Here is a 60,948-nt window from a genome sequence, read left to right as displayed (position 1 = left end):
TTCAAACTATGATTGCCAATGAGACTATTAATCACCAGAGTTCAAATGACGCAATAATGGGGGAGTGAGGAGACAGACTGACATTAAGAACAAGAGTGCACATGCTGAAATGTCTTGCCTGCTTTTTTTGTCATGGATGTATTTATACTAGAATTTTCAAACAAAACTATTTATGATTTATTAAAATGAGTTCAAGGTCAGATCAACCCTGCCAGACAGACATGTGCACCTTCCAATCATAGCATACACGAATATAGGTAAACTATTGCCAATGGTATCAGAAAAACAGAACTTAAAAAATATGTCCGGTGACTGAGGCCAACCAACCAAGATCGTCGCCATTGCTAAAAATAAAACATAGGGGTAAAATGTAGATTTTGGCTCATATCTCTTAAACCAAAGCATTTAGAGCAAATCTGACATTGGGGTTAAATTGTTTATCAGGTGAAGATCTATCTGCCCTGAAATTTTCAGATGAATCGGAGAACCTGTTGTTGGGTTGCTGCCCCTTAGTTGGTAATTTAAAGGAAATTTTGCTGTTTTTGGTTATTATCTTGAATATTATTATAGATAGAGATAAACTGTAAACAGCAATAATGTTCAGCAAAGTAAGATATACAAATAAGTCAACATGACCAAAATTGCCCTTTATAGTCAATTTCTAACAAATTTTTGTTATCTTTTTCAAAAATCTTCTCTGAAACAACTAAGACAAATTTAACCAAACTTGTCCACAATGATCATTAGGGTATCTAGTTTAAAAAAATATTTCCGATGACCACGCTTGCGAACCAAGATGGGCGACATGACTAAAAATAGTATATAGGGTAAATGCAGTTTTTGGCTCATATCTCTGAAACCAAAGCATTTAGGGCAAATCTGCTGTGGATACAATTGTTCATTAGGTCAAGATCTGTCTGCCCAGTAATTTTCAGACTAATTGGGCAACTTGTTGTTGGGTTACTCCCCCGGAATTGGTAATTTTAAGAAAATTTTGCTGTTTTTGGTTATTATCTTGAATATTATTATAGATAGAGATAAACTGTCAAGAGCAATAATGTTCAGCAAAGTAAGATCTACAAATAAGTCAACATGACCAAAATGGTCAATTGACTCCTTCAGGAGTAATTGACCTTTATAGTCAATTTTTTACAAATTTTTGTAATCTTTTACAAAAATCTTCTCCTCTGAAACAACTAGATTTAACCAAATTTGTCCACAATGATCATACGGGTATCTAGTTTAAAAAATGTGTCTGATGACCACGCTCGCGAACTAAGATGGGTTCTATCTCCCCTGTAATTTTCAGACTAATCGGACAATTTGTTGTTGGGTTGCTGCCCCGGAATTGGTAATTTTAAGAAAATTTTGCAGCTTTTGGTTATTATCTTGAATATTATTATAGATAGAGATAAACTATAAGCAGCAATAATGTACATCAAAGTAAGAGCTACAAATAAGTCAACATGATCAAAGTGGTCAATTGAACACTTGAGGAGTTATATAGTCAATTTTTAACAATTTTCAAAAATTTTGTAGATTTTTGTTAGTTTTTACAAAATAATTTCCACTGTCACTTTTGGGCCAAGTTCATTATTGATAGAGATAATTGTAAGCAGCAAGATTGTTCAGTAAAGTAAGATCTACAAACATATCACCAACACCAAAACACAATTTGTCATGAATCCATCTGTGTCCTTTGTTTAAGGGCATACGATACAGTTCACTGGGGTAAAGCTGATGACCGTAACTGCATTCACGGTCATCCCAAGATGTCGGATGAAAAATTAGGTCAGTTTCTGTATTGTCTGTTCAAGTGTTTCTATATCATTTTCTTTACAAATCATACATTGAAACGATGTAAATTTATAAAAGAATCACTCGGATATCACTAATTACTTCTGAGAAATGTGCATGAAACGGGAAATTCGATTTGAAAAAATCGCCAAGATGACCGTAAATCACAATCGAGATGACCGTAACAGAATCAGCGATTCATAACAAGGCTGACCGTAACTGCTTTTAAGATGACCGTAATTTGTAAATGATGACCGTAACTTTTAAAGGATGACCCTCAATTCTAAGAAATATCCGTATTTATATAACTATCTTTTTGTATCAAATGATTAATCGTGTTGGTATACACATATTAATATGAGAGTTTTATCCTATAGGTAGAAGAAAATAAGACGTGCTTCAAATGCAAAGATTACCATATGTATCTTTTTTACAGTAGAGTGTTTAATTTTTAAAATGAATTTGCCAAAAGACATGCAAATGAACAGGAAGGGAAAACATGCTACAAAAGCGCGATAAAATGACACCTTACAAGCATAATGAAAAAAATGCGGTGCACAGTTCAACTGCTCGACATAAGATTTTTTTTGTTTCTGGGATTCCTTTCTATGACATATAATAAATACACATTTTTAAAAATGCCAAAAAAAATGCATGTACACCCATTGATATTATATCGTCTTTCATTTTGTCATGCAAATAAAATAACAGAAATATTTTGAAAATATCATTCGAATAAACTAGTGAAGGTGAGCTCCAGCAAAGTAGATCCTTAAAATAGTATTGTACGAAAAGCGTATCACAAGGCGGAACGTTGTCAATTTGTATATACAATGTATACAGAAATGTTATTCATACAGTCAGGATTCTACTTCTTCAAAATTATCTCCCCATTACGCCAGTTCATGCTCACAATTGTAGAAATGGAAGCCATTGTAGGGATGACGCTCTGCCAATTTTGCTCTTGAAAACTGATAAATTTATCCACATAGCACCATTACGATCGATCGTTATATGTTAGTTATATTTTAAAAGACAAATGTATCTACTAGCTAATGAGCATTAGTTAATGATCTTGTCTGCATTGATTCAACTTAAAATTATTGTCTGTTCGGATGTCAGATGGAATTTTTGAAAATTCTTAAGCATTTAAAAAAATTCTAATTAAATATTTCGTGGCAGACTAAACAATTTAAGTGGTTGAAGATTATAAACCCTAGTTATCACACACAAGAAAATCATATTTTTTCGAAGATATCCATTTTCATCATCCAAATTAAAAGACTGTCGTCAAGTACTTTTAGAAAAAAATAGCTATTCAAACACACCTACTCTGTTTTTGTGATTCATTAGATAGGTATCTCACTTGACCCATATATTTCATCTTTTCGTACTGTCATTTTTTTACGTTATAAAGTCAACCTGTAGCTTTGATATATAATAATGATAGAATCTGAAGCGAGATGCTATATAAAATACTCTTGCTTTGTACGTTTTAAAGACAAAATATACACCCAAACATGCCCTAACATAAAAAGGTGCACTCGATTTTTCTCTTTTCGATACAATCGTTACCTGTTTTGGGGAATTTTTTCTTGATTCACATAATGGAAGGGCAGACACGAAAATTTCTGAACTATAAGATTGATATGTTCTCCGTCCGTGATAAAAAAAAATCGGAGGTTATGCATTTTCTACATCCAACTTATAGATACTATATATAAAAAAGAAGATGTGGTATTATTGCCAATGAGACAACTATCCAGAAAAGACCAAAATGACACAAACATTAACAATTATAGGTAACCGTAAGGCCTTCAACAATGAGCAAAGCCCATACCGCATAGTCACCTATAAAAGGCCCCGATAAGAACCATGTCGTCGACTTGATATCTTATTGTTTTGCATTACTATTTAATAGATACATTGAAAACTTATACAAATGGTGTTTTTAAAATAAGAAAATTGTCGTTTTATTTGTTTCTATTAACTTTTTAGAATTTTGTTACTATATCAAACATTACAGTTAACATTTATCGCTTTCTCGATACACACAGAGCTTCGATTCTTTTGTTCTATTTCAAAAGTGTTTCCGCCTGCATATACCAAGACAAATTAAGATTTTAATCTGCTTCCTCTGGAACCATACACATGGGCTCGATTACCAAATATTCGTATGTATTATTAATGTTTTTAATGCTCCATTTATTGGCATTATGTTTTTCTGGTCTGTGCGTACGTTCGTCCGTTCGTCTGTTTGTTTGTCCAGCTTCAAGTTAAATAAAATTGAAACTTAGTACACATTTTCCCTATAGTATGATCTTTTTAATTCTAATGCCAAATTACAGTTTTATCCCATTTTCATAGTCCACTAAACATAGAAAATGATAGTGTAGATGAGGCATCCGTGTACTAGGGACACATTCATGTTTCTTCAAATTTTCGTCGTATCGCTGTCAATTTGTGTTAAAATTTTAACGTCGATATCAATAAATATTTCATTGTTTACGAGAAATATGCAATTTACTATCATTGTTATAAATCCTAAATATGGCCAATTATATTATAGTTTAAAAAAAGAAATTTATGAAACATATTTATATCCGCTAACCGTGCCCCTATTGAGATCGACAAACTCAACAAAAAAGCTTTGAATACAATACGGATATTTCTTAGAATTGATGGTCATCCTATAAAAGTTACGGTCGTCCTATATAAATTACAGTCAGTCTTTACAAATTACGGTCATCCTTTACAAGTTACGGTCATCTTTTTACCAATCACGGTCATCCTTGTTTTATGTTACGGTCATCTTGAAAATATTTTGATTAAGATTTACGGTCATCTTAACGATTTTTTCAAATCGAATTTCCCGTTTCATGCACATTTCTCGGAAGTAATTAGTGATTTTCGAGTGGTTCTTTTATAAATTTACATCGTTTCAATGTATGATTTGTAAAAAAAATGATATAGAAACACTTAAACAGACAATACAGAAACTGACCTAATTTTTCATCCGACATCTTGGGATGACCGTGAATGCAGTTACGGTCATCAGCTTTACCCCAGTGACAGTTGTAGGAGAGGTAAGGACGTTGCCAAACGTAAAGTTTTATTTTCGCGACGTCAAACTGTGACATGTCGGGAAAAGATGCATTTTTCAACTGATTTTTATCATTCAAACTGATTTAATTTGAAAACGAGTGCATGGACCCCCATTTCCAAATTTTATAAAACTGTAAATAGTGCAATTTTTTTTAATTTTGATAAATATACAGCAAACAATTACGTTTTTTTCTCAATTCATGACCATTTGATTAATAGGAGTTATTTCTGAACAAAAAGGCATAAATTTTTAGAATACTTATAAAACACAGAAATTACAAATTATTTAACAAAAAACAATTTGTGTTTATCTTTTAAAACAAAAAAGTTACGTCTTTCTTTCGAAAAGGAAAACAAATCCAAATTTTGAGCAAATACACAAAATTTCGACCTCATTTCACTCAAAAAGTAGCACATGAAGGTATATTTTTTGTTAAATATTTGATTTAATCAGGTAAAAAATAGCCTATATAACTGTATCGTATGCCTTTAATATGCAAATAGACCAAGGTGAGCGACACAGGCTCTCTAGAGCCTCTAGCTTTTTCAAGCTCTTGCTGAACCTTGAAAATTAAATCAAGGACAATGGACATACAGTGGATTAATAATTATTCGTAGGATACCAATTTTTGCAGATTTTGTGGTTAAGAGGTGAACCACGAAATTAAATTTTCAGTATGTAAAGGGGCAAAACTCTAGAATGACATTAAAAATTGATCGGATGTTTAGTAGTTTTTGTTTGTTGATGTGGTTCATAAGTACTTCTTGTTTCTCATTTTTATATAGATTAGATTTTTCCCTTTTTATGGTTTTATTACACTAGTCCTTTAATGGGCCGTTTATAGCTTGCTGTTCAGCGTGAGCCAAGGCTCCATGTTGAAGACTGTACTTTGACAAATTATGGAATACTTTTACAAATAATGACTTGGATTGAAAGTTATCTGATACCACATCTTTTTATATCTATATATCATAACTGACTTATTGAATAAAGTTGATTGGTAATGACGACATAGAAATGGTCTAATAAAAACAAAACATTAATGTAGTCCAAACATTTTTAATAAGTTCACACACATATTCTAACAATCTTCAGTAAAAAGTCATTTATACTGAACACATAAATTCAATGGCAAATAATCAGCTGCATTGTGAAAAATCATCTCCAAACATTACTTAGAAAAGTCGGAAAAAATCATCTCCAAACATTACTTAGAAAAGTCAGAACAGCAAATTGCACTGAAAGTAAATCAATCATTACTTAACAAATAATTCAATACTATATATGCAAAATATCAAATATTTCTTACTTTTAGAAAATTATTTATCATGTAATTCAGTTTTAGAAACTGTACACCAAATGAAGCTGATGAAATTTTAAATTTCAACAGGTCGGTTAAATATTTTGAATATAAGTTTATACCAGGTGGATGTAGTTTCAACAGAAATGTTTGGACAAGATGTATATATATAAGAACAAGCACTATTAGTTGTTTTGTTCATCATAAATATTTACAAAATTAAAAACACTATAAATTCTGTACCAGTTATACACCTAAAAAAACAATAATTCTGTAGCAGATATACACATCATACAACTAATATCTAAAAATAGATCACACTGCACATGTTTAAGTCCTTCTATCTCCCGTCCACATCAAGCTTGCAAAATTGACAGAAATATTGTGAAGAAAATTAACAAAAAGTCTTCTTACATCTTGGTTTTAACACAAAAATCTACTTTTATCAAGATCAGTTATTTTAAGACTATTTTCATGTTATTTACAACTTTTGCTTAATAATAACAAATTTTACAACAGTTATAATAGTTAATGCCTAAAAGGCCAATATGCTAAATACTCTGCAATTAATTTTTTAAGGGGAGATAACCCAAAGAGGTTTTCAGTAGAACAGGTAGACAGACGTTAAGAAAGCAGATTCAACCATTCTACACCCCGTACATACCATAGCTAGTTTTAAAATAAAATTTAGCTCCTTGAAGGGCGATAATAATATTAATATAATTGTAATAATAATTGTAATGAATTCCCAGAATTCACTTTAAACAATTGCAATTAATTATTACAATGTTGCACCATTATTTTCAACAATTATCTAAGCTAATGATATAGAAAATAGTTTAAATTTCTTCAACATTCACACATGTTTATACTTGTGTTTGAAAATTACTATTTTTAAGTTTTTAGAATTTGATTGTTTCCCCTAGAATTTATTCCGACATTTATTCAAAATTATCTGGCACTGCAGTTGTTTAAAATATCAAATTAGAAAAATTTCTCTATGTAGTTTTTCAATACATAACGACAAAAATTTTAAGGGTCAACATGTTATTTACCAATAATTTACACCAAATCAAGATATAAATTTGGACAAAAATGTTTTCAAATTCAAAATTAAAAGCCAAAACAAATTTTATTGACATTTCTGATGGTTTAATACCCTATAGATCACAATCATGACAATTTTAATATGAATGAATTGTTGTATCAGAAATCATTGTACTGCTAAGTTTAAAACTAGTATCTGGACAACATGAATTCCTGCATGTTCAATTATATAAATCACATAAAACAAATCTAAAATCTTCTAATTACAAGATTTTTTATGTATATGAACATCTATCAAAGTATATACATGTATACAAAAGTTTGACTGAACACTGCCGGTACTGAACACGTCTATCACCTGACTAAGAGATGTAAAAAAGAATATTTTACAAACATTTACACGGAAAATCGACTAAATATATACATCATTAACAACATTAACACTTTATAGATAATTTGCCCTATAATATTGTGTATACTAAAATGAGATCCATTGTTATGAATTGTATGGTCGTATGGTTCAGTGAAAAATGCATTCTATGGGTTAAGGCACTTATGAAGTCCCCCTTGGTAATGCTACCTTATTCTGACGAATGTATTCAATAACCAAAAATATATTTAGGAAATATTCAATAGGATCTCCAATGATGAATGGCTCATCTTAAAGATCTACAGACCAGCTTCTTATAAAGTTTTATGTATCACTTTTAAAACAAAATAAATAAATTACAAAAAGTTGAATTTTTAGGAAAACAGGTAACGATAAAAAAGGAATATGTGATAAAAGCTACTTAGATTCATCTGAGTTAATTGAATTTATATTAAATAATATGTAAAAAGTATTTTCTTGGATGTAAAGGAAGCATATTTTACATGAGCAAAGGAAACAGATATATCCCAATCTCTTATCTACTGCTATTTATAACACAAGTTATGGTAATGAACCCCAAAAATAAGCCCCATTTACAGGGTTTTAACCCAACAGAGGTGAACCCTGGACATATATATCTAGTAATAACACTATAGGTGTAAGCTGCCTGGTGAGAGCTATTCTGATATTTCAATAAATATAAAAAATATAAAAAAATATACAACATTCACTCAAGGGAGATAACTGTGAAAGCTAAATGAGCTTTTTACAGATACATGTAGCAATATAAACAGCAAGTGAATTAAAATGGTTGTTCAAAATTTTATTTATGAACTTAAGATATTTTCCCTTTTCTTTAGTAACCTTAGATGTATAAATCTACACCTATGAGCACATTACAGAATTTCTGCAGAGAAATATATAAAGTTAAAGCAAGCCTAAGTTAGTGCTGAATATTTGTATTTTTTTAAGCAATATATACACAGCCTAAACAAAACTTCACTAGAAGGTCATATTGAGATCAAGTATAATACATCCTTAATGGATACTTTGTGCTAAGTAAATGATGAAATAATAGTTAAATGGAAAATCTTTCTTTAATTGCTGTAACAGATTGTGAATAAACATTATCTTGTTTTCTTGATGTGGCGTTTTTATACTTGTGAAAAATGCCACTTGAAAAAAAATTTGGAATATTAAGTTGTATTCTTAAAATTAACTGATTGGCATTAGTTTGAATTTCTAAATTTTACAAAAATCAGAAGTTGGTGTAACAGTTTCCCCCATTATATTACATAAATTTGCAAGTATGACCTGTCCTAACTGGTGAATAAGTTGTTTTTTTAATAATAAAGCAACCACAGAAAAAAAACAAAATAAGCCATTTTAAATATATGCTAATCTTTATCTTAACTGAAAGTTATGCAGACCATAAAGGACTGATTTATTCACTACATAAATATTTTACAGACTTTAGCATTCAAATTGTCTTTAACAATTAATAACATATCAAAGAAGAAGTTCAACTTTAACCTTTGAGTTACACAGTCATCTATAAAATAACAATTTAAAATCAACAATAAGTTCGTTGTATACAATGACTGCTCCCTTGGTTAACATGGAATGGTTGTATGAACACTTTATGGTGACTAGATTTGTGCTGATAACACGTAGGACGGTATTTGTGATGAATTCCCTGATGTCATCGGTGACGCTGTACAGGCAAAGTTCCCCTGATATACAGCACCATTGGCTAAAATAAAAGTACAAATGATGAGTATGGCAAGAGGCAAGTGAAAACAAAGCCACATTATAAACTTAACAATATAAGCCTGGTGTGTAAAATATATTGAATAATGATAGAACATTGGCATCAAGAAAGAATGTTCAACTATTATCTAAATAAATTTGGAATTAGTCCATGGGACACAGATTAAGCCCCTGCTCATTATGTTCAAGTGTCTTCACATTTGGTCGAGGCAAACATAACTAAAAGAACAAAAACGAAAAATTCAGCAATTTTCCATTTGTAAAGGGGCATAACTCTAGAATGGCAAAAGTGACCAATTACTCCCTTCACAATTGTATGAAATCTACATCGACATTTTTTTTAACAACACTTAAGTATATCGTTCAAAACCATATGCAATCTTAATGGATAGAATACAACATTCCTTACCTCATTCATTTGCCAACTTAAGAATATCAGTCAATAAATCCTTTGAATTTGAATGTAGCCAATTTAATTCATAATATATTCCAAATTCTTACCTAATGATATCTTTACGGGAATGGTAGCGGTGGACGCTGACAGAGTCACATGACCATTAGAAAGTGTCGGTGTGGTCATTGGTAAATCTACAACATTGATTTCCCCAGAGTCGTCCCAAAGTCCATTCTGAAATATAAAATATAGTCATCATATACATGTACAAAGCTAATAAGAGGATAATAACATCAACTTTATCTTTGAATACAATTAGTTATAATTTCTATCCCATTACCACTGTCATTATGTACTTTATTGGTGTTTTTGTTATATGTCTATATATAGATGCAAAAATAAATTTAAAACATATCAATCCTTTGGGGTCCCAAACTATGGTCGAAATGTGTTTGGTGCTATCTAACAAGAATGTCATCTTGTAATAATCCTGACACAAAGAGTTGGCATTTCTTGCTCTTTTCCCAAGTGTTGTCAGCTTAGTAGAGAGGTAACAAATGCCAATGTTACCCTCACTCTAGTGTGATAGGACCTAGGCCAGAACATGTGAAATCCAGAACTCAAGAGCACATGGAAGGTCACGCACTTAGCAACTTGATCTGGTCAGAATTACCATGAATTCTTACACCTGGTGAATCACAAACTATTTTCAAGCAAACCAATGCTAAAGATGGTTTTCTCAATTGAATATTCTTATGTTTTGGACTTTTATAGTCAACCATACGGTAGGGATTTTTCTCATTGTTGAAGGTTGCATTATTGACTAACATTCACTTTATTTGAATTGGGGTGGATAGTTGTCTCATTGGCAATTATACCATATCTCTTTATTTGTATGTGAGTAACTTGTTGCCTTACCTGTAGACTGATATCTGTTAGAGAGTGGTCCATTTGCATACCGCTGTCTATTGTGGGTAGGTCATTGATCAGGTATTCAGCTGTTTCTTTAGGCGTGTGAGGCGTTGAACACCGTGGACTGGGTGGATCTCCACCAACAGGACCAGCTTTACCGGCTTCTATTAATTCTAATTTTTCTACAAAATAAAAAGACTTTTATTTTACTTGTATAAGGTCCAGCCTCTTAGAATATATTCTACGATCTACTAAAGAAGAGAAAAAAATTACAATTGGTAACTTTTCACTGAACCAAACAGAAGTTAAACAAAGTCTATAATCTTCAATGTTGATAATACACAATTTCTCAACATTTTCTTGGGCAAAACAAAACATATTCTTAGTCATACAATTTTACTTTTAGAAATTATATAAAATTGAAAATTGGAAAGAGAATAACATAATTTATCTCCAGTGTTTGAATAAAAAAAAATATACATGAAAATGAAAGGGGGTGTAAAGGGTAAGTTCTATTCTTTGTTACTGATATGATAAAATTATAAAGAATAAAAAACTTTTATCTCCTTGAATTCTGCTGATACAATATTTATTGAAAGAAAGAATACATGTAAATATTTACATTCAAGCCTGACACTTGTCCCTTGAAAACCTGTGAAATAATGTAAACAAAGGCTTTGTCCAATGAAAACTTTTGTATTATCTTTATCTAAGAAGTGTCAAACTCCATCTGTCAGTTGTACTACCATTGTTATACCTGTCCTGATTAAATGGGGCTACCAGTGGGGAATACTAAGTGGGAAATAATTGATCCAGAAAAATAAAGTTTTCTTTTAAATCATATCATTTGATTCAATTTATGTATTTTGCTAGGCTATAAAGTACCTTAATTTTGTGGGAAATAGCAGTTTTTTATATATCTTTTTCACACATCTTTAATTTCTTTGAAAGGAAAATAGCTATTTTAACTTTTATAACTTATTTTTATTTTTCACATTTGAAAATATAACATGGAATTTTAAAACAAAATCTAGACCAAAATTATCTGATACAAAATTAAAATTATCAATAAAATAATAACAGTATTTTCATGTTATCATAAAACAATTATCATGTTTACATGTACATCAAAGGACATATTTACCTATCAATTAAACCCTCATTAATTACAACATACCAAGGAGAATTATGTTCTTTGTCCAGCAAGAGTTATATCCCTTTAGGCATATCTAATCAGTTAATCAGATCAATACATTCTCTTTGATGTCTATCTTAAAACTGTTTGAAGTGTAAAATATCTAACACTCTTGTCTACATAATACTTAATTATAATAAGACCAATTAATATTAAATTCACAGGAAATATTATCATGTTTCAAACATTAAATATATATATTTATGAAAAAAAAATATTCTATACTAAATTTAGTTTGCAGCCAAACTGTTAATTAAGGATGAGACCAGTGAGTCTTCAACTCAGCGAGAAAATTATGTGTATAATACATACCAGGCATTGACATGCTTAGTTTAATGGCTTCCAAATCCTTCTTTCTATGTTTATGTGTATAATACATACCAGGCATTGACATGCTTAGTTTAATGGCTTCTAAATCCTTCTTTCTATGTTTATGTGTATAATACATACCAGGCATTGACATGCTTAGTTTAATGGCTTCCAAATCCTTCTTTCTATGTTTATGTGTATAATACATACCAGGCATTGACATGCTTAGTTTAATGGCTTCCAAATCCTTCTTTCTATGTTTAGCTATTTCATCTTCCATCTTTTCAATCTTCTCTGGATTCAGGGCCCACAAACATCCTTTCTTGGCATTCCCATTTAACTTGGGGGTATCAACTTTAGCAAAGCACTTATTAAGGGACAAATTGTGGCGTACAGAATTCTGAAACAAAATAAATTACAGGCTTTTAATAATTTTTTTATCAAGCACAACATATGTGAATTAGTTATAATAAGTTATCTATTCTTGTCTCGTATTTTCTACAAATATTAAATCTCAGTCTGAATCATTTTTATAATAGTCCCAGGTTTGTTTGATTTATCAACACTCTGTTACTATTTTGTAAATTGGCATTTCATAAGATTTAATTTATATTAAAATTATGAAACATATTTAAGATATTGACTCCTTTACAGACAGTCATTTAAATTAAGGACAGAAGTATAAATTTTGCTATCATAATAAAATTGCCATTTCATTGCTATATTATGTTTCGTTTGTTTTGTTAAGTAAGAAACTAAATATGTTTACACACAATAAAGATAAAACTTAATATTTGATTTGTTATAATCTTCACTTGAGAATAATCATAATAATAATTTCCCACAATGTTAAGTTAAGCTTATTTGTGACCTTGGGAACCCCCTTAGGGGGGCCCCAATAGTATATATAAATAATCTGACTAAATCTATAAATAAACTTTATTTATCAAATCCTTTGTGTAGTAAGCTAATACTTTTTACTACACTGTGTTCCAATGAGTAATTTTACACAATACAATGAATGATAAAATGACAATGTGATTTTTGAAATTTGCACCTGTAGTTTAAAAGCTAACCATGTGACAATGATTGACCAATCAATTCAAATGTTTATTACACCTGTTCTACATGTTAATTGACTTCTGAATAGACTTACCTTCCAACCATCAGGGGCTGTCTTAAAGTATGGGAAATGGGTTCTGAAAATTATAATAAATCATATTAATTATCCGACTATTTTACAAAAACAAATAGAAGGCCATGCAAATAGGCAGGTGTTTAAAGCATGTGAAGAATAATGAACCAAGTATAGAAATTAATGTGGGGAAATTTATATTAAGAATTGTTGTTTAACCATTTTCAATTGATGAAGAGGTGATTTATAAACAGAAAAAAATATGTGTCATAAGAAAGGAACTATGCTTTTTCCTCAGCAATTATAAACTAAGTCACTAATGTTTCTGTATAACCTTGAAATTAAGAATCAATGCAGAGTATTAAAGAAAACATTGCATTGGAGTACATTTGAACATCATAACCTATTTTTATTATTATTACAACCAATATAACATGTAAATGAACATACACTTTATTCAGATTATTTTTATAGCTCATGGTCTTATCTGTGTTTCCATGAGTAAGCACTAATTCTTTCTCATACATTGTTTTCTACATAAAAATTGTTAGTGCATGTAAGAAATGAAATAATTAATATTTTCCCATAATATTTTAAATTTGTTTTTTCAGTTCATATTATAAATATTTTGATTGAATATAATCAATTTAATTAAGGGATTATAATACGTTTAATCCACCTGTCTTGAGCAGTAGACCATAACAATCCAATAAACAATGTATTATAAAACTGTCAAGTGTTAATTAGATTACAGAGATAATCTAGTTAAATTGTTAGTAACCTGTCACACTTTGACAGCAACAGAAGTTTATTACATGTATATAATGACATTCCACAGAATTACTCATATGGAAAATTCGTTCACATGCTTATTATTAATGACCCTAAAGTACAAATTGAAAATTAATTCATGGTCATGCATCCATCCCCCTTATGTAAAATTCAAATCTTATATTATTCAAATATTGTTGAATTATAATTGTTAAATAAATAATTTATATTCTACATGTACAGTATGTAACGAATATAACAGGTTAAAATTAAAGACATGCATTCATGAAATTTTAAAGAGAAGTAAACTATCATTAAAATAATGGTTTAAACTGAAATTTATATCAAAACCCATATATGTATTCAAGAGACTGTAGGTTTATTATTGTGTATTCAACTTTGTGGTCTCAATTATAAAGGTAGATTTGTGATTATGTGTGCATTTAAAACTGGATAAACCCCACAAAAGTTCACCTATAGTGGTACCAAAGTTCATTTGCATCCTGTCTACTTGTAATTATAGTTTAAACAACTATTTTCTTGGAGAAAAATTTCAAATTGTGTTGTACTGTTCAATATTGATGGTATTACATGTTACATGTAACAAGATAATCTGCAGACCAAGGGACTTTTTTTTAAAAAGCACCCCTAAAACAACATTAATAAATGTTGATGTCCATTTTTGGATATGACGTGTTACAAGTTTATGTACATGATTGGCAAAATAATATCAAAGATTGTAAAATGGACTCGGTAAAAACTCACCAAAATATGTAAAAGACAATACTTACATCATGAAGTTGTAGATTTCACTAACAGGTAAACTTCCATTCTTACTATTCTTCAGCGCCATAGAGATCAGACAGCTATAGGAATAAACAGGTTTGGGGAAGACTTTGTCAACAATGTCACTAGAATTTGGCACATTTGGAATATTTTGACCACTGGATGATGAATATGAGAAATTATTTGGTTGTGTCGTACTAATTCCATTATGTAAATGCTTGACAAGGACGGGAGATCTTTGAGATGGCGAACCTTCTTGTTGTTTGAAATTCTGCACATGTGTAATCGTGTTATTGTTTATATTAACATTTGAATGTGATAGCGTGAAGTTACGTTGTGATCCTGCGGGTTGAATCTTTACAAAACTTCGTACATTGTCTGATTGAGTTGACGGCTGTTGAAAATGAGCGTTTTGCACTTGTTGCACTACAACATCGTCTTCAGTTGCTTCCACTTTAACTGTTACTGCTTCTGGTTGTGCGACCCTTCTGAAAGGTCGAACAAATGTCTGTTGTAGCACATTCTGTGGATTAACTAACAAATTTGGGTTATTGTTTTCTATTTCAAATGAGTTGTCCAATAAATTTTGATTGAATTTTGTGACATCTTCACACTGAAAGTTTTGTATCCATTCATCTATTGTAGCACTAGTGTCAAAATTAAAACCATGATTGCTACTTTCAGTTCCAGTACCCGATGAAAGATAGTTATCAAAAGTAAATTTGTCTGATCCTTGGAGAATTTTTTCCATCTCCTTTTGAAGATCATTGTCCAAAGAAACTGAATCCAGAAAATCCATGTCATTCACATTAGGGTAGGGCATACTCGCCATCATTCTGGCTAATGTATTCTCAACAGAATTTCTACAAAGACAAGACATTATAATTTAACAAACGAAATAAAGATCATGTATCTATGATGAGTTTATATATAAATTCAATATATAAGTTTCTCAAAAGGACAAACAATGTGCATGTTCAAATTCTATGTAATACAATTTTGAATTAAAAGTTATTAAAAATAAATTTATTCCAGAATTTCAATTTGATATTATAATGAACATGATGAAATAAACCTAAAATTTATAGACCACATCAAGGTTACAAAATCATGATGAAAACCTGTGAAGATCTTTATATTGTCAGTGTCCTATCACTTATCATGCTTATTAGAAAATAGCAAAGTACATGTAGAAGTTGCATTTATCAACCTGCTAATAGGGGAAAATAAAAATCCTGAGGATAATACACAAACTATCAATTGTACATGCCCATGGACGAACAAAAATACTGAACAAAACAGAAAACAACTTTAGAAATACAAACCAGTTTCTACAATTCCAACACTTCGTCACTTTTACAGGTTCGAAAATATTTGGTTTGCAAATTCCATAAATAATCTGATTTGAATATTGGCACTATTTTTATCTTTCTGGTTTCAACAAATACACATGTATCATTGTAATTTGTATTTTTTGATAATGACAGTGGAAGAATTACTATTAACACATTGTGTATTATGTGTAACATTACATAGACAATGTTAAAATTATTTCACTTTGTTGTTTTAGTTTCAAAATATAACCACTTTCATGCAAAATTTGAATGGAATGAGCGGTAGACATTTTTTTTTGTGGTTGTAAATATTTAGGTCATGTAGTAAAAATATTGGCTGAGCTCCAAATTAACATTTCATCGAATACAATAATGCAAAAATTATGAAATTATGTGAAAGTATTACCTGACTTGATAACTGTCACTTTTAGTCTTTAGTTGTGTATTCCAGTATTTCCCAAAAACATGCAAAAATCCAGGAAGTAATAGGCACAGGTGAAAAAAATGTCGGATCCACGTTCAACCCACTGGACAAAGAACAGTAATAGATTCAAATTACTCAGCTTTGATTGGTTGTTCTTTATGAGAAAATTTTAAATCGCTACAATCTGATTGGTTAATCCATGGAAACCCTAGCCACAATGTCCCAAATATGGAAAATTAATCATCGACGGAGCAGGTGCTTGTGCATCAATTACCGTGCGAAAACAATGGCAACGTTACCAAATGTTTACAAATATTCAAAATCAAAGCATACATTTACTTTTGCTGTTATCTTAGCGATAAACAAAATCCGATTTGAAAAAAAGGACTGCACTGGACTATATTTTGTAGTGCGAATGAATACTATTTGTAAAATATAACTAAAAAGGCTCCTCGTGGGGAATAATTATGACAGCTCATTCATGATATAATTAACGGCTGAGTAGTTCTGATCAGATTAGTAAAACTTGCAAAGTGACATTGAATAAATATCATAATGACTGTTGATTTGTGTCAGAATTACTTGTATCAATTAAAGAGTGACCAGACATATTTCTATTGATAAATATTTGAAAATGAGTGAAATGGGTACAATAAAAATTATATTATATGTCTCTGTATTATGTGAAATGATATTGTTGCTTTTAAGATATATTTATGCTTTGACTTACAAAATCACTTATTTCTCTACTGTTGAAATTAACATAAAACTTCATATTTTTTTTATGAACTTAAATTGAATTATAAATAGAAAGAATAGCATTTCTTGAACAATAAATATAAATCTTTAATCATTATTTTACCATTTGTGCCTTATGTCAAAATTTAAATTCTGGACTTGAGTACTAAATAACGGAGAACAATCTGAAAAGCAGTGTTATATCCAAGACCATATATGAAAAAAGTAAAATTACAAAAATACTATACTGAACTCCAAGGAAAATTCAAAAAGTTAAGTCCCCAATCAAATGGCAAAATCAAAAGTTCAAACCCATCAAACGAATTGATAACAACTGTCATATTCCAGTGGTTCAAAAATAAATGATTGATTTAATTTCCATAATACATTAATATTGTATTTGTAACTTTTGGGGTTTCCATTTTGAAACCAAAACAATAAGATCACTCAAAATCTTTTTAACTTTTTAAATGAAATCAACTTTTACAGAAAAGGGTGTTTCAACCTGGGAACATCATGTTTTAGCAAAAGTCCAGAAAAAATATCAATATTCACTCTGAGTTAAAGTTTAAAAGATGGAATGAAATTCCACTTTCTTTTAACAAGAGTGCAATAATTTACACTGAAATGTCTCACCTTCTTTACTAACCATTGCTATTATGTTGATAGTAGACCTAAACATAAAGCTTTACTTCAACTATCACATTAACTAAAATGAGGTCAACATGTACACCTTACCATCATAACATACATCAAATATGCTTTATGGTTGAACAGTGAGTATTGCACATCTAAGAAATAAACTTGGAGAGTTGTCTCATTGGCACCCATACCACATCTTTATATATCTATAAACCACTTAACCAGGAAAACTTAACAAGAAGAACCTTGCCAGACAAACATGTACAACTTATAATCATTACATGCTTTAAATATAGTTGACTTTTGCATATATAGTATCAGAGACATACATATGTATATATGTTTCTGATAGTATCTAGGTTTTTTTAAAATTTAACCAGGAAAACTTGAGATTGACCAATAAGTCAACAATGTGTGGTGTATAACATGATTGCAAGTGTATATGTCTGTCTGGCAATTATAATATGACCATGACCTTATTCTTAACAACAAAGGGTCGAAAAATTTACATTTGACCAATGAAAAATGAGAATAAGGTAATGGTCAGATGATAATTGCCAGACAGACATACACACTTGCAATCATGTTATACACCAGACATTATTGACATATTGGTAATAGTATAAGACTACAAAACAAAAACTCAACATTGAGCCACAAAAATGAGGTCAACATCAAACAAAACATGCCAGACTGACATGTACATCGTAAAATATTTCCATACACCAAATAAAGTTGACCTATTGCTTACAGTATAAGAAAAACAGACCAAAACACAAAAACATAACAATACCCACTGAACCATGAAAATAAGGTCTAGGTCAGATGACACCTGCCAGTTGGACATCTGCACCTTACAATCATACCATTCACCATTTAAAGAGGACCTATTACATACAGTTTTAGAAAAAAAAACAGATAAAAAACAAAAACTTAACTATAATCACTGAATCATGAGCCGTGGTGTAGTGGTTAAAGCATCTAACTACCAACAAAAGGGTTCCTGTTATGACCCCTGTTCAGGGACAGAAATGGATGTGACTGTTGTATTCACAACTGAATGGATGTGACTGTGGTATTCACACAGCTGAATGGAGGTGACTGTGGTATTCACAAAGCTGAATGGATGTGACTGTGGTATTCACACAACTGAATGGATGTGATGTGGTATTCACACAGCTGAATGGATGTGACTGTGGTATTCAGACAACTGAATGGATGTGACTGTGGTATTCACAGAGCTGAATGAATGTGACTCAGGTATTCACACAACTGAATGGATGTGACTCAGGTATTCACACAACTGAATGGATATAACTGTGGTATTCACACAACTGAATGGATGTGACTGTGGTATTCACACAGCTGCATGGATGTGACTGTGGTATTCACAGAGCTGAATGAATGTGACTGTGGTATTCAAACAACTGAATGGATGTGACTCAGGTATTCACACAACTGAATGGATGTGAATGTGGTATTCAGACAACTGAATGGATGTGACTGTGGTATTTACACAGCTGAACGGATGTGACTGTGGTATTCACACAGCTGAATGGATATAACTGTGATATTTACACAGCTGAATGGATGTGACTGTGATATTCACACAGCTAAATGGATGTGACTGTGGTATTTACACAGAGCTGAATGGATGTGACTGTGGTATTCACACAGCTGAATGGATGTGACTGGTATTAAAACAACTGAATGGATGTGACTGTGGTATTCACACAGCTGAACGGATGCGACTGTGGTATTCACACAGCTGCATGGATGTGACTGTGGTATACACAGCTGACTGGATGTGACTGTGGTATTTACACAGCTGAATGGATGTGACTGTGATATTCACACAGCTGAATGGATGTGACTGTAGTATTCACACAACTGCATGGATGTGATGTGGTATTAAAACTATTGAATTCATGTGACTGGTATTCACACAACTAAATGGATGTGACTGTGGTATTCACACAGCTAAATGGATGTGACTGTGGTATTTACACAGAGCTGAATGGATGTGACTGTGGTATTCACACAGCTGAATGGATGTGACTGGTATTAAAACAACTGAATGGATGTGACTGTGGTATTCACACAGCTGAACGGATGCGACTGTGGTATTCACACAGCTGCATGGATGTGACTGTGGTATACACAGCTGACTGGATGTGACTGTGGTATTTACACAGCTGAATGGATGTGACTGTGATATTCACACAGCTGAATGGATGTGACTGTAGTATTCACACAACTGAATGGATGTGATGTGGTATTAAAACTATTGAATTCATGTGACTGGTATTCACACAACTAAATGGATGTGACTGTGGTATTCACACAACTAAATGGATGTGACTGTGGTATTTTCACAGAGCTGAATGGATGTGACTGTGGTATTCACACAGCTGAATGGATGTGACTGGTATTAAAACAACTGAATGGATGCGACTGTGGTATTCACACAGCTGAACGGATGCGACTGTGGTATTCACACAGCTGAATGGATGTGACTGGTATTAAAACAACTGAATGGATGTGACTGTGGTATTCACACAGCTGAACGGATGCGACTGTGGTATTCACACAGCTGCATGGATGTGACTGTGGTATACACAGCTGACTGGATGTGACTGTGGTATTCACACAACTGAACGAATGTGACTGTGGTATTCACACAGCTGAATGGATGTGACTGGTATTAAAACAACTGAATGGATGTGACTGTGGTATTCACACAGCTGAATGGATGTGACTGGTATTAAAACAACTGAATGGATGTGACTCAGGTATTCACACAACTGAATGGATATAACTGTGGTATTCACACAGCTGAATGGATGTGACTGTGGTATTAAAACAACTGAATGGATGTGACTGTGGTATTCACACAGCTGAATGGATGTGACTCAGGTATTAAAACAACTGAATGGATGTGACTGTGGTATTCACACAGCTGAATGGATGTGATTGTGGTATTCACACAACTCAATTGATGTGACTGTGGTATTCACACAGCTGACTGGATGTGACTGTGGTATTCACACAATTAAATGGATGTGACTGGTATTCACACAGCTGAATGGATGTGACTGTGGTATTCACACAACTAAATGGATGTGACTGTGGTATTCACACAACTGAATGGATGTGATGTGGTATTCACACAGCTGAATGGATGTGACTGGTATTAAAACAACTGAATGGATGTGACTGTGGTATTCACACAGCTGACTGGATGTGACTGTGGTATTCACACAACTGAATGGATGAGACTGTGGTATTTACACAGAGCTGAATGGATGAGACTACGGTATTCACACAGTTGAATGGATGTGACTGTTGTATTCACACAGCTGAATGGATGTGAATGTGGTATTCACACAGCTAAATGAATGTGACTGTGGTATTCACAAAGCTGAATGGATATAACTGTGATATTTACACAGCTGAATTGATGTGACTGTGGTATTAACATAGCTGAATGGATGTGACTGTGGTATTTACACAGAGCTGAATGGATGTGACTGTGGTATTCACACAAATGAATTGATGTGACTGTGGTATTTACACAGTTGAATGGGTGTAACTGGTATTTACACAGCTGAATGGGTGTGACTGTGGTATTTTCACAGCTGAATAGATGTGACCGTAGTAATCACACAACTGAATGGATGTGACTGTGGTATTTACACAGCTAAATGGATGTGACTGTTGTATTTACACAGAGCTGAATGGATGTGACTGTGGTATTCACACAGCTGAATGGATGTGACTGTGGTATTTACACAGCTGAATGGATGTGACTGTGGTATTTACACAGAGCTGAATGGATGTGACTGTGGTATTCACACAAATGAATTGATGTGATTGTGGTATTTACACAGCTGAATGGGTGTAACTGGTATTTACACAGCTGAATGGGTGTGACTGTGGTATTTACACGGCTGAATGGATATGACTGTGGTTTTCACACAGCTGAATGGGTGTGACTGTGGTATTTACACGGCTGAATGGATATGACTGTGGTATTTACACAAATATATGAATGTTTCCCCAAAGTTTTATGCAAATTGGTTAAAGTGTTTTTGAATTAATGGTGACATGTTGGCAACAGACAGACAACCAATTACCATAATATGTCCAATAAACGAGCTTATTAAAAGCAAGAGAAGAAATACAACTTGAGCAGTATGTCTCCCAGTGCTTAAGGTAAAGACATAATAACCAAAATTAAAACTTAACCCCTAATTTCATGAGATATTGTGTTCATATTTCCTTCTGTTACCACCAAAAATGATGAAAGCAAATCTCTTTTTGTTACATTTAAGCTTTGCATCAATGAAACTGCTTCCATTACAGACATTTCTGTTTTGTATCTGCTTCACACATTTCTATCAACAAACTGTTTTTATTGAAACAAAAGATTATATATACCCATTCTTAAACATTTGCAACTTTGGGTTGTATTAGCAACAATAAAACTGAGCTATTTGTATATATAAAGGTCACCCTAAGGACTCCATAAAAGTGATGGTTGAATCTGAGGGTGTTCTTACACGACAGGGTTTTCACTTTACTACAAGAAATAAGTTAAGGAAACTCAATTAAAAGAAACTGATTGCATTTATTATAAGCTAGATAAAAAATCCATTAAGTTTCCCGTCTTCGTCTCTGATTTTTCATTCGCTAAAATTTGACTCAGCTGTTGGTTTATATTTTTAGCTTTCCTCTTTTTTGCACTTTTTGTAGAATTGACCACAGTACTTGTTCTTTTATAACCCTGTATATCTGGTGTCTTTGTTACAGATTGTTTATTTGTTGTTACAATGGGTAATTTACGTGAATCTGGTAACCTGGACAATGTTCTCTGATCAGTAGCAGTGTCTATAATATTCTTTAAATGTGTATGAGAACTGGTTCCTGGTTGTTCAGATGTTATTCCTATTTCCTGTCTAAAAAAGACAAATCATCATATGAGTATAGCACAAAATATTGATTAAATGTTCATTGCACAATTTCTACAAAAAACAATTCTTCATGAAAATTTTTGTCATAATAACACATATCTTTTACTTATTGTTTTAATTGTACAAATTATTTTTGTTTTATTTAACAATGTCATTGTAGATTTATTGCATATTCTCCAATGTTCTGTTTGTTGTTCCACAAATCAATATAAAATAAAGGGGTTGATCTTTTGAAATCTAAATCAATTGTCTGTCCAAAGTTACAAACCTATCCATTGGTTTATTTAATTGTCTGTCCAACGTTGCAAACCTATCCATTGGTTTATTTAATTGTCTGTCCAACGTTACAAACCTATCCATTGGTTTATTTAATTGTCTGTCCAACGTTACAAACCTATCCATTGGTTTATTTAATTGTCTGTCCAACGTTACAAACCTATCCATTGGTTTATTTAATTGTCTGTCCAACGTTACAAATCTATCCATTGGTTTATTTAATTGTCTGTCCAACGTTACAAACCTATCCATTGGTTTATTTAATTGTCTGTCCAAAGTTACAAACCTATCCATTGGTTTATCTAATTGTCTGTCCAACGTTACAAACCTATCCATTGGTTTATTTAATTGTCTGTCCAAAGTTACAAACCTATCCATTGGTTTATTTAATTGTCTGTCCAACGTTACAAACCTATCCATTGGTTTATTTAATTGTCTGTCCAAAGTTACAAACCTATCCATTGGTTTATTTAATTGTCTGTCCAACGTTACAAACCTATCCATTGGTTTATTTAAATTTTATTTCAGTTTTGTGTTGTTTTGGTTTTTTATTGTCATTTTGGGAACAAAAACTTTAGAACAAATCTTTGATAATTAATGTTATTTTTTATTCCAAACTTTTTTAATACTCTGAATCTGTGCATTAAATATTGACAGATTAATGTTTGAATAATGTATGTTTACCTGTAAACAGTGGCAGATCCAGCCATTTTAAAAAGGGGGGGTTCCCAACCCAGAGTAAAGGGGGGTTCCAACTATATGCTCTCATTCAAATGCATTGATCGGCCAAAAAAAAGGGGGGTTCCAACCCCCGGAACCCCCCCCCCCCCCACCCCCCCCTGGATCCGCCACTGTGTAAATATCTTCTTTTTGTATCATTGAGTTGCTGACTCAGTGAGCTACATACACAAATCTCCTTTTATTCATAAAATACCTTTCTATATCAACAGAATCAGAATGCAGAGATTGTTGTTTCTGGTTAAGTGCTTCCTCTCTTTCTTTCTTCCTCCTCTTTTTCTTCTTTTTTGATTTCTTCTCTGGTTCTATGATACCCTTATTCTGTAAACCTGTTGAAAGATTTCAATATATATGTTATCTGACCACAGATATGAAATATTCCACTCACTGATGTATATAACAATTATTTTGAAAAATATGCAAACTTATTTCCAAATGTATTTATAAGTCAATTGCAGAAAACATTTCCTCTAATGGTGTTTAACATTTTAACAATTTTGAACTAAACAAGAATATTTCCTTAGTACACAGATGCCCCTCTCGCACTATCAGGACAGACAGAGGGACAAACAGATGGTCGAATAGACTGAAAAACATAATGTCCATAAATGAGGCATAGAAAACTTGTGAATCAGAATAAGAGTATAAATTTAGTCATCAATCTGGATTTAATAGTCACACAGCAGTACATATACCACAAAAATTCTCCAGATAACCTGAGATCTACAGATGTATCACATTATCTAGGATGAAGCTAAATTGATATTTCAGTCATTGCCAAATATTTTCTTTCTATATTTCCCAACTGGTTTCAACTGTGATTTTAGTTAACAGTTATTAAATGTGACTTTCATACAGGAATAATTCATATTTTCTTTAAGGAATGACCGATATGTTTTTTCTGTCTGTGAAGAAATTATAACATAAACTAAACTAGATACCCAAATGATGATTGTGGCCAAGTTTGGTTTAATTTGGCCCAGTAGTTTCAGAGGAGAAGATTTTGGTAAAAGATAACTAAGATTTACGAAAAATGGTTAAAAATTGACTATAAAGGGCAATAACTCCTAAAGGGGTCAACAGACCATTTTGGTCATGTTGACTTATTTGTAGATCTTACTTTGCCATGTTTGCTGAACATTTTTGCTGTTTACAATTTATCTCTATCTATAATAATATTCAAGATAATAATCAAAAACAGCAAAATTTCCTTAAAATTACCAATTCAGTGGCAGCAACCTATCAACGGGTTGTCCGATTCATCTCAAAATTTCAGGGCAGATAGATCTTGACCTGATAAACAATTTTACCCCCATGTCAGATTTGCTCTAAATGCTTTGGTTTTTGAGTGATAAGCCAAAAACTGCATTTTACCCCTATGTTCTATTTTTAGCCATGGCAGCCATCTTGGTTAGTTGGCCAGGTCACTGGACACAATTTTTAAACTAGATACCCGAATGATGATTGTGGCCAAGTTTGGTTTAATTTGGTCCAGTGGTTTCAGAGGAGAAGATTTTTGTAAAAGATAACTAAGATTTTTGTAAAAGATAACTAAGATTTACGAAAAATGGTTAAAAATTGACTATAAAGGGCAATAACTCCTAAAGGGGTCAACAGACCATTTTGGTCCTGTTGACTTATTTGTAGATCTTACTTTACTGAACATTTTTGCTGTAAACAGTTTATCTCTATCTATGATAATATTCAAGATAATAACCAAAAACGGCAAAATTTCCTTAAAATGACCAATTCAGGGGCAGCAACCTATCAACGGGTAGTCCGATTCATCTCAAAATTTCAGGGCAGATAGATTTTGACCTGATTAACAATTTTACCCCGGTCAGATTTGCTCTAAATGCTTCGGTTTTTGAGTTATAAGCCAAAAACTGCATTTTACCCCTATGTTCTATTTTTAGCCATGGCGGCCATCTTGGTTGGTTGGCCGGGTCACCGGACACAATTTTTAAAACTAGATACCCCAATGATGATTGTGGCCAAGTTTGGTAAAAATTGGCCCAGTAGTTTCAGAGGAGAAGATTTTTGTAAAAGCTAACGACGGACGATGAAGACGACGACGGACGACGGACGCCAAGTGATGAGAAAAGCTCACTTGGCCCTTTGGGCCAGGTGAGCTAAAAATATGGTGCACACTGAATAACGTGCATAGCGGGATATTTAACAGTGTGCACCACACTTTTTATGTTATTTCGAATAGACTTACTTCGTATAATTCAATTCTAAATTCCATTTTAAACCAGCGTAAATCATGAAAAAACGTTGAAAAATTGTGTTTATGATATGATAAACAAAACGATTTCAGCCAATCAGAAGACGTGTTACATCCAAAATTTAATTATTGTTATATGATGCATCAAATGTATATCACTATTGTTTATATATACAAATATCTACTGTGGATTTTATTATTTTCATTGGTACCACTGTTTGTGGATTAAGAAAAACTTGCATTTTCAAGGATATTATTATTTTGTGGTTTTGTCAGTCTACATATACTCCTTATAGAAAATGTGTAATTTGTTGGACATTAGAACTCATGATTCCCAGATTACCACTAAATCCAGGAAAATTAGGATTTTTATGAATAATAATGAATCCACAGTTTATTTTTTCCCCTTTAGTTTATTTTATACTTACTTTGTTGTTCTTTAACTTTTTGTTGTATTAAATCTGCTCTCCTTAAACATGGAAACTTTGTTTTCTTTGTACACACATTGCACATGACAACCTGTAATTTAATAGAGTACAGTACACATGACAACCTGTAATTTAATAGAGTACAGTACACATGACAACTTATTTTCACAGATACTTTATTTCACATTTAGCCCTTTCTAGCTAACTTTGCAGCAATTTATTTTTTGTGAGTTTCTGGTGTTCTATATGTTCAAGCCTCTAGAAGTTGAATTTTCTCGCTGTATTGAAGACCTATGGGTGGACTTCGGCTGTTTTTATCTCTTTGGTCAGGTTGTTGTCTTTTTGACACCTTCCCCATTTCCATTCTCCATTTGACTTGAGCTACTTCTCTAAGATTGTTTATCCAAAAGATTTCACACATTGAAGGACTGAATGTGTGGTAGTACTTTTCTAGTTGACAATAATTGTTGTAGAAAGTAGATGCGTGACATTCACATGATGTCTTTAAAACGCAATAGGCCAAAAATAACTTGTGGTGTGTTGATGACTTGATGTGTTACATATTTGTTTTTCATTCATTTTTTTTAACCTTATTCAGGGCGTTATTTTTCTGGTTTGAATTGTTTTACTTTTGTCATTTCGGGGCCTATTATAGCTGACTATGAGGTATGGACTTTGCTCATTGTTGAAGGCTGTACATTGACCTATAGTTGTTATTTCTGCATTTAGTCTAATGTGGAGAGTTGTCTCATTAGCAAATCATACAACATCTTCAATTTTAAAAGTCCTATTCATATGAGAAACCCTTTTGTACCACTGTAGGGATAAGGTCAGTTATGACCTTTTTTACTTACCAGTGTATTACAACTGTTTAAATATGTCTGAACTAAGTTAGACTGGAACTTCCCAAGGCTGTTTGGATCTTTTTCATACTTTCGTAACAATACTACAAGTTTCTTGTTTAGCTTGACCTTTGACTTGACTCTAACTCTCCGTTGTGATGGCGTATAATCACTTCCACAATACTGACATGCTGTCATTGGGTCCTGAACTTTCAGATCTAAAAAAAGCATAAACCATTTGGTAGGTAGTTTTAATAAACATAATTTTTATTTTTGGTGGAGGAAGCCATAGTGCCTAGAGAACACCAAACAACTGTCAATCCTAGACAATTAACATTGCAGTCAACTCAAATACAAATGCCACATACAGGATTTGAACTCACATTGCCTCAATGTTGACGGGCTAGTGATACTGTAATTTAACTACTTAGACCAGTAGGCCACCTAAGCCCCACAATGAATAATAATGGATCAACAGCATTTCTTATTGTAACACTTTCTTTACTATCCTGTTTCTTCTATGTGTTCTAAGAGAGGTTAAATGAAAAACATACTACAGATTTTCCCTGATAAAAAGGGTAAATCTGACAGATTAAAAAGTCCACATGAATTCATGTTTTTTTTATGTTTTATGTTGCCCTGTTTTTTATGTTTTATGTTGCCCTGTTTTTTATGACTAAAGTGTTCAAAAATCTTACCTTGAACATGGTTGTATTGTTTTAACCCTTTTAAAGGGAAAATTCGCGATTTTTTTCTTATGGTTTAAATATGTTCATAATGACATAATATATATATTCACAAAGTTTTATCGCTAAATGTGCAGTAATAAAGGAGAAAGTCAATAATTAATGAAAAAATATTAACTACTTCCTGTAGGTTGTGACGTTTTCTCCTGGTTTTTGCATGCCGGGATTTAAAATACAATCATTAAAAGTCTTGGTTTTTAATCATATTTTAACGTAATCGTAAGCGCGCCGATGACTTATGCTTTATCTAATAACCAGCCGATAATAAGAAGATAAAACGCACAGACGTGCAATTGTACACATTCATGAGATAAATTTTCTATGTTTTAAAACGTAAATATTCGAATTATTTTTTTTTGACAACACAAAAAGTTATAAAATTATTTTTAATTAATGCATTTTCGGACTGATAAGGTGAACAAATTAAAGTACAATAATCTGTAAAGACAATATGTTGGTGTACTCTTATTGACCTTTTACTATCTCTGCTATGACTAGGTTTATACGATGTGTGTATTCACGGTTCTGTGGCAATACTCGTAGATGGCTTGTTTAAAGGTAAATTGTTATTTGCACTTCGGTATTTAACCACGCCTCTAGGGCACACCTTGCCAGGTGTGACTGTCTATTTGGATCAGTGAATTATAAAACAAGGGAGCATTTTTAATACACACATTAAAAATACAGGTGACAAATAAAAATAGATCGCCGTGGAATTATTTAATTATATTTGGTGCTATTATTTATTTGAATTCAAATAAATTAATTTAATAAGAAATAAACAGTTTTCGGTTAAAGACGGGAAACTTAATTCATGTGTCAGAATAAAATGATATACACCTCTTGTCCTTGATTTAAGTCTCATAAAAAAAAGGGGAACTTAGAAATTAGAAATAGCTTTACCAAATCATTTTGATTGTCTTTATTAGGCAAAAAAAATGTACGAGAACACTTACATTTAGACTTTTGAAACCCATGTATTAATTAATATCTGAAACTATCTGAAGATAACTCTACCGAAGCGGAATATAATTGTACGAATAAAGAAAAAAAAATGTTTTTAAATCTTTGCACATTTATAATTAATTATTTTTATCTATTGTTCATTTAATTATACTTAATTAGTACCTTAAATATGTCTACCGCTCGGCATTAAATCTTGGTGTGGTAGGATGGGATTATTACATATAGATTATATTATTTGGATGAGGATTTGAGCTAGCCTATAAAAACACATTAATTAGTTAACATACATTCGAGACCAAAGGATATTAACTTTGCTAATTCAATTAACTTTCACTCACATATATTTCTCTCATGATTTGTGCGTGCTTGTTTCTATAGGACAGTGTATATATTGTCCCAAAATTAATCATAAAATCGTAACTAAAAATGTCTTGTTCGGAGGTTGATAGTAAAAAAAAAAAAGAGGTTGATAGTACTAACAGTGGTTCCAGTCCGGTCAAGAGAGGCAGATTTTGACGAGTATGGTCAATTTGGGTACGCACTAGAGCCAGAGTATACCGAAGAAGAGCTCCATAAAATGGAAGCTGCAGAAAGTTCCCGAAATCAAGATATCCTTAGCAACCCTCGCCTTTGACACTATTTTGCCTTACAAGTGTCTCCCAAGTAAACAAACCACAACTTCTTATTTAATCAAATGACTTATCTTTTTGCGAAAGTTTGGTATGCAAAAGTGCAAAGTTATAAATGGGTGTCTTGCAATATCGAAGTGATAATCTATTTGTCAGATCTCTTATATCTTTTGACGAAGGCAAACCATCATGGTATATTCTGCATTTGTATAGACCGAAGTGTACTAAATGATATTCATATTATACATGTTAAATGAATGAACAAATATTAAACCTATCTTTTTATTGTTTTCCGCCCATGTCTGCTCATCGCCAGAAATAAAGTTTGTCGCACGAAAAAATGGTATTAATTCCAGAGTCAAAATTTAAAGAACTTATTTTCCATGTTTTCTGGTATTGTACGAAAGAGAATTGACCTAACAAAAGAATTGCTATCTTAGGCTGTTAGTAACACATGTAGAGCAGTGGGTCGTTGTTGGACATATAAATCTTAGAAAGTGTATCATCTGTTAAATTTGCAGGTCACTGAAAGGGGAAGTCCCATACGGAAGTAGGTGTTGACGATATTTTTTTTTTATCCAGTGACACATATTACATGCGTATTCTTGAACGTTTGATACATCATTTACTCTCAAATTGCAAAAACGAAAACTTCCAATTGTATTTATAGTATTTGTATTTTTATCCATCTGATGAGTTAAGCCTTTTTCAACTGATTTGTATAGTTCGTTCTTCTTCTTCTTTTTTTGGTATACAATAGTCTATCGAATTCGTTGATTACATACTGTTGGCATACGTGGACTAGTCTATTTACAAAACTTTTACCCCAATTTACACAAAATGTATGTTTCTTTCTTATGTTCAATGTATACATGTAGATAATTTAAATTGCGCTATAGTTCCGTAACTTTCTATCCAGGCGTATAAACGAATCGTCGTCAAATGCGTACATTTTTTAAATCAATATTTCTGGTATGTTCCAATCTGTCCTTTACTATTGACAACGAGTTTATATTACATTTTCCTAAATTAACCCTTAGAAAAAATATGTAAATAGATTTTTATTTCTTCAAATCTTTTTTTTATGTATTATTTATATTTTTATAAATAATATTCTTTACACCAGAAATGTTATTTATAAACAAGCGTATGAGTTAAGTAATGACTAGTATATTATATCACTTTCGGACACGCAAGACAGAGATGTAGATGTATATTATAAACCTGATAGTTCAAAATGGAAAGTTATAAGTTATCGGCCGTGTACACCGATCAATACCTACAGAAGTGAAACGATGCATGAACTTGCAAGCCCGACAGGAAATCGCTTGAATACCTGGACGTGTCACCTCACACCCCTCACAATACCTTTGGGAGTAATACCTTAAGCCATGCTGGTGATCAGATGAGGGAAGATCCGAATTTATTTGAATAAAGTTTATTACTTTAAAGAATTATGAACGAATTACATTTTCGAAAACAATTTTCACGGAACACTTATTTATGATTTGAACTTTGACTTTTTAATTAAGTCCAATATTAACAGTTTAAAAATAACAGACTATGGTTATTTAAAAAAAAAAATAAGAACATTTTCCGTATCAAGTTAGTTAGTCAGATAAAACAACCGTACGATTGACAAGATATCGACACGCAATTACGACTACATCGGTTACTGTAGTATTGGTCCTTTGTGGTTTATAGACATATCGTGATTTTTGATCGTAGAAGATGACAAAATGGCGGAATGCAGAGAATTGATACTCAAAATTTAAAATCGATGGTGATCTCTTATCTAGCGGAATAAAACTTTAATATCTATAAATTTGAGAATTTTTATACAGAATGGACATAATATCAATTTTTGATTTTTTTGCGAAGTTTCCCTTTAAGACTTGGACAATAGTACCAATAAATATAGCAGATACATTTATCATTCTAATGCAGCATCTTTTGTTACGTTCATTTTGATTGGACAACATCACTAATTATCAGTTTCATTAAAAAGGAGATAACAATATTGTAAATTAAGCTTTGACGGCATCAATAAGGGATTAGATGGTCGCAAATGCAAGTAAACTTAATTTGCAACCATCAAATCACCAATTGACGCCGTCAGAGCTTAAAATACAATACAGTTATCGCCTAATCATATAGCCTACAAGACCTACGATTAACATTTACTCTTTCTATCCAACTTTAACTTTTATTTGATCTTACCTTGACTCTCTACTACTTTGTATCTGAAATAAATAAATAACAAAGTAAATATCGGTAGTGATATATAAATAAAACAACTAGTGAGACAGCAACATAAATACAAAAATATACAAGAGACTTCAAGAGATCAATGGACAGTCTATACAGCTGTCCATAGTTCAAAAAAAGTTGTAAATAAATCTACATCTTTGTGGAATTATACGATTGATTTTTTTTAGGAGAAATCAATAATACTGGATATATAGAGTATAAGGCAGCAACCATTTGATTTTCTGGGGGGGGCTATGGTTTTTTTTTCTGTACAAACTTTTTTTTCGCCTGCGGCGAAAAACAATCTATTTTTTTCGCAACAAGTCGAAAACAATTTTTTTTCTTTCAATTTTAGCATTACATATAGTGGCAGCTGAGGGTGAAACAAACAATTTTTTTTTCTCAGAATCAAAGACAAATTATTTTTTTCTCCAAAAACTGGAAACAAACTTTTTTTTCCAAAAAAAACCATATCCCCCCCCCCCCCCCCATAAAATCAAATGGTTGCTGCCTAACAAAACATCAAAAAGGCCAAAAATTTGGAACATGCACCATCATCTGAAAAGGAATGTTTTAGGGTCAGTATTTGGCATCAATATTGCAATAGAATCATCAAGTGCCCTTGAAGTGGCAAACTTAGTCGTTTTTTGGGTCACACCAGTAAGATTTCAATTATTTAGCATGTTTAGAGAGGATGGTAGGACATGGTAAAAAGGTTATTTTCGTGCAACGTTTTTGGACTTTTTTTCACGTGTTCTCGTGTTTTGACGTTTTATTTTTCGTTTTTTAACGAAGTTAGAAAATAAAATACTTTAAATAACGATTCGTTGGTTGACATGTCTCTTTATCTATTTCTTTCTGCAGTTTTCTGAACATCGAATTAGACATGTTGTAGTTCTGAAAATCTAGAGTGATCCCCCTTGTCAGTAAGGACCGATTTGCATTTTTATACCATTAAAATTACTACGAGTAGTAATTATAAATTGTTCTCAGAAACAAAAAACAAGTGACTATTACAAATATCTAAGATTCATAACACTTTTTGTCATATTACATGCCAAATTCGCGTATAGCATATATTTGTCCGAATTGTTTTCAGAACTATATTATGCGCAATGAAGATTATGACCGAACAACAGTACATTTTTCTAAAGCGACTACTTTTGTAAACTAAAAACAGGTAAAGAGCTAGAAATAATGTAATTTATAAGCAAAGGAAACTATTTTTCAATTATATAGCACTAAAACTTTCCCACTGAGTATTCTCAGGGAAATTCGATGGCTATATCACGAGAAAATAGTCTTTGTTTTGCCTGCAGCCAGGAAACGTTTTTGGACAATGCAAAAACCATTCCTGACATATAAACATTTGAAATGCAATATTGCATGCAGTCGTAGATACTATTTTAAGTTGTGTATTTGCATATGCAGTCACTCCAAAAGTTATTTCAAAGATTAACTAACCTTTTTCCAAAAAATTTATAGTTCAAGGGAGGTAACTCTTACTATATTGCAGGCTAAGGAAGTATGGTTCCAAATCATAAGTTTTTGAACATCATGAATACTTACTAGTCTATGCATAGTTTTTCAATGGAAATTGTCACGTCACAATGCATTCTTAGTAGCATGATAACCCATGAGACGAACACCATTAAATACAATCTACAACTACATAATTTAAAATTTCTTAATTTCAGTAAGATAAGATAAGATAAGATAAGATAACTTTATTAGCACTAACACATTGACAATAAATGGTTATGGCAACAAATTAAAGACTAACTACAATAACATATATATACAATGAAGGAGTGACTGGATAATTATGAGAGAAATATATAAAAAATAAATGAGAAGCATATACATTATTACAAAAATCAAGTACCTTTTAATAATGAGTTTCTCACCAACAAGCATTCATTCAAATAGTTGACAACAATTTTTAATATTGTTTGGGAATTACTATTTAGAATTGATATAAGTAAGTTATATGATAAGGAAGAAAATTTGTTGTTCAATAGAACATTATTTAATTTTTTAATAAGGTTATCTCTCACATATTTATAGGAGGAACATTTTAAAAGAAAGTGAAGTTCATCTTCAATGTCTCCATTGTTACAGCAAAGACATACCCTATTCTGCTTTGGTATTTTTAGATATCGCCCTCTTTCAATAGATAAAGTATGAGCACTTAACCTCAATTTACATAATGTTGATCTATCACTTTTGGATTTGCATTGATCAACATACGAGGGTCTTTTATTTGGTTTATAAAGTATATTAAAAAAGTTCATTTTTTTATTTTGATTGATGTCAGTCTCTTGCTTTTGGAAGGCTATATCATTGATTCTCTCTTGAATGTGTTTTAAATACATCTTAATATCAATAGGATTTAGATTAATAAAATGAAAACCAAGTCTTGAAAGGAGATTTTTCATATTTATTATCCAAGAGTTATTTTTTTCAGTTGCTTTATATATTTTTAGGGCAAGTGAATTATTTGATTCAAGTATATGAAGCCAATATTTTATTGCTGAAAATTCTATTCTGGTATATAAAGGCAATCTATTTAGCTCGGCTAAACATGCAGCATTTGATGCTTTACAATGTATTCCTAGAATTTCTTTAATAAATTTATACTGCAAGTGTTCAAAGGGATCTGAATCCCTGTGTTGTTTGCCTATTCCCCATACTTCACTACCGTATAGAGCAATAGGCACAACTAGGGAGTCAAATAATTTTTCTAATAGCTTGCATTGGTTATTTAGTCCAATTGTTTTTTTTATTTTAAAAAGTGCCTTTCTACCCTTTTCAACAAGCAATGAGCTGCACAGATTTAGATTTCCTGTGTGCTGCAGTGTCATGCCAAGGTAGCAGTATGATTTGACAGTTTCCAGGAATTCGTTATTATATTTAAAAAAATTATTATGGGTTTTTCCATTTGAGTTAAATATAATGACTTTTGATTTGTTTATGTTGACTTCTAGTTTCCAGCATTTACAAAAATCACTAAAAACATTTAAAGCTGTTTGTAGTCCCTTTTCAGAATTTGATAATAAAACTATATCATCTGCAAATAAAAGGGAATTTATTGTTGTATCTCCAATTACAATGGGATCTGTATTAGCATCTTGGAGACTTTTTACTAAATTATTTATGTAAAGATTAAATAATAAAGGACTGAGAACATCTCCCTGTTTAACGCCACGGTTGGAGATAAATTCTTCACTGAGACCATTTTGGAATTTAATTCTACATGTAGTATCATCATACATAGAATGAATTATATTAAAAAGTTTACAGGGTAATTTAAGTTCTAAAAGGATATAAAATAATCCATTTCTCCAAACTGTGTCAAAGGCCTTTCTGAGATCAACAAAGGCAGCAAACACCTTCTGTTTCTTATTTTTCTTTTGTTCTATAATAGATTTCAAGGTGAATATGTGATCTGAGGTACGGGATTTTTCTTTAAATCCAATTTGGTTTTCACTAATAATGTTGTGTTCATTCATGAATTTTGTAATTCTCATATATATAATTTTATTGAATAATTTTCCAAGATTGGAGGTTATAGAAATACCTCTGTAATTTGAAGGGTCTAGCTTATTGCCCTTTTTGTGTATTAATGAAATGAAACTTTCATTCCATACCTTAGGAAATGTTCCTTTTTTGAAAATTAGGTTAAATAATTTAGTTAAAGGGTCAACTAGTACAGGAATACCATATTTAATCATTTCATTTGAAATCAAGTCCTTTGCACTGGATTTGCCATTTTTTAAGGTTTTAGAGGCTTTGATTATTTCATCTGATGTTATTGGTTGGTTATATGACATATTTATATTATTGTTTTTTAGTGCATTTATTAGCTCATCTAATTTTTTAAGGATAGTTTTGTGAAATTTATTGTCCTTTGGTTGAGCCTCACAAGAATTTAAATTTTTGAAGAAGTTATAGAATGTTTGCTCGTCCAGTTTTTCAGTAGTATTATTTTCTGATGCTCGTTTCAATTTATTAAGTAAGTCCCAGAAGGATTTTGGGTCACTTTTGATATTATTGGACAGATCAGAACATATTTTATTCTTGTATAATTTTTCTTCTTGTTTACATTTTCGCCTCAATTTTGAGCGATAAGAGTAGTATTCTTGTCTGTAAGCTCCATTAAATGGAAATTTATTTATATGAAGGAACATCAGAGACAGAGTGTTCATGCTAGAAAACTATAAATCTTGACATTTTTCAATTAATTTCAAATTCATTTAATTTTTTTTTAATTATTTTACACGTATTTGTCTTATCGTCAGCCATTGGAGTTTTTTCTCAAATATTTTTGTTCAGGAACTGTTGCATTTTATTTTACCATATAAACATGATAAAGGGTTACCAAAAATTAGATACATGTAAAACCCCTCTTATGCCACTAAGTTTATGCCACTTGAAACCAACAAAATATAAAGTCAGTATTGAAGGAGCACAAAAATAAAATGATTTTGAAATTTATATTATAAATCTGTCCCTTTTTCTAAAGTCAAGGATGCTATAACATGTATAAAGATATGACAACATGTAACATGTTTAACTCCCCAAATGTATAAAACCAAGAAACTCAAAATTTCATTATTTTGATCAGATAAAACAAAAATTTTTTTTTTTTTTTTTTGCAAAACTGGACATAAAAGTCATATTGGCATATTCAATATGCTCAATTCATGCTACATGTACGCAATTGTTATTTCAAAAAAAAAATGCTGAGTGAAGGTAACTGGTCCTCAAATCTTTTTTTGTGTTTGAATGATTAAAATCATTATTGGAACACAAGACCTAGAATGTATTCATGCTAAAATTTAGGAACATTTTATTTCTTTAGGAAAGTGCTTATAGAATGTATAGGGTATATAAATTACATATAAAAGAAAGAAAAAGACAAACATTTACATGTTCATATGCATTGCATGCATTAAACATTGTTATATGGTTTTACTAAACAAAAAAGTTTTAGGAGAGTGCCAGTTCGCTTTAAAGAAAGATAACTCCACTCTAATGTTAGCAACACCTGTAATCAAGCATTGTCAAGTTTGTCAGTCTAATAAATTTATTTTTCAAATTTTTGTCTAGCTTCAAAACTTAATTTCAGGTATTTGCTTGAAGATTTATTTGAAGATTTATAAAGCAATTTGTCCTCTTTTGACATTATGTTAATGAATAAAATCTTAAAGTTGCAGGAGTGAAAAAAATATTTGAAATGAAACTCATGAAAAGGGATTAAAAAGTTCATATTTATCTTGGCATGGGGTCATGACTATTTGATGTTGACTTTGTTGTAATTTAAATGTTTTAAGCTAGAAATGATTGAATCAGTTGTTTTTCTTTCCATTTAGTAAAGTTATAGATGATTTGAATTGACTGCTCATTTATCTGTTATCCAAAACCTTTACAGCTTTATCAAAATTTCATCTTTATTTATTTCTTCTAACTGTGTTATAGTTAATGTATATCAGTGAATATATATGAATATTCATAGTCATACAGTAAAGATTGTCTATATAATTTCATATTGCAGCTCTAGATAAATGTCTAAAAATAACTTTGATGTCAGAGGATAAATATAGAAACATTCAAATAACTTATCCAGGAAGTGAATTGAACTTTCAGTTTCCTTCTTTATTAAGTGTCCTTTTCAAAAACAATTACATTCAACCTAAATGTGTGTGAGAATAGAAAAAAAAAAAACTTGATTTTCATTCATGTGTTTAATATTTTAAGAAGAGTTTGAGAATTACTTTTTTGTCATGAGACAGAAATATATCTCATGCATAGATAGAGGCAGAAATGAGATTTTTCAGAATTAATACACAAATGCCAACCTTTTTATCAGGATTATCATGTACAATAACACGATAGATTGTTTGAGGATTATTATGTGGAACAGACTGATGAGACAATGTGTTTAATCTAACTTATAAAATCTATTTTTAGCATCATGGTTGTGGAATGTGTTTAACCTGACTTATAAAATCTATTTGTAGCATCATGGTTGTGGAAGGAGGAGGGAGGTATGCACCATCCACAGGGATGACCTCAAAGGAACTGTGTGAAAATGACGACTTGGCATCAAGTCTGACGCTTGATCCCTACCTATCCTTAACCACACATAAAATGAACACAAGGTAAGGTTACCATGGTTACTGTTTGATTTCTATCAGAATCATATTAAAATAAATTTCTGGAATCTGGAGGAGTAAAATTATCAAGAAGCATACAGCTGGAATTTTACCTAGAATAATACACATCATGACATGTTACTATTACTGATATGGTAGACAAAATATTTTTCGAAAGATTTGGGTTGTGGCTCAGTCTACAGAGATGCAACTAATCGTCCCACCTGTCGGATCTAAGGGGCAGAATTTATGTAGGTCCAGCAAAACTCGATTCTATTTTGTTTATAGAAATGTGATCATCTTTAATAAAAGTAAATTTCCTGTTCCCTCCCTTTTTCTAATTTTGGGAACCAGTTGACAGCTGATTATCTACCTTTAATGTTCTATTATGTATCATGTACATTTAACATATATTTTGTATCATGTACATTTAACATATATTTTGTATAATTTTCAGACATAGACCATTGAAAGCAGACCTTCAGCAATCTTGTAAAGAAATAATGAAAAGATTTGTGGAGAAACAGAATTATGAAAAATCCTACAGAGAATTCTCTGGTTTAGCTCCTGTCAAATCCTTCTTTGTCACCAAACTAAAGTCACAACAAGTTATAGTCAAAGATCATGTAAGAAGTGGTATTAACTACATACTAACATTGAAAACAGTCTTCACCATTAGCCACTAGTCCCATGCCCCAGACTAGTAAATATTGATTCGGACTAGTGAAAATTTTCATTTTATATAGTCGTATTGGGACAAGTTTTGATATTTAGTTTCCGGACTAGTAGATGAAAAAGTTTTTGGCGCAGACTGTGAAAATGGCAACCTCCTTGATGGAAGCAAAAAAATACTTATAATTTTGCAAATATTTTTTAATTCTAACTAGTATAACAATTTATTGACAGAAAAAAGTAAGATACCAAACCCTGAAAAGTAGTAATTTGAATTTTCCAAACTAAAGTGCAATTTAGATATTTACTTATGTTGGTTGTATTTAAATGTTTTTTTGTTTTTTACAGTTGTTCCGATATTTAAGGATGTTTGACAAAGATTCTGGATTTGAAATTCTGCCATGTCATCGTTACTCCATGGAAAATGAAGTAGGAGCCAAAATTTGTGCCACAAAATCTTGGTAAGAAAGGTGATCTAAGGGAGATAATCCAAAACTGTACGTTTGAGGAAAAGAACAGACAATGATACTGCAAAAAAGAGAACCAAACCAGGCAGCGAAAAAACAGAACCACCACAGACAAATCAATACATTATAAATTTTGTTCTTTTCATACTTGTACTACCTGGGTGTTTAAAGACCTTGACTACCCATGAGAGTCACACATGCTCATTTTGTAATAACAGAATGATTTTCACTGTTAGCTCTCATTGAGGGTGGATACTAAATTATATGAAAAGACTAAATTTATGTGTCACTGTTACAGCTTTACCCTAAAATAACTTAATTTGAAACATTTGTAACAATGCTCTTGCATCTAGCCAGCCTTAGCAGATCCCCCAGGTGACATGCCAGTTCTCTACTCATGTATAATTGATGAAAACATAGTCAAGCATTTTTTCACATTGTTTGACATCGTATTAATCACCAATTCTATAATACAGGCAAAAGAATGATAAAATAGAGTATTTAGTTGGTTGTATTGCTGAACTGGATGCAGAAGAAGAGGACCAGCTACTGAAACCAGGACTAAATGACTTCAGTGTAATGTACTCCACACGGAAAAACTGTAGCCAGCTCTGGTTAGGTCCTGCCAGCTTTGTCAATCATGATTGTCGATCAAACTGCAGGGTATGTTAGTTCGGTGTTGTTAGTGTTGTCAATATTAGAATAAGCATATATAGTATGTTTGCCTATAAAACATTGTAAAACAACTATCCTTTAAAAACCAAAGGATGTCAAAGTTAACAAATATAGGTAACTGTACAGTCCTTAACAATGAACCATACCATTTAGTTAGCTATAAAAGGCCCTAGGATAATAAACTGCCACTTTTGTTATTCATCGGGCAGTATATGAATGATATGCTGCCTCAACCTTTATCCTTCACTATTGTCACTTGGACCAAGATCCAGTAATATAACAGTAAGAAAATGTGGTATGATTGCCAATGAATTAAGTCTCCAGAAGAGACCAAAATTAAAATGGCATGGCGGTTAATAACTATAGGTCACAGTACAGCCTTCAACAATGAGCAAAGCCCATTTCACATAATCAGCTATAAAAGGCCTGAAATGACTAATGTAAAACAATTCAAACGAGTAAACTAACTGCCTAATTTATAATAATAGACTATTCTACTATACTATACATATATACATGTACAATATTAGGTCAATGTCAGAAAAATATCAACTTTTATGTATGAGGCTGAGAAACTGGGGAAAGGCCAGGTTCTACCGAGCCCTTCCCCGGTTTTGCACAAAGTACAAAAAAAACCTAATATTGTTTTTATACTGCAACTTAAAATTAATAAATTCAGAGCTATCTAAATTGTAACACTGTGTTACTATATTTATGAAATAAACACAACTAGTTACAGTATAAATTAGTTTAGATGTACAAGAATTTTATTTTCACAAATTCCTTTATTATATCTGATTATAACTATATACTATATTTTATTTGTTTATTTGTAGTTTGTGTCCACTGGCAGAGATACAGCCTGCGTTAGAGTGCTAAGAGACATTGAGCCTGGGGAAGAAATTACATGTCATTATGGAGAAAGTTTCTTTGGAGAGAGCAATTGCTTCTGTGAATGTGAAACTTGTGAAAGGTTTGTTAAATGAAACTAATATTATTTACACTCGTAGTTAAAGATTTGGTATTAAATATGATTTGGCAGAATCCTTCAGTTTTGTAAAACTACAAAAATATGTTCTTAATGGATCTATCAGCTGAAATGAATGAAAATGACATTCTAGTGTAAAGATCGTCATATGTGGTGTCAAACACCAGGGCTGTTATCTATCAGGTTGTACAGAACAAAATATATTACTTTCTTATTCAAAAAAATAGGCCTGTTTTTTGAACTTTATTAAATAGAAATGTTTCAAATTTTTTAAACATGTAACCTATCTTGAAATATTAGATTCATACATTGTAGCAATGTTGCAAAAATAAATTATGAGTAATCAATGTTTACACACAAAAAAAATACATTTTATTGACAAGCATTTTCTTCTATACAATATATGGCTTTTTTCAATATCCTAATTACACAATGAAGATACAAGTGTGAAAGTACTTCTAGTAGTAAAGTTAAGCTTAAAACCTTCTTCACAATGAAAGAAGTGGTTCCATTTATTGGTACATTAATCTGTCTCATTATATATTTGATCCAGAAACGGAAAATTATAAATGAAAAAAAGTTTTTAAAGAAAGATAGTTAAACTGTATTAAATGAAATCTATTCTTTCTGCATTAAGTAAAATTTATTCTTTCTATGACACAGGAGAAAGCAAGGAGCCTTTAAGCCTAAAGATGGAATAAAAAGTCCACAACATGTCAAGGGTTATAGACTCCGGGACACAGACGACAGACTTACCAGACTGAAATCAGACCCTCTGGAGCGGGAAAGACCAAGTGCACAGATGACGGGAGCTGCTCTGTATGGCAATGGTAATGTTTATAGAATCGATTTAGTGAATGGAGATCACATGGCACATTCATCTCTGATTGAAATTTAAACAAATACTTGAAGCCAATTATTTTCTTATTCGTGCCCTCAAACGCAAATAAAGTATTTATGAACAAAAACTCAAACACATATCTATGGGAAACAGCTCGCCTAGACGAGTGCAGCAAAGTTTTATTATCAAATAAATGTCCTCAAATCACTTTGCCAGCACACTCAGACCGCTGCAGCATACAAGTCTTACAAACATATCTACAATGAGAAATAATGAAATAGAATCTTTCATATCACAAAACCATAATTTCATAATGTTCTTTTTTACATCTGCAGAAAGCATTTGCAATATGTTAAGCTTATACAAAACATGTACACAGGGGGAGGGGGTGGGGGGAAACTTCACTGCACTTGTTCCCAATATAACAACAAACCCATGTGCTATCGATAGTTAATAAATACATTTATTCTCAAAACATGTGCAGCAACATTGAAATATTACAAAATCTAACTCATAGTCATCGCTCTCTGATGTAGGACATTATTTGTTCCCTTGTGAAAATTTTATTCATCAGCAATTGTAACACATATTTTAAATTAATGGAGATTAACAGTCACACCAATATTTTGACAGTAGATGGGTTTTCTTGGAAATGTTTTGTCATATTACCTAGGTCGTATAATAGTAGATGAATAAAATTTCAATAATGTAAATATATTTAATCATAAAAAAAATACTTCATAAATATTTTATCAATATCATAAATTGATGAAATACTGTCAGTGACTGTGAAATTCAAAAGCTAATCTGATGTTTAAATGACCTTGCAGCACAGTTACCCACATGTATTTTACCATTGATGCACACAGAAGTCTTTAACAGAACACACCTTTGACTGCATATCTCCAAAATGTCATTGAAGAAAAAGATTCAACCATCAAATTTCGTGCAATATGATATTTCTCCACTCAGTACTTAAATTTTAAAATGCTCTGCAAGCCTCATGTTCTAAAAGTTTAGAATTTAAGTTTCTCAAGTGGTATTGCAGTGGAAAAATCTGTGTATATACAATAGTCTGATTGGCATTTTTCAAAGGTTAATAATTTATTTATTGTTGTTATATACAAAACATGGAATGATCTAGTTTCTTATGAATAAACAAGAATATACTTTTTCAGAAAACTGGAATATCAGAGACGGTAATCTGAAGAAAAATGCTGAACTATTGAAGGCTGGAGAATTGAAAAGAAGGGGCATAACTCGCTATGATGCTGAACTGTTACTGTCTCAGGGATTAAAACTTCCAGAACCAAGGGCTCCTTCAACTAAGAAATTACCAATTAAAGCATCAAAGACTGTTTTAAATGACATTAATTTGAAAATGGCACAGTCTAAAAAGTTACCACAGAGAGACAAAAATGGGTGTTTTCTAAAAAATGGACGAATGTCTGGATCAAAACATACAAGTCAGCAATGTGAAGAGGAGATTCCTAAAGTAGCAGCAAAAATTAAATCTCCAAATAAAAGAATGAGTTTCTGTTTTGAGGAACTTGATCACCCTGAGTTTGATCATGAAGAATTAGACTCAATAGTAGAACAGGCCTGTAGGATATGTGAGGATACTGTTGAACAGGAAGAAACTAAAACACTTACTCAGAACGAGGAAACAAATGTTGACAGTTGTTCAAATGTTGATATAAATATGAATTCATCACCAACTATATGTAGGACTAGATCTAGGAAAACTGATTTAAGGACCAATTCAATAATGGACAGGGATACAGGTCTAAAACATTCCCCTATTAACAATCAAAGATGCAGTCCTAGGTTCAAAAGTCGTGGGTCAGTTAGCATAGATAAAGATCTAGTTTCTCGAATTAAAACTGAACCTTGTGAAGATAAGCCACAGTGTAGAAATAGTCCAAGGCTTATACCTAAAACTGAGCCGTGTGAAGAAAAGTCAAAGATAAAATTTAGTCCAAAACTAGAACCTAAAACTGAATCTTGTGAGGAAAAGCCAGAATTTAGAATAAGTCCTAAGCTTATACCTAAAACTGAACCTTGTGAAGAAAAGCAAGAGGTAAAGACTAGTCCAAAGCTAATATCTAAAACGGAGACAAAAAAACAAGATGTAAATTCAGAGGACGATGATGAAGAATCAGAACAACAATCAGAACAATTAGACATATCAATATCAGGGACATTCGAGCTTCACTGTGATACACACTCATTTCAGGGTCAAAGTTCAGGTCATACAGACTCATTCATAGGTCAAGGTCATATAGAAACACCTCACTGTCATAGTAATACAGAATCACTTCAGGGACAAAATCATAAGAACAAAGGACTCAAAAATATACAAGGTGATATTTCTAAGAAAGCACCTGTTCGTCAGAGCCCTAGACTTCACAGGAAACGAGATACAGAAAGTTCACTATGTGAAAAGCCAGAGGCAGCAAAAGACTTGTCAGATAAATTGAAACATGAAGTGAAAACAGAGAATGATGAAGGTTTAACAACATTAGAAGAAAGCTTTATAGATGTTTGTAGTTTTTCAGATGAACAGCAAGAAGATTCATTAGCAAACAGATTAAAATCACAAATACATCATAAAACTGAGGACGATGAGGACGAAACATCTGACCAAGAGCCAGTGGATAATATGTTTGAAAGTTTTGAGTCCATTATAAAAAATGTGACTCCACCGAGAAAACTAGGGAGTCATCCACAAAGTGATAAAAAATTTGACAAATCTTATTCTGATCAGTGCCTTAGATTATTAAACAAAAGTAAGAATAGAGAGAAGAAAAGGAAATTATCTTATTCAATCATGTCATCTCCGGAAACATCTCCTGATAAAAAGATTCCAAAGTTGACGATCAAAATGAGACGAGATCCTATTTTGGAAACAATGGAGGAGAGTTTGTCAACGGCAAAACGAATAGAAGATGAATTAGAATCTCAAATACAGCTAGAAAATCACATGTTAAAACAACACTGTCACAGACGAAGGCGGAGAAGTTCTGGGAAAACATCACCACGGTCACCAGTAAACTCAGCTCATTCACCAACACATTCATCTAAATCACCAATAGCTCCTAGCACTTTTTATCCACTATCTAACAATCATTCATTTCCTAAAAAACTTCGTCTCAAGTTAGGAGACACTTCGTTCAGTATTTCTATACCACAGCCTAACGATTTTAGTCAGATTCAGACATCACCAGAATAAAGAGATGTTAGTCAGGTATCCTCTCAGTATATCAGTATTTATTATGTCTCTATGTAAGTATATGGAAAATCTATGTAACATTAGGTTTACTGTATTGTGGGTAACAAGGAATTAAACTGATGTCCTTCTTTTATTTTAATCCCACTCAGTGACCAGCAATTGAACAATCTTTCAGTTGTTTTTTTTAAACCAAGTTTATTTATTTATGTTTCAAAATTTCAACATTAATTATGGTACAAATTAACTTGGAGTATTTGATTATTTTTGATAGACCGAAATGTTTGACTTGATACTTATAGATACTCCTTAATTTGTCAAAGAATGAGATGTGGTTGTGAAACATTCTTGAGTTTAAAAAAGACCGTTGATAATCTGTTTGTCATTATTTTTGCCTATGACGTCTTTGGCGTATACATTGACAATGACATGTAGTCCCTTAGATTCTAGCAAAAAATTCTATAACCAGCTTGGACTGTAGGAAGAAGCATGATATGACAAATTCAAGATCAAATCCAAGTATAGATTCTTTAGTTGAAACTTAACTTTTGTCTTTTAGATGAGAGTCAACCTTTCAATCTGCATGAAGACCTGTCAGGTTTAGTCATGATTAGGGCTACAATTGATTCATTTGTATAACTTATTTTCTTGTAGGAAATACTCAAAATACTCATTGTTGTATAAAAAATAAATTGATCTTTTTGAAAAGCAAATAACATTTGAAGTAACTGCTCTTTCCTGTACAAAGTTGATGTTTTGATGCAATAAATAGGTTGAACATTGCTGCTAAAATAAATCTATAGATCTTCACCCCATCTCTAAGCCTTTGGATTTTAAAACGATATGAAACTAGAAATTAATTCAGTTAGATATCTTTTTGATTGGTCGTCAAAACTTTTGTTTACCAAGTATTGTAATGATAGAAGTTTATTTGTTGTTCAGATAAATGAAATATTCATCAATTTTTGTTGTTTACTGTTTCCCTGAATATGTTAAATAGAGTGGAATAAGTTTATCTCTTGAAATAGGTGTTGACTGTTAGACTATGTAGAAAGTAAAATTTTTGTTGACTATTGGACAAGGCCATTACTTTTTAGAACTACTAGTGTTTCAATTGTTTGCTGACCTTATTGGTCAAGTTCATCTCGTCCTCGTCATGTAAGCTGACCTTATTGGTCAAGTTTATAACCTTTGAAAACATGAAGTGATTCTTAACTTTTGGAATTTGTTTTAAATGAGTTTCAGTTTGTGATTGATAATATGGTTTTGAAACTTGTGAGGTTAGACATTGGACTTCAATGATCAATATAAATGGTACCTTTCCTATGGAACCTTTATAGTCATGATAGATATTTTAGTCAAACAATGCAGGATTTAGGTTTTGAAATATAGTTGGTTTGATGTAGAAAGTTATAGATTTATTGGTTTTATTTGTAATTCTTAAAAGGACTTCAGAAATGCTTCTGTAGGGATAAATTGAGTGAGGATATCTATATATGACAATAAGGCACATCCAAGGTGTTTCAGTTAAAAAATATCACATTGCTGATTTTTGACAGTCAATCACTCAGACCCTAATTTCTCCTGAAACTGAACATCTTTTCACACACAAAAAACTGAATCCATTGAATTTTATTGCAAGATCATTCATCAAAATAAACTCCATGTAAGCCATGCCTCATCTAGCCTACTTCATCAAAATAAAATCAGGCAATTTAGCAGAAGTTTTTTTTTTCTTCGACTGGATCATTAATAAAAGAAAAATTATCAATTAATTCTTATTTATATACTGGGACATAGTGCAATTTGTAAAACGATTGAATATTTTGTTGATTCACTAACATCTGGTATATGAAATTATCATCTCTCATTTTTTTTTACTTGTATATATATATTTTTTTACAAAAAACAAATCATTTGGTTTTGTCATTGTTTGGTAGTCATGATACATTGTTGTCACCTTACACCATCAGTAACCATGGTATCAAAAATTAAAGGACCAATTCATTCTTTTTTACCCTGGGTATTTTTTAAGATTTTTTTAATTTATTTTATGATGGAAGCCACTAACGGGATATATAAAGTTTATTTTGTAATCTGTCTTAATTCTTTGTGTCTAGGTTACTCACTGTTTTAACACAAACCTTTTTGAGTAGTAGGAACCCCCACACCATCCTTTTTTTTTTCGTAGTCGTAATTATTTGTTGAAGATATTGTAAATTGTTTACGATGTGGTAATTTTATAGATTTTTAAGCATGACCAATGTAAATATTAATATTTTAACATCTGTTTGTAGATTTTTGTTTTTTCTGTGTTTATTTATAGAGAAGGGCAATCTGAATTTGATTAGTATACACTTATGTTTAACTTGTTAAACGATGACCGACAGGACTCATGAAACATACTCACTTTTTTTCAAATGTCCAATACAACAAATTTTATAAATTTGGCGTGGTAATAATTGACAATGAAATTGATCAATATTTTCGCCATGTTTTATGGTAATAAAAAAAAACATTGTTATGGAAATATTTATTTCTGTGAAATGGCTGTTTTATGTGGTAACGAATTATCTTGTAGTAATATTTGTTTACTTTTTGATGGTCAAATAAGATCAAGATTATGAAATTTGTTAAAGGGAGGTAATAAGAAATAAAGTATCAGTTATCTCCCCTAAGTTAAGAAAATAGTTAAATTATGCACAATATTACGGTTATATATATTTCCTGTTTAAACATCTTACTGCAGACAAATTATTAATATTTTATAGTCTTCCTCAGTGATGAAGAATTCTAATGTCAAATTATTTTGGTATTTAAACACTGTTAACAAGTAATTTTAAGTAAATGAAAGTTAAATATATATGTTCAGTTCAACAGTAGAGATATTTATACATTTTTTATTGATAAGCTAAACTACAATTGACCATTTCTAAAGTACCTACGAAAATGAATTAAGATTTCTGAGAGAACCATCACATTATAATCATGTATTTATTGAGTGAGTGAGTGTGGTAATTTATAGATTATATGTTCTCTAATTTTTGTGCTATTTTCACATTTCCTGACCGGTGTGAGAAAAATATTTCTCCTCACTAGTGAAAAATCTGTTCTCGGCAAATGATTAGTCGAAATTTGATTATGACGTCAAAATGTTTTGTTTTCTTCTCAATTTTCCTATTGTGACGTCATGAAAAAAGGCGACCTTGTCTGATGACGTCGCATATAAAGAACACAATTTTCTGAAAATCTTTGAAAAAGAACGATAAAAAGCATTAGAGAAACAGATTCCGACACTATAACTTGTGTATTACGATATTTCTCCACTCTCGACAGTTAAATTTTATTATTTAACTGTCTCGAGTGGAGAAATATCGTAATACACTTGTTGCAGTGTAAGAATCTATATTTACATTTGTGTAGCTCAAATGTGGAACTTTTATTAAATTTTTTTAAAGTAAAATTTTGTTTATCCTCTTTAAATGGAGTTATTTTATATGAAATTCATATAATCCAAGAAGATCCTTTATTTATGTGAAGTCGAAATTAGTAAAAAAAAAATCTTTTTGGGCTCAACTAGCCCCACCCAAAATTGTCTATTCTGGAAAAAATGTCTAGATTACGACAATTCTTTTGTTACATTTGGTAAAGGTAGTAGTTTATATTATAATGGCCATTTGAGGCCTCTTCTTATTAAAAGTTTTGACATTGATTATGTCCCTTGAATTAGATGAGAGAGAGAGTTGTATGTTTAGGGCAGCCTAATGTTTTATGTCCCTTGGATTAGATGAATGAGAGTTGTAGGGCAGTCTAATGTTTTATGTCCCTTGAATTAGATGAATAAGAGGGCAGCCTAACGTATTATTGTTAAAATGTGTAGTGTGATGTGTTAACACTCTTGTATGTTTTATTAAATCATGTGAAATCTCAATCTTGTCTTATATATATTGTACAAATTATTACTTGATAGAAATATAACATTATTGAATGAAATACACTAGACAAAGAGAAAGAATCAGTTTTATGGGATCATTAAAGAAAGTCAACAGATTCCAAAGAGACATTCAAACTCACAGGTCAACAAATAAACTGACCAACAGACAAACAACAGATACCAAAGGGACATTCAAACTCACAAGTCAACAAATAAACTGACAACCCCATGGCTAAAGACCAACAGACAAACAACAGATACCAAAGGGACACTCAAACTCACAAGTCAACAAATAAACTGACAACCCCATGGCTAAAGACCAACAGACAAACAACAGATACCAGAGGGACACTCAAACTCACAAGTCAACAAATAAACTGACAACCCCATGGCTAAAGACCAACAGATACCAGAGGGACATTCAAACTCACAAGTCAACAAATAAACTGACAACCCCATGGCTAAAGACCAACAGACAAACAACAGATACCAGAGGGACATTCAAACTCACAAGTCAACAAATAAACTGACAACCCCATGGCTATAGACCAACAGACAAACAACAGATACCAGAGGGACATTCAAACTCACAAGTCAACAAATAAACTGACAACCCCATGGCTAAAGACCAACAGACAAACAACAGATACCAGAGGGACACTCAAACACACAAGTCAACAAATAAACTGACAACCCCATGGCTAAAGACCAACAGACAAACAACAGATACCAAAGGGACACTCAAACTCACAAGTCAACAAATAAACTGACAACCCCACGGCTATAGACCAACAGACAAACAACAGATACCAGAGGGACACTCAAACTCACAAGTCAACAAATAAACTGACAACCCCATGGCTAAAGACCAACAGATACCAGAGGGACATTCAAACTCACAAGTCAACAAATAAACTGACAACCCCCATGGCTAAAGACCAACAGACAAACAACAGATACCAGAGGGACATTCAAACTCACAAGTCAACAAATAAACTGACAACCCCCATGGCTAAAGACCAACAGACAAACAACAGATACCAGAGGGACATTCAAACTCACAAGTCAACAAATAAACTGACAACCCCCATGGCTAAAGACCAACAGATACCAGAGGGACATTCAAACTCACAAGTCAACAAATAAACTGACAACCCCATGGCTATAGACCAACAGACAAACAACAGATACCAAAGGGACACTCAAACTCACAAGTCAACAAATAAACTGACAACCCCATGGCTAAAGACCAATAGACAAACAACAGATACCAGAGGGACATTCAAACTCACAAGTCAACAAATAAACTGACAACCCCACGGCTATAGACCAACAGACAAACAACAGATACCAGAGGGACACTCAAACTCACAAGTCAACAAATAAACTGACAACCCCATGGCTAAAGACCAACAGATACCAGAGGGACATTCAAACTCACAAGTCAACAAATAAACTGACAACCCCCATGGCTAAAGACCAACAGACAAACAACAGATACCAGAGGGACATTCAAACTCACAAGTCAACAAATAAACTGACAACCCCCATGGCTAAAGACCAACAGATACCAGAGGGACATTCAAACTCACAAGTCAACAAATAAACTGACAACCCCATGGCTATAGACCAACAGACAAACAACAGATACCAAAGGGACACTCAAACTCACAAGTCAACAAATAAACTGACAACCCCATGGCTAAAGACCAATAGACAAACAACAGATACCAGAGGGACATTCAAACTCACAAGTCAACAAATAAACTGACCAACAGACAAACAACAGATACCAAAGGGACATTCAAACTCACAAGTCAACAAATAAACTGACCAACAGACAAACAACAGATACCAGAGGGACACTCAAACTCACAAGTCAACAAATAAACTGACAACCCCATGGCTATAGACCAACAGACAAACAACAGATACCAGAGGGACATTCAAACTCACAAGTCAACAAATAAACTGACAACCCCATGGCTATAGACCAACAGACAAACAACAGATACCAGAGGGACATTCAAACTCACAAGTCAACAAATAAACTGACCAACAGACAAACAACAGATACCAGAGGGACACTCAAACTCACAAGTCAACAAATAAACTGACAACCCCATGGCTATAGACCAACAGACAAACAACAGATACCAGAGGGACATTCAAACTCACAAGTCAACAAATAAACTGACAACCCCATGGCTAAAGACCAACAGACAAACAACAGATACCAGAGGGACACTCAAACTCACAAGTCAACAAATAAACTTACAACCCCATGGCTAAAGACCAACAGATACCAGAGGGACATTCAAACTCACAAGTCAACAAATAAACTGACAACCCCATGGCTAAAGACCAACAGACAAACAACAGATACCAAAGGGACACTCAAACTCACAAGTCAACAAATAAACTGACAACCCCATGGCTAAAGACCAACAGATACCAGAGGGACATTCAAACTCACAAGTCAACAAATAAACTGACAACCCCATGGCTATAGACCAACAGACAAACAACAGATACCAGAGGGACACTCAAACTCACAAGTCAACAAATAAACTGACAACCCCATGGCTATAGACCAACAGACAAACAACAGATACCAGAGGGACATTCAAACTCACAAGTCAACAAATAAACTGACAACCCCATGGCTAAAGACCAACAGACAAACAACAGATACCAAAGGGACACTCAAACTCACAAGTCAACAAATAAACTGACAACCCCATGGCTAAAGACCAACAGATACCAGAGGGACATTCAAACTCACAAGTCAACAAATAAACTGACAACCCCATGGCTATAGACCAACAGACAAACAACAGATACCAGAGGGACACTCAAACTCACAAGTCAACAAATAAACTGACAACCCCATGGCTATAGACCAACAGACAAACAACAGATACCAGAGGGACACTCAAACTCACAAGTCAACAAATAAACTTACAACCCCATGGCTAAAGACCAACAGATACCAGAGGGACATTCAAACTCACAAGTCAACAAATAAACTGACAACCCCATGGCTAAAGACCAACAGACAAACAACAGATACCAAAGGGACACTCAAACTCACAAGTCAACAAATAAACTGACAACCCCATGGCTAAAGACCAACAGATACCAGAGGGACATTCAAACTCACAAGTCAACAAATAAACTGACAACCCCATGGCTATAGACCAACAGACAAACAACAGATACCAGAGGGACACTCAAACTCACAAGTCAACAAATAAACTGACAACCCCATGGCTATAGACCAACAGACAAACAACAGATACCAGAGGGACACTCAAACTCACAAGTCAACAAATAAACTGACAACCCCATGGCTAAAGACCAACAGACAAACAACAGATACCAGAGGGACATTCAAACTCACAAGTCAACAAATAAACTGACAACCCCATGGCTATAGACCAACAGACAAACAACAGATACCAGAGGGACATTCAAACTCACAAGTCAACAAATAAACTGACAACCCCATGGCTAAAGACCAACAGACAAACAACAGATACCAGAGGGACACTCAAACACACAAGTCAACAAATAAACTGACAACCCCACGGCTATAGACCAACAGACAAACAACAGATACCAGAGGGACACTCAAACTCACAAGTCAACAAATAAACTGACAACCCCATGGCTAAAGACCAACAGATACCAGAGGGACATTCAAACTCACAAGTCAACAAATAAACTGACAACCCCCATGGCTAAAGACCAACAGACAAACAACAGATACCAGAGGGACATTCAAACTCACAAGTCAACAAATAAACTGACAACCCCCATGGCTAAAGACCAACAGATACCAGAGGGACATTCAAACTCACAAGTCAACAAATAAACTGACAACCCCATGGCTATAGACCAACAGACAAACAACAGATACCAAAGGGACACTCAAACTCACAAGTCAACAAATAAACTGACAACCCCATGGCTAAAGACCAATAGACAAACAACAGATACCAGAGGGACATTCAAACTCACAAGTCAACAAATAAACTGACCAACAGACAAACAACAGATACCAAAGGGACATTCAAACTCACAATTCAAAAAATAAACTGACCAACAGACAAACAACAGATACCAGAGGGACACTCAAACTCACAAGTCAACAAATAAACTGACAACCCCATGGCTATAGACCAACAGACAAACAACAGATACCAGAGGGACATTCAAACTCACAAGTCAACAAATAAACTGACAACCCCATGGCTATAGACCAACAGACAAACAACAGATACCAGAGGGACATTCAAACTCACAAGTCAACAAATAAACTGACCAACAGACAAACAACAGATACCAGAGGGACACTCAAACTCACAAGTCAACAAATAAACTGACAACCCCATGGCTATAGACCAACAGACAAACAACAGATACCAGAGGGACATTCAAACTCACAAGTCAACAAATAAACTGACAACCCCATGGCTAAAGACCAACAGACAAACAACAGATACCAGAGGGACACTCAAACTCACAAGTCAACAAATAAACTTACAACCCCATGGCTAAAGACCAACAGATACCAGAGGGACATTCAAACTCACAAGTCAACAAATAAACTGACAACCCCATGGCTAAAGACCAACAGACAAACAACAGATACCAAAGGGACACTCAAACTCACAAGTCAACAAATAAACTGACAACCCCATGGCTAAAGACCAACAGATACCAGAGGGACATTCAAACTCACAAGTCAACAAATAAACTGACAACCCCATGGCTATAGACCAACAGACAAACAACAGATACCAGAGGGACACTCAAACTCACAAGTCAACAAATAAACTGACAACCCCATGGCTATAGACCAACAGACAAACAACAGATACCAGAGGGACATTCAAACTCACAAGTCAACAAATAAACTGACAACCCCATGGCTAAAGACCAACAGACAAACAACAGATACCAAAGGGACACTCAAACTCACAAGTCAACAAATAAACTGACAACCCCATGGCTAAAGACCAACAGATACCAGAGGGACATTCAAACTCACAAGTCAACAAATAAACTGACAACCCCATGGCTATAGACCAACAGACAAACAACAGATACCAGAGGGACACTCAAACTCACAAGTCAACAAATAAACTGACAACCCCATGGCTATAGACCAACAGACAAACAACAGATACCAGAGGGACACTCAAACTCACAAGTCAACAAATAAACTTACAACCCCATGGCTAAAGACCAACAGATACCAGAGGGACATTCAAACTCACAAGTCAACAAATAAACTGACAACCCCATGGCTAAAGACCAACAGACAAACAACAGATACCAAAGGGACACTCAAACTCACAAGTCAACAAATAAACTGACAACCCCATGGCTAAAGACCAACAGATACCAGAGGGACATTCAAACTCACAAGTCAACAAATAAACTGACAACCCCATGGCTATAGACCAACAGACAAACAACAGATACCAGAGGGACACTCAAACTCACAAGTCAACAAATAAACTGACAACCCCATGGCTATAGACCAACAGACAAACAACAGATACCAGAGGGACACTCAAACTCACAAGTCAACAAATAAACTGACAACCCCATGGCTATAGACCAACAGACAAACAACAGATACCAGAGGGACACTCAAACTCACAAGTCAACAAATAAACTGACAACCCCATGGCTAAAGACCAATAGACAAACAACAGATACCAGAGGGACATTCAAACTCACAAGTCAACAAATAAACTGACAACCCCATGGCTAAAGACCAACAGACAAACAACAGATACCAAAGGGACATTCAAACTCACAAGTCAACAAATAAACTGACAACCCCATGGCTATAGACCAATAGACAAACAACAGATACCAGAGGGACATTCAAACTCACAAGTCAACAAATAAACTGACAACCCCATGGCTATAGACCAACAGACAAACAACAGATACCAGAGGGACATTCATACTCACAAGTCAACAAATAAACTGACAACCCCATGGCTAAAGACCAACAGACAAACAACAGATACCAGAGGGACATTCAAACTCACAAGTCAACAAATAAACTGACCAACAGACAAACAACAGATACCAGAGGGACATTCAAACTCACAAGTCAACAAATAAACTGACAACCCCATGGCTAAAGACCAACAGACAAACAACAGATACCAGAGGGACATTCAAACTCACAAGTCAACAAATAAACTGACAACACCATGGCTAAAGACCAACAGACAAACAACAGATACCAAAGGGACACTCAAACTCACAAGTCAACAAATAAACTGACAACCCCATGGCTAAAGACCAACAGACAAACAACAGATACCAGAGGGACATTCAAACTCACAAGTCAACAAATAAACTGACAACCCCATGGCTAAAGACCAACAGACAAACAACAGATACCAAAGGGACACTCAAACTCACAAGTCAACAAATAAACTGACAACCCCATGGCTAAAGACCAACAGACAAACAACAGATACCAGAGGGACACTCAAACTCACAAGTCAACAAATAAACTGACAACCCCATGGCTAAAGACCAACAGACAAACAACAGATACCAGAGGGACATTCAAACTCACAAGTCAACAAATAAACTGACAACCCCATGGCTAAAGACCAACAGACAAACAACAGATACCAGAGGGACATTCAAACTCACAAGTCAACAAATAAACTGACAACACCATGGCTAAAGACCAACAGACAAACAACAGATACCAAAGGGACACTCAAACTCACAAGTCAACAAATAAACTGACAACCCCATGGCTAAAGACCAACAGACAAACAACAGATACCAGAGGGACACTCAAACTCACAAGTCAACAAATAAACTGACAACCCCATGGCTAAAGACCAACAGATAAACAACAGATACCAGATGGACATTCAAACTCACAAGTCAACAAATAAACTGACAACCCCATGGCTAAAGACCAACAGACAAACAACAGATACCAGAGGGACACTCAAACTCACAAGTCAACAAATAAACTGACAACCCCATGGCTAAAGACCAACAGACAAACAACAGATACCAGAGGGACACTCAAACTCACAAGTCAACAAATAAACTGACAACCCCATGGCTAAAGACCAACAGACAAACAACAGATACCAGAGGGACACTCAAACTCACAAATCAACAAATAAACTGACAACCCCATGGCTAAAGACCAACAGACAAACAACAGATACCAGAGGGACACTCAAACTCACAAGTCAACAAATAAACTGACAACCCCATGGCTATAGACCAACAGACAAACAACAGATACCAGAGGGACATTCAAACTCACAAGTCAACAAATAAACTGACAACCCCATGGCTAAAGACCAACAGACAAACAACAGATACCAAAGGGACATTCAAATTCACAAGTCAACAAATAAACTGACAACCCCATGGCTAAAGACCAACAGACAAACAACAGATACCAGAGGGACACTCAAACTCACAAGTCAACAAATAAACTGACAACCCCATGGCTATAGACCAACAGACAAACAACAGATACCAGAGGGACATTCAAACTCACAAGTCAACAAATAAACTGACAACCCCATGGCTAAAGACCAACAGACAAACAACAGATACCAAAGGGACACTCAAACTCACAAGTCAACAAATAAACTGACAACCCCATGGCTATAGACCAACAGACAAACAACAGATACCAGAGGGACACTCAAACTCACAAGTCAACAAATAAACTGACAACCCCATGGCTAAAGACCAACAGACAAACAACAGATACCAGAGGGACATTCAAACTCACAAGTCAACAAATAAACTGACAACCCCATGGCTAAAGACCAACAGACAAACAACAGATACCAGAGGGACATTCAAACTCACAAGTCAACAAATAAACTGACCAACAGACAAACAACAGATACCAGAGGGACACTCAAACTCACAAGTCAACAAATAAACTGACAACCCCATGGCTAAAGACCAACAGACAAACAACAGATACCAGAGGGACATTCAAACTCACAAGTCAACAAATAAACTGACAACCCCATGGCTAAAGACCAACAGACAAACAACAGATACCAGATGGACATTCAAACTCACAAGTCAACAAATAAACTGACAACCCCATGGCTAAAGACCAACAGACAAACAACAGATACCAGAGGGACATTCAAACTCACAAGTCAACAAATAAACTGACAACCACATGGCTAAAGACCAACAGACAAACAACAGATACCAGAGGGACACTCAAACTTACAAGTCAACAAATAAACTGACAACCCCATGGCTATAGACCAACAGACAAACAACAGATACCAGAGGGACACTCAAACTCACAAGTCAACAAATAAACTGACAACCCCATGGCTAAAGACCAACAGACAAACAACAGATACCAGAGGGACACTCAAACTCACAAGTCAACAAATAAACTGACAACCCCATGGCTATAGACCAACAGACAAACAACAGATACCAGAGGGACATTCAAACTCACAAGTCAACAAATAAACTGACAACCCCATGGCTATAGACCAACAGACAAACAACAGATACCAGAGGGACACTCAAACTCACAAGTCAACAAATAAACTGACAACCCCATGGCTAAAGACCAACAGACAAACAACAGATACCAGAGGGACATTCAAACTCACAAGTCAACAAATAAACTGACAACCCCATGGCTAAAGACCAACAGACAAACAACAGATACCAGAGGGACATTCAAACTCACAAGTCAACAAATAAACTGACCAACAGACAAATAACAGATACCAGAGGGACACTCAAACTCACAAGTCAACAAATAAACTGACAACCCCATGGCTATAGACCAACAGACAAACAACAGATACCAGAGGGACATTCAAACTCACAAGTCAACAAATAAACTGACAACCCCATGGCTATAGACCAACAGACAAACAACAGATACCAGAGGGACACTCAAACTCACAAGTCAACAAATAAACTGACAACCCCATGGCTAAAGACCAACAGACAAACAACAGATACCAGAGGGACATTCAAACTCACAAGTCAACAAATAAACTGACAACCCCATGGCTAAAGACCAACAGACAAACAACAGATACCAGAGGGACATTCAAACTCACAAGTCAACAAATAAACTGACAACCCCATGGCTAAAGACCAACAGACAAACAACAGATACCAGAGGGACATTCAAACTCACAAGTCAACAAATAAACTGACAACCCCATGGCTAAAGACCAACAGACAAACAACAGATACCAGAGGGACATTCAAACTCACAAGTCAACAAATAAACTGACCAACAGACAAACAACAGATACCAGAGGGACACTCAAACTCACAAGTCAACAAATAAACTGACAACCCCATGGCTATAGACCAACAGACAAACAACAGATACCAGAGGGACATTCAAACTCACAAGTCAACAAATAAACTGACAACCCCATGGCTATAGACCAACAGACAAACAACAGATACCAGAGGGACACTCAAACTCACAAGTCAACAAATAAACTGACAACCCCATGGCTAAAGACCAACAGACAAACAACAGATACCAGAGGGACATTCAAACTCACAAGTCAACAAATAAACTGACAACCCCATGGCTAAAGACCAACAGACAAACAACAGATACCAGAGGGACATTCAAACTCACAAGTCAACAAATAAACTGACCAACAGACAAACAACAGATACCAGAGGGACACTCAAACTCACAAGTCAACAAATAAACTGACAACCCCATGGCTATAGACCAACAGACAAACAACAGATACCAGAGGGACATTCAAACTCACAAGTCAACAAATAAACTGACAACCCCATGGCTATAGACCAACAGACAAACAACAGATACCAGAGGGACACTCAAACTCACAAGTCAACAAATAAACTGACAACCCCATGGCTAAAGACCAACAGACAAACAACAGATACCAGAGGGACATTCAAACTCACAAGTCAACAAATAAACTGACAACCCCATGGCTAAAGACCAACAGACAAACAACAGATACCAGAGGGACATTCAAACTCACAAGTCAACAAATAAACTGACAACCCCATGGCTAAAGACCAACAGACAAACAACAGATACCAGAGGGACATTCAAACTCACAAGTCAACAAATAAACTGACCAACAGACAAACAACAGATACCAGAGGGACACTCAAACTCACAAGTCAACAAATAAACTGACAACCCCATGGCTATAGACCAACAGACAAACAACAGATACCAGAGGGACATTCAAACTCACAAGTCAACAAATAAACTGACAACCCCAATGGCTAAAGACCAACAGACAAACAACAGATACCAGAGGGACACTCAAACTCACAAGTCAACAAATAAACTGACAACCCCATGGCTAAAGACCAACAGACAAACAACAGATACCAGAGGGACACTCAAACTCACAAGTCAACAAATAAACTGACAACCCCATGGCTAAAGACCAACAGACAAACAACAGATACCAGATGGACATTCAAACTCACAAGTCAACAAATAAACTGACAACCCCATGGCCAAAGACCAACAGACAAACAACAGATACCAGAGGGACACTCAAACTCACAAGTCAACAAATAAACTGACAACCCCATGGCTATAGACCAACACACAAACAACAGATACCAGAGGGACATTCAAACTCACAAGTCAACAAATAAACTGACAACCCCATGGCTAAAGACCAACAGACAAACAACAGATACCAGAGGGACACTCAAACTCACAAGTCAACAAATAAACTGACAACCCCATGGCCAAAGACCAACAGACAAACAACAGATACCAGAGGGACATTCAAACTCACAAGTCAACAAATAAACTGACAACCCCATGGCTAAAGACCAACAGACAAACAACAGATACCAAAGGGACACTCAAACTCACAAGTCAACAAATAAACTGACAACCCCATGGCTAAAGACCAACAGACAAACAACAGATACCAGAGGGACATTCAAACTCACAAGTCAACAAATAAACTGACAACCCCATGGCTAAAGACCAACAGACAAACAACAGATACCAGAGGGACATTCAAACTCACAAGTCAACAAATAAACTGACAACCCCATGGCTAAAGACCAACAGACAAACAACAGATACCAAAGGGACACTCAAACTCACAAGTCAACAAATAAACTGACAACCCCATGGCTAAAGACCAACAGACAAACAACAGATACCAGAGGGACACTCAAACTCACAAGTCAACAAATAAACTGACAACCTCATGGCTAAAGACCAACAGACAAACAACAGATACCAGAGGGACACTCAAACTCACAAGTCAACAAATAAACTGACAACCCCATGGCTAAAGACCAACAGACAAACAACAGATACCAGAGGGACATTCAAACTCACAAGTCAACAAATAAACTGACAACACCATGGCTAAAGACCAACAGACAAACAACAGATACCAGAGGGACACTCAAACTCACAAGTCAACAAATAAACTGACAACCCCATGGCTAAAGACCAACAGACAAACAACAGATACCAGAGGGACATTCAAACTCACAAGTCAACAAATAAACTGACAACCCCATGGCTAAAGACCAACAGACAAACAACAGATACCAGAGGGACATTCAAACTCACAAGTCAACAAATAAACTGACAACCCCATGGCTAAAGACCAACAGACAAACAACAGATACCAGAGGGACACTCAAACTCACAAGTCAACAAATAAACTGACAACCCCATGGCTAAAGACCAACAGACAAACAACAGATACCAGAGGGACACTCAAACTCACAAGTCAACAAATAAACTGACAACCCCATGGCTATAGACCAACAGACAAACAACAGATACCAGAGGGACATTC

At 33.5% G+C, this 60,948-nt stretch overlaps 3 protein-coding genes across 3 annotated transcripts; 1 reads left to right on the top strand and 2 right to left on the bottom strand.

Annotated features, from left to right (window-relative positions):
- Positions 1 to 6,798: 6,798 nt before the first annotated feature.
- Positions 6,799 to 17,268, bottom strand: LOC139529716 (forkhead box protein I1c-like). Its single transcript, XM_071325572.1, has 7 exons — positions 16,633 to 17,268; positions 14,898 to 15,755; positions 13,357 to 13,399; positions 12,411 to 12,600; positions 10,703 to 10,878; positions 9,892 to 10,018; positions 6,799 to 9,373 (listed from the first exon to the last, which is right to left on the bottom strand). The coding sequence occupies exons 2-7, from the start codon at positions 15,725 to 15,727 to the stop codon at positions 9,270 to 9,272; spliced, it is 1,470 nt and encodes a 489-aa protein (XP_071181673.1). The 5' UTR covers positions 15,728 to 15,755; positions 16,633 to 17,268; the 3' UTR covers positions 6,799 to 9,269.
- Positions 17,269 to 22,640: 5,372 nt separating this feature from the next.
- LOC139529715 (uncharacterized) lies at positions 22,641 to 33,053 on the bottom strand. Its single transcript, XM_071325570.1, has 6 exons — positions 32,917 to 33,053; positions 32,076 to 32,098; positions 27,527 to 27,732; positions 26,673 to 26,763; positions 24,214 to 24,346; positions 22,641 to 22,988 (listed from the first exon to the last, which is right to left on the bottom strand). The coding sequence occupies exons 1-6, from the start codon at positions 32,991 to 32,993 to the stop codon at positions 22,664 to 22,666; spliced, it is 855 nt and encodes a 284-aa protein (XP_071181671.1). The 5' UTR covers positions 32,994 to 33,053; the 3' UTR covers positions 22,641 to 22,663.
- Positions 33,054 to 33,162: 109 nt separating this feature from the next.
- Positions 33,163 to 46,273, top strand: LOC139529714 (uncharacterized). Its single transcript, XM_071325569.1, has 9 exons — positions 33,163 to 33,285; positions 38,129 to 38,269; positions 38,721 to 38,889; positions 39,284 to 39,396; positions 39,879 to 40,065; positions 40,914 to 41,050; positions 41,729 to 41,895; positions 43,085 to 45,286; positions 45,617 to 46,273. Exons 2-8 carry the CDS (start codon positions 38,133 to 38,135, stop codon positions 45,136 to 45,138), a joined length of 2,964 nt encoding a protein of 987 aa, XP_071181670.1. The 5' UTR covers positions 33,163 to 33,285; positions 38,129 to 38,132; the 3' UTR covers positions 45,139 to 45,286; positions 45,617 to 46,273.
- The last annotated feature ends 14,675 nt before the right edge of the window (positions 46,274 to 60,948 follow it).

The sequence above is a fragment of the Mytilus edulis genome, chromosome 7 (assembly GCF_963676685.1).
Source record: "Mytilus edulis chromosome 7, xbMytEdul2.2, whole genome shotgun sequence".
NCBI lineage: Eukaryota > Metazoa > Mollusca > Bivalvia > Mytilida > Mytilidae > Mytilus > Mytilus edulis.
This window is presented reverse-complemented; position numbering and strand designations above follow the sequence as displayed.

What these genes read in the sequence shown, in the direction of transcription:
- LOC139529716 (XM_071325572.1), bottom strand. Translation starts at nt 15,727, where the DNA reads ATGATGGCGAGTATGCCCTACCCTAATGTGAATGACATGGATTTTCTG. An exon ending in ACTAAGCATGTCAATGCCTG is followed by an intron (nt 10,879 to 12,410) that starts GTATGTATTATA and finishes TTTATTTTGTAG; the next exon opens with AAAAATTAGAATTAATAGAA. An exon ending in TCCCGTAAAGATATCATTAG is followed by an intron (nt 9,374 to 9,891) that starts GTAAGAATTTGG and finishes CTTTTATTTTAG; the next exon opens with CCAATGGTGCTGTATATCAG.
- LOC139529715 (XM_071325570.1), bottom strand. Translation starts at nt 32,993, where the DNA reads ATGTCTAATTCGATGTTCAGAAAACTGCAGAAAGAAATAGATAAAGAG. An exon ending in AAAAGTTAAAGAACAACAAA is followed by an intron (nt 24,347 to 26,672) that starts GTAAGTATAAAA and finishes ATCTTTCAACAG; the next exon opens with GTTTACAGAATAAGGGTATC. An exon ending in GATTCTGTTGATATAGAAAG is followed by an intron (nt 22,989 to 24,213) that starts GTATTTTATGAA and finishes TGTCTTTTTTAG; the next exon opens with ACAGGAAATAGGAATAACAT.
- LOC139529714 (XM_071325569.1), top strand. Translation starts at nt 38,133, where the DNA reads ATGGTTGTGGAAGGAGGAGGGAGGTATGCACCATCCACAGGGATGACC. An exon ending in ACACATAAAATGAACACAAG is followed by an intron (nt 38,270 to 38,720) that starts GTAAGGTTACCA and finishes TATAATTTTCAG; the next exon opens with ACATAGACCATTGAAAGCAG. An exon ending in ATTGTCGATCAAACTGCAGG is followed by an intron (nt 40,066 to 40,913) that starts GTATGTTAGTTC and finishes GTTTATTTGTAG; the next exon opens with TTTGTGTCCACTGGCAGAGA.